Source organism: Pan paniscus, chromosome X (genome assembly GCF_029289425.2).
Source record: "Pan paniscus chromosome X, NHGRI_mPanPan1-v2.0_pri, whole genome shotgun sequence".
Classification (NCBI taxonomy): Eukaryota; Metazoa; Chordata; class Mammalia; order Primates; family Hominidae; genus Pan; species Pan paniscus.
The window spans coordinates 10710587-10782675 of NC_073272.2; the positions used below are offsets into that span (position 1 = coordinate 10710587).

A 72089-nucleotide genomic window follows, 5' to 3' on the forward strand; every position below is an offset into this window, starting at 1 on the left:
AGCTGAGATAGGAGGATCATTTGACCACAGGAGTTCAAAGTCAGCCTCGGCAATAAAATGAGACCCCCATTCCCTTCCAAAAAAGTAGCCAAACATAATTATTAATTTTTCCCTATCTAAACCTCAAATTTTTTTGTTTGTTTTTTTGTTTTGTTGGAGGCAGAATCTCACTCTGTCACCCGGGCTGGAGTGCAGTGGTGCGATCTCGGCTCACTGCAACCTCCACCTCCTGGGTTCAAGCTATTCTCCTGCCTCAGCCTCCCGAATAGTTGGGACTACAGGCGCGTGCTACCACGCCTGGGTAATTTTTTGTATTTTTAGTACAGACAGGGTTTCACCGTGTTAGCCAGGATGGTCTCGATCTCCTGACCATGTGATCCACTCGCCTCGGCCTCCTGAAGTGCTGGGATTACAGGTGTGAGCCACCATGCCCAGCCCTAAATCTCAATTTTTAAATCAGCAATGTGAGTGCAACAATATTTGATAATTTAGATTTGCTGCTTGTGTTTTCCTTGTATATTATGTCTGGGAAGTTGACATAATATATGGCCATACTTAAGGGGCCATGAAATGCTCAGTTAATATGGTATATATTAGGTGCTCAATAAGTAATTGTTAAACAAAATTTTAAAAATTGGAAACTGAAGAAGGAATTTCCTCAGAAATTTCATCAGACAACTATCAAGCAGTTACTCTGTATCTCATGGTATGAGGCCTTGGGGACGCAAGGCTGAATCTTGCATGCTCACGTTTTTCAAAACTAGAGAGATAGAGTTTGGAACATGTGGAGTTGTTAATATATTTATTAACTTTCCACAGTAGAAATACATTATAGTTGTTCCAAAGAGTAAGGGATTGTATTAATCATGTTTTAATTTTTTTTCTGTATTTTATGATGCTTTGACATCTTGGGGCCTTTTTGGACTAGGGAAAGAAATGCCTCCTCAAGAGTTACCTAATTCCCAAAGACAGCAAACAATTTGCTTGCAAGAATTTTTTTATAAGTGAACTAATCAGTCACAAGACCATATCCTATCCACTTCTTTTTATCAGTTTCCTGCAGTCTGTGACACTATTCCCCTGCCCAGGTCTAGGTTCTGGACAACTAGGGATCAACGCTGTAGCCCAGACTTTGCCAAAATTATTCAAACTATCCAATTCTAAGCCTGCTTAGCTTTCTTATACTGCCTCTCCTGCTCTTTGCCACAGAAACAACAATAAAGACTATAAATCCGTGCTTTCTCTCTCTTTTCTCCATACCCTGACTTACTCTGGTGTTTCCTTCATGTGGCCCTACATGAAGTTGCATGTCCCTCCTGTTGGCAATTGTGAGTACCTATCCTCCGAATGGCAACTGTCTCCTAATCTATTGACCACACCAAACCTGAATAATAAAACCTACATTTCAAAATAGGAATGGTATATTCTCCTAGCATACGATTGGGTGGACATGCTGGCATTTAGCAGCTCTTAATGAACCCCTATCCATTTCAGGAACTAGAACCTAAAAATATAAACTGATTCACTTGTTCAGCAGCATTTTCTAAAATCTAGACTATGCTATCAGTAACTCGGGGACAAATATTTTAGTAACTGATCTGTTAATCTGTCAAGTTTCATTGATTACCGTTTATTCAACTCCTATCAAACTCTGGGCTATTATCTAAACACCTAAATGACACATGAAATATGCTTCATTTTAGTATGTAGTTTTTAGAGTTAAGCCTTAGTAAACCAAATGTCTTTCTATGTTATTATTTTTCTTTTATCCACAGTCTGAAGTGGGCCTTCTCAAAGTATGGAGTGCTTGAGAATCATCTGGAGAGCTGGTAAAACACAGACTGCTGGACCCCACTCCCACAGTTCCGATTCAGTAGGTCTGGGATGGGACCGAAGAATCTGGATCTCTAATATGCTTCCACATGATGATGATGATGCTGGTCTACAGGCCGTGCTTTTAACATAGCACTGGCCTAAATCACAGACACCCCATGTTGGCTTCACAGTTTATATCTGAAATTCAGCTTGACCATTATTGAGAATTCCCAGCATGAAGGACCTATGACAGAAAAAGATAATCATTTACTGCTTCTCTTTGACTATTATTTTTTTCCAGCCTAGACTGACTCCATTTTATTTCCAATGTTTCCTTTAATCCCTAAGTACCTGGAGATGCAGAACCATTCTGTAGAATTTTATTGTCCTAGTTTTTACCCTGATGAATCATCTTTCGACAGACATGTGAGCCCTCAGCAAATGCATTATGTCATCTTTCTGAGCGCCACAGAGAGAACTGATATGCCTTTGGGTCTGATGTGAAATGATGGCTTCAGTGTGCCCACCATGCTGCGACTCTGACTTGGGGGGGTTCCCAGAATTGTGATAGAAAACCCTGTGGCTTGGGCCCAAATGGGGAAGGGGCGGGCTTGTGATCCTGTTGCTCAAGCCTGTTGCTCCAAGCATGTGTGAGCAGATCTGTCTCCTCCCAGGCTGCCACATTCAAAAGTGGGATTTATTTTTAGAGACAAAATCATTAGTTCTTAGTCCCTCCCAAGATTATTTTTTTCCCCATTAAGTAAATTTTAAGAACCTTGTTTTTATAAGAAAATTTTCAGGATTTTAGAAAAAAATGGTAATGATTATAGCCTTGGTACAATGAACCCATTTGCCTCCCTTCTAAACAAAGGCAGACTTCCCACAGCAGTCACTGCCTGAAGCTCCTGGGCCCTACATCCAATATCCAAATCAACTTGATCTTTCACATCTTATTACAGAAGCTCCTGCCTCTTTTGATTTTCTGGGTCTTGTAAACCTAGGATTTCAAAAATCAACTTTATTGTACATTGAACAATTGCTTTTTAAGCTTATTGTAATATCTCATAATGAACTTTTAGTAAATAAACTTCTGTCTTACATATGTAAAATTTTTTTCTTAAGAACAAAAAATGTTAATAGACATTCTCTATATTAAAGCAGAAACTACTGAACATTTTTCTAATCTCCTGAAATTCATGGTTATAATACAAGAATTTTAACGTGCTTTCTTTGCCTCCAGTCAATAGATGAGATTTTAATAGTTTTTATACTTGAAAATCCACTAAAATTGTCCATTTTTGCTTTTGATTAAATTGTATTTGTAAATTGAATGGTGATTAATTAGAAAATATTGTTAAAATGTTCATAATGCTCAAAGCAATCTACAAATTCAATGCAATTTCTTTCAAAGTTGCAATGGCATTTTTCATAGAAATAGGGAAAAAATCTTAAAATTCATAAAGAACCACAAAAGATCCCAATAGCCCATTTATTCTTGGACAAAAAAAAAAGCTGGAGGCATCATACTGCTTGAATTTTAAATTATACTGCAAAGTAATACTAATAAAAACAGTATTCTCCAATGATAAAAACAGATACATAGACCAATGGAAGAGAGTAGAGGGCCAGACATAAGCCACACGTATAAGTGTATTGATAAATATACGATGGAAAAAGGACAGTCCCCTTAACAAATTGTGTTGGGAAAACTGGATAACCACATACAGAATGATAAAATTGGACATATGTTACACCATAGACGAACATTTACTTGAAATGGATTAAAGACTTAAATGTAAAACCTGAAGTCATAAAATTCCTAGAAGAAAACACAGGGAAAAAGTTCCATGACATTTTTCTGGGCAATGATTTTTGGATATAAGCTCAAAAGCACAGGCAGCAAAAGCAAAAAATACAGAAATGGGATTACAACAAGCTAAAAAGCTTCTGAACAGCGTAAAACAATTAATAGAGTGAAGAGACAATCTATGCCATGGTAGAAAATATTTGCAAATCATATATCTGATAATTGGTTAATATCCAAAATACGTAAAGAACACATGCGACTCAATAGCAAGAAAACAAATAACCCAATTTTTTAAAATGGGCCAAGGATCTGAATAACCATTTTTGCATAGAAGACATACATGTATGTGAAAAATTGCTAAACCTTATTAATCATCAGAAAATGCAAATCAAAACCCCAGTGAGATATCACCTAACTCCAGTTAGAACGGCCACTATCAGTAAGACAAAAGATAAATGTTGGCAAGGATGTGAGGGAAATGAAACTCTGTATACTAGGAAAGTACATTAGTGGAAAACTCTAAGAAGGTTCCTCGAAAAATTAAAAATAGAATCACCATTTAATCCAGTATTCCCAAGAGAATCTTCACTGCCATGTTTATTGAAGCATTATTATTCATAATAACTAAGATATGGAAATAAATGAAATGTCCACAAATGAATAAAGAATACACACACACACACACAAATATTATTTAACCATTAAAAATAAAATCCTGCCATTTGTAATAATGTAGATAATCCTGAAAAAAATTATGTTAAGTAAGACAAATAAGACACAGAAAGACAACTAGTCTATGATATTAATCATATGTAGAATCTTTAACAGATGAGCTCACAGAAGCAGAATGCAAAATAGTGGTTGCCCGGAGGTGGGGATTAGAGGAAATGGGAAGATGTTAGTGAAAGGGTTCAAACTTTTAGTTTTAAGATGAGTAAGTGTAGGGATCTAATATGCACAATGGCAACTACAGTTAGTAACACTAAGAGTAGTCCTTAAGTATTCCTTAACCACCCTCCCATACACTATAGTAATTATGTGTAGCAATGAAAATGTTAATTAAATTAATTATGGTAATCAGTGTATAATATATGTGTGAATCAAATAATTATGCTCTACATCTTGGATAGACAAAATATGCAATCTGTGATTTATACCTCAATAAAACTGGAAAAATAAAACATAAAAGAACATGTACCTGTAAATGTGTAATGGGGAATGTCCTCATTTAGAAGCCTATTTAAATTTCATAATCAGCTTGTGGCTGATAAGGCCCAGCAACTCCCTAGGAGAAACACGGCGTATTGCATTTCATACCACCCTCTCTCCCTACAGCTATAACATCTTAATTTTACAATTTAATCTTATTGAGACTGAGACCGTCAATTTTAGGTGAGCAGGAGATGGATTTTGTAAAGAAATACAAGGAACTCAAAGGGAAGGAATTTTAAAATGTGACAACATAAAGTCCAAAGGGTTTCTGTGGTCCAAGGCTGGAGGAAGGGCCCATCATTGTAAAGCAGCCAACTGTAGCCCCTCTGTTTTGCTGAGATGATGGAGGAGGAGAGTGAGGGTATATCAATCCAGGTCAGTCTTCCCTTCTACTTAAAAGTTTAGTGTGGCAAATGAAGATGGCCCAAACAATAGAATTCGATGGGATGCTGCTGCATCAGTTTCTGGACCCAGACCTTAAGAGATGGGAAGCTTCCACTATTTGTCTTTTGGAACACCTATTCTTGGAACCAAGCCTCCACAGAAGCACAGCTATATTATATGTGCCTTTGCAAGATGTTTGGATGCATTCTCAGCAGAAGGTAGAATATAAATAAACAAATACACAAAAGAATGTTACAAATGCAAATGTAAAAGGCAACAGAGTAATTCAGTATAATAGGAATGAACAGTTTGAGGTTCAGCACTTGCTAAGTCAGTCTACAAGTGCTGAAATTATGCAAAAGGAAAGGTGTTTTTTAGGAAGACCTAAAACAACTTTTTAATTTTATACTCTCCCAACTCAACTCAGGCCTATTCCCAATAGAAGCACTGAGCCTCAAATGGCAGTCAGAAATTTTGTCCTGAATAAACAGTTTCAAGTGATAAATCAGGAATCTAGGTCACATAGGTATTAGACATGTGTTCTTGTGTATATGGACATTCTAATAACCCATATCAATGTGGCTTTTAACAATTCTTTCCTTTTTAAAAAATTGGATGAATATTTACTCTAGAAACATTTATTGAGAGCCCAATGAGAGTTGACGTTGTACTTTATAGTATATATTTTCTAATAAGATATACTTTTGCTAAAAGAGACAGCTGCCTATGGTGATACTTTCCTTTTGCATAATTTAAGCTATCTGTAACACTGCAAACAAGATTAAAAAATGAGTCTATCATCTGGGCGTGGTGGCTCTTGCCTGTAATCCCAGCACTTTGGGAGGCCAAGGCAGGCGGATTGCTTGACCTCAGGAGTTGGAGACCAGCCCGGCCAACATGGTTGAAACACCATCTCTACCAAAAAATACAAAAATAAGCCAGGTATGGTGGGACATGCTTGTAGTCCCAGCTACTTGGGAGGCTTAGGTGGGAGAATCGCTTGAACCCAGGAGGCAGAGGTTGCAGTGAGCCGAGATGGCGCCACTGCGCTCCAGCCTGGGCGACAGAATGAGACCTTGTCTCAAAAAATAAATAAATAAATAAATAAATAAATAAATAAATAAATAATGATCCTATCCCTTTTCACTATGCAGAAATAGGTAGATTCTCGGTAATTGCGATGAGTCTGACTCATTTCTGAGGAAGAGGAATTTTTTTAATCCTGTTTTTGTATAAAAATAATTGTTATTTAATGTAATTAAAAACATTAAAATGGTAAATAATTTGTGAGTTTGGTGTTTTATATATTCAAATAAAGCTAGAAGGTATTTTTAAGGAAGACCTAAAACAACTTTTTAATTTTATATTCTCTCAACTCAACTCTGCTTTTTTTCATTGTTTCATATCAGCTGTGCAAACATTCAATACTAAATAATAAAGAGATAGAGCTAAACAGGTAATAAACTTGAATTAGGTAAACTTAATCCAGGTACATAGAACACACCATTAGGGCATATTAATCTTACTAATAGCTTAATCTGATAGATACCAACTTCAAATTAATAACTTGAAGGTAATTAATAAAAAAGAGGGAACCACTGCCTTTGTAAGAAGAACAAATAAAGTAGAGAGAATCATTGTGAGTAACATAGAAACCTACATTTTCCATATATTTTGAAGTTCAGAAAAAAATAATTTTGCCCATTTTGGGTTAAAAAGTTTTTCTTTAATAAATCATGTAAAACCTTGTTTAAAATTAACATTATTTTTAAAAGACATAAAATATTTTATGTGAGTGGTTCTCATAAAACAGATTCATTTCTATTAAAAGTAAACATGGCGGTGATATAATTGAAGATGATATTGTAGAGGCATCCAAGATCCTGTCTCCACTTACACACTGACACACAAATTAAAAATAAGTAAATAAATAAAATTGTTAAAATCAACTTTCCCAAGCAAATGCTGAGTCAAGAAAAACGGAGACTTAAATATCAGAGTTTTGTGATGCTTTATTTCAACCTTGCTATTCTTTCAAAGAGAAGAGCAATTCTGAGAATGACAACCTGTGCTTCCATGTTAATACAGGTTTCTGAGGGAGCAAGGTAAACCTTCCCCTAAAAATGGAGTTTGTCTGTTCTAACTAATTTATGGGTTCCCTGAAGGAATGATCCAAATTACTTGCTTTTGTTTGCTTTTTTCACAACTTTCTCAGAAAAGCAAAGCAGCTAAGAAGAGGTATTTCTTAAAAAGACAATGTAGACCTTGCAGAATAAGGCAAAAATTAGAGTTGTTGAAAGCAATAAACATGCTGAAAGCTTGGGAGGAAAACCTGGGGGTGAAAGGGTTACGAAGAGCTCTGTACATAAAAAATCCAGGCATGCATCCAGGGCAGTATGCATGGTCAGAAAATACCTAAGTAAACAGCTATCAATAAGACAATGTACTAAGAAGCTCTAGATGCTCTTTCCCCATAGAAACACTAAGTAAACTACAGAATGGTGAAAATGGTCTTGTGGGAGCTCTAGGAACAAGTAAAGAATCTGCAGCAACCAAACAGCAAACACCCAACCAAGGTGGGGTGGGGTGGGGGGACCACTCAAAATGGTAGGAAATTTCATATTGTTTTTCTTCCCTTGTCCTATTTCCTTTCCAGTTTGTTACAGCATAATTTGGAGGAAGCTGCCCAATACCCAGTTCATCTCTCAGAATAAAAGTAAAAGTAGAACTTGTTTAAAACATTCTGACCTCAGATGGGAATGAAGACATATTTGAATATCAGGTTGGAGATTACAGAATGCAGTATAGAGCATGAGAAACAGGGAAATGCAGATAGGAGGGCACATAGGAACAAAAGGATTATAGGCTGAAGAATACAATAAAACAATTGAAGCCTCTAAAAAGAAGCAGGGGTGAGACTGTTTGGAAAATTAAGACATTTCAAACAGACATATATATGAAAAATTGAGGAAACATACAGGTCCAGAGAAAACACATGCACAGAAAAAGCCTTAAGAAAACATAAGCATTCACACTGAGTAATTATGGAAGGTATTTTTCTGCAGTCAGTTTGCAAACCCTAGGAGAGGGAGCTGCTTTTAAAATGCCCAATTTTCAACAAAAGATTACAAGAAATACAAAGAAACAGATAAACATGGCTTATTCAAAAAAAATTAATAAATTCCCAGGAACTTACTGTCCTCTTAAAAAAAGCTTAGACTTACTAAACAAGATCTCTAAAATGCAATATTAAATATGCTCACATAGCTAAGGAAGCATACAGACAGAAAACTAAGGAAATTTTTACAAGAATAACATATGAACAAAAGGAGAATATCAACAAAGACATGGAAATAATAATAATGCACAAATAAAAATTCCAGAGAAGGAAAATATAACTCTCTATACATTCACTGGAGAAGATTAACAGCAGACTTGACCAGGCAGCAGAAAGAATCAGCAAACCTGAAGACATTATTTGCGATTATCTGTTCAGAGGAACAAAGACAAAAAAAGAAGAAGAGAAGAGTAGACAAAGCCCAGTGTACTTATAGAACCCCATTAAGTTGTGCAAAATACAAATTACAAGAGTCCTTTATAGAAACAATTTAATTTTTTACAGATTTTCTATTAAAAATGAGAGAAAAGAGAGTAGACGGAAGAAAGAAGACAGAAAGCAGCAAACACTTTATTTGAAAAAATTATGGGTGAAAATGTCTCAAATTTAAGAAAAGAACTGGAGATACAAATCTAATAAGTTCAGCAAATAAAGTAGGATAAACTCGAAAAAGAGCCACACTGAGATATATTAAAATCAAACAGTTGAAAGTCAAAGACAAAGAGAGCATTTATATTTGTCGATGTATTAAGTTTTAGCAGGAAACTATATTTTACATAAGTTTAATTTTCTGACTAGCATCTCAGTCTCAACTTGAAAAAATTCTTCAGCATTTCTTGTATGGTGGGTCTGGTGTATGAATTCTGTTAACTTTTAGTTATAGGAAATGTATTAATTTCTCACTCATTTTAACAATAGTTTTGATAGACACAGAATTCTCAGTTGACAGGTATTTTTGCTTTGTTTTGTTTTCAGCACAATAAATTTATCATCCTCAGGCTTCTGGCCTGCAAGGTTTTTGCCACTAATCTGCTGATAATTGTATTGAGGATCATTGTATATGATGACTTGCTTTTCTCTTCTTATTTCAAGATGCTCTCTTTGTCTTTGACTTTCAACTATTTGATTTTAATATATCTCAGTGTGGCTCTTTTTCAAGTTTATCCTACCTTATTTGCTGAACTTATTAGATTTGTATCTTCAGTTCTTTTCCTAAATTTGGGAGGTTTTCACCCATGAATTTTTCAAATAAACTGCTTGCTGTTTTCTCTCTTCTTTCTTCCGTCTACTCTCTTTTCTCTCATTTTTAATAGAAAATCTATAAAAAAAATTAGATTGTTTCTATAAAGGACTCTTGTAATTTGTATTTTGCTCAACTTGGTGGGGTTCTGTAAGTACACTGGGCTCTGTTTACTCTTCTCTTCTTTTTTTTTTTTTTTTTGTCTTTGTTCTTCTGAACAGATAATTGCAAATAATGTCTTCAGGTTTGCTGATTCTTTCTGCTGCCTGGTCAAGTCTGCTGTTAATCTCCTCTAGTGAATGTACAGAGAGTTATATTTTTCTTCTCTGGAATTTTTACTTGTGCATTATTATTATTTCCATGTCTTTGTTGATATTCTCATTTTGTTCATATGTTATTCTTGTAAAATTTTCCTTAGTTTTCTGTCTGTATGCTTCTTTAGCTATGTGAGCATATTTAAGATTGCGTTTTACAGGTCTTGTCTAGTAAGGCTAAGCTTTTTTTAGGAGGACAGTCAGTTCCTGGGAATTTATTAATTTTTTTGAACATACCACATTTATCTGTTTCTTTGTATTTCTTGTAATCTTTTGTTGAAAATTGGGCATTTTAAAAGCAGCTCCCTCTCCTAGGGTTTGCAAACTGATTGTTTGCAGAAAAATCAGCATTATTGTAATTGTGGTAACTCCACTTTTACTCTATTAGAAAATTTGAAAGACAAAAGCATAAAAATACCTAGAAGTTATGTTAATGGGTACACAATAAGTAAAGATATAATTCATGACATTAATAATACAAAGGAGAAAGAGTAAAAGTAGTAATGAAGTAGTTTTTCTATGCAAGTGAAGCTAATTTGGTTTCATTTTCAAATAAATTGGATTATTTTTGTATGTAATTTGTAATACTAATGCTAACAAAAAAAGAAAAGATATATAGAATATACATAAAAGGAAATGAGAAAGGAATCAAAGTATGTTTCTACAAATAATCAGCTTAACACAATAAGAGGCAGCGGGGAGAAAATGAGAAACAAAAAGTTACATAAGACATAAGAAAAAAATGTCAACAGAAAGCCTTTCTTTTGAAGTAATTATTTTAAATATAAATGGACTAAACTCCTCAATGAAAAAGCATAAATTAGCAAAATAGATTAAAAACAGGATCAGCTATACGCTGTTTACAAAAGACACACTTTTGAGCTAAGGACATGCATGTACTGACAGTGAAAGGATAACAGAGTTGGAGGTCTCAAGCTGCCTGATTCAAAACATACTATACAGCTACAGTAATCAAAAAATGTAGTACTGGCAAAAAGGCAGATGTGTAGACCAATTAAAGACTAGAGAGCTGAGAAATAAGCCTTCTTGCAGCTGGTCAAACAATCTTTAAGAAGGATACCAAGACAACACAATGGAAATAAACATTCTCTTCAACAAATGGTGGTGTAAAAATTGGATATTCACATGCAAAAGAATAAAGTTAGACCCTTATTCTACTCCATATGCAAAATTAACTCACTCAAAACAAACAAATTAAAGGCATAAATGTAATATCTAAAACCATAAATCTGCTAGAAGGAAAAATAGGACTTATGCTAAGTCAAATAAATTCATCACAAAATGATAAATACTGTATGATTTCACTTTTATGAGACATAAATAGAAATAGAAAGTATAATTGTAGTTGCCAGGGGCTAGGAGGGAGGAGGAAATGGTGAATTGTCCAGTGGATGTGAAGTTACATATATGAAGAAAAAGTTCTAGAGATCTATAGCACAACAATTAAATACAATTAACAATAGTGAACTCTTCATATAAAATGGCAAAGATAATAAATTAAGATGTATTTTTATCAAAAACATATAAAACAGGATAAATTTAGATGCCTTAGTCAATCCATGTAAAAAAAATTCATCCCAAATGGATTGTAGTCCTAAATATAAGAGCACATGGTCATCTGAAGATGCAGAGCTTATTACATTTAGGTTTAATGGCACACTTCTTCATAGTCTGGGCATTTTTTTGCCTGTATTATTCTTTCTGCCCAGAATTATAAATCCTTATCCCACAATACCCCTTTACCTAATTAATTCTTATTTGTTTTTCTGGTCTCACGTTTATTAAGCTTTTTTCCTCAGTCCTCAGACTACATCACATGGCCTCCTGATATGCTCTCATATCAACCTGAACTACTTAATTTTACCACTTATTAAGGCTTCTCATTGATTGTACACTTTTAATGCTTTATTTTATGTCTATGGCCAGATAGCCATTTCCCTACCAATATTTATTGCCACTTTTACTCTATCAAAAATGATTCCGTTTTATAATGAGTGAAAAATTTCTGGCTAAAACCTAAATATAATAAGCTCCTTTGCACCTTCAGATGACCATGTGGCATAATTCTGACCATTAAGATATACATAAAAAGTATACAGTGAAGCTTCTGGGAATAATCTTTAAAATGGCAGCAGACTAAGCTGATTGGGTAGCTCTAGCTTATCATCAACTTTTCTCCATTCTTGCCTGGGGTAGTCATAATACTAGAAAAGCAGCAGCCACTTTGCAATCATGAGATGACATCCACACACTCTGCTGAGGCTGAGTAGAAAAATAGATGCAAAATGAACTCCCCAGTGGCATCGCAGAGCCACCATACTCCTTGGGACTTCATTTTAACACAAGAAAAATGGCCACTTTCTTATTGTCATTACTATTTTTTTTTAGAGTTTCTCTTACAGCTTCACAAAAAGATAAGCAAAGAAGGAATGATATTAAAACTCTTTTACCTGGAGAAGAGGGTTGCATTCCATTAGACTGTATAATGTGGCTTCAGACAGTGATGCAGGGGGAAGTTATATGCCTTCCTGGGAACTCATGATTAGAGAAGTCAGTAGAAGAAAACAAAGTTGAGAGTGAGGCCAAGACACCACCAGAGAAACATGAGAGAGTTGTTCATTGAATGAGTTAAGTCAAAGAAAATGGAAGGAAAATTATGAGGTCTGTGGGCTATCTAATGCTCCTATTATGAAGTGTGGTTGAGTTGGAGGAGAGAGGCTCAGTGCGGTTAGCATACTCATTATGTGCATTAAGCAGACTTGAATGCATTAAATGTGGAGTGAATTGATTTTATACAACTATCCTCAGCTGTCTTTTTAGAAAAATAATGACTAATGCATCTCTACAAATGTGTTTCTCTAAGATCTACGGGTTGAAGTACAGCGCAGGTTAGGGAGTATCTCTCTCTCTCTTCTCTCCCACCCCATTCCTTCCTCTGGAGAGATTTTCCCAAATGACTCCAGCTATGAGCCTCAGCATGTCCACACAGGGGAAAAGCCCACCTTTCCCATGAAGCAAGCCAAAGCCTCTATTGGAAGCAAACCCTGGCCTTCATTCTCCAGAGCTTGCATCTGACCTGAGCTTTACACTGTTCCTCTCTTTCCCCATTGACTAGGCTGTTGTGTGCCTTAGAATAGACTCGCCCCATATACCGCTACTATTTATATCCTCCTGCTTCGTGCTGATTGACCTAGCTTTGGGCTCTTTGCTTGCCCTGATCTTGGATAGTTTGTGTACACTTCCTTACTGGCTTGTCTTGTGGATTCTGACCCACTTCCTGCTCTCACTTCTAGTACCTACTCAAGCAATAATTACTAACACTCTGCCTCTGCTTCCTTGGTATTTTGGCTGGGCCCTCGCAACTCATTGAATTATTTTGCAGGGCTGAATGCAGAGAAGCAGAAGGAGACAGGAATGTGAAGCAGGAAATTTATGTGAGCACATAACATGTCCATATCCCAGCCACAAAAAAGAAGCTAAACTTTCTGCCCATGGCTGTGTTTATAGCATCCTCTCTCAGCAAGTCAGGAACTGGTTATTCCCTGGAATCTGATTTTGTGAGCAAGCTCACTTTCAGTTGTCCACATTTCAAATCCTTAACTATCAATTCCTTTTTCTTACCTTTTTTTCTCTTCTTTTTTCAAAATTTAACATTTTAATCACTTGGGCACATCAAGTTCAGATTTTCATAGAAGAGTTTGTTCAACCCAAATAAATGGTAAAATAAAAAATAAGGGAGAGGTTTATGGTGTGAAACTGACACTTTTTTGTATGTATTTGTTTGCAATTTGCTCGTAGTGAAAGACAACTAAGCATTGTGTGATTATCTGTTGCTAGTTCAAATTCAAATCTTAGGGTCTTAGTTCATTCAGGCTGCTATAACAAAAATGCCATAAACTGGGTAGCTTATAAACAACAGATATTTCTTACAGTTCTGGAGGTCCAAGATCCAGGAGTCAGCAGATTTTATGTCTGTTGAAGGATCACTTACTGCTTCACAGATGGTGGCTTTTTGCTATAGCCTCTTGTGATGGAAGGGAAGAACTCCAGTCTTTTTAGTTCCTTATACAGGCACTAATCTCATTCAAAAGGGCACTGCTTTTATGATCTAATGATCGTAGAAAGTTTTTTCTTGTAATACTACCATATTGAGGATTAGGTTAAAGCATATGCATTTTGGGGGGATAAAAATATTCAAAGTGTGGCAGGGTCCCAATTGTCTCTCTAAATGTTGGCCAACTGAGACTTCACATGTAGAAGTGTTTGCAGGGGGTGATGGGAGACAGCAACAGATCATCAGGCATTAGATTGTCAAATTGAGTGTGCAATCTAGATCCCACGCATGCTTAGTTCACAATAAGACACATGCTCCTATAAGAATCTAATGTTACCTCTGATCTGAGGAGGCAGAGCTCAGGCAGTAATGCAAGCTATGGGGAGAGGCTGTAAATACAGATGAAGCTTTGCTTGCTCACCCACGGATCACCTCCTGTTGCACAGCCCAATTTCTAGCAGGCTATGGACCAGTAATGGGGATTGGGGACCCCAGCTCTACACCATTTATTAAATAACTTTTCCAGGAGGGTGAGAAGCAGCACCACGTATTCAAGCACCAATGTTTTTTGTGACAAATTATGTTCACATTCACACCAAGTGAGACAAAGAACAATAATATGATTTCATTGGCACTGGTTGTGTTTATTGCCAAATGAGATATTACTTAATTTTCAGCTTACAGATTTTTTTGAATGCAGTAATTGCAGATAATGAGTATGGATCTGCATCATACTGACTTAGGTACCAATATAGTTTGAATTTTATCCCCTTCCCCTCTCCTCCAAAGGAAAAAAAAAGAAAAAAATATATATACATAAATCCTAACCTCCAGTATCTCATAATGTGGCCTTATTTTATTTTTTAAATTATTTTTATTTATTTTTGTACTTTTAGTAGAAATGGGGTTTCACTATGTTGGCCAGGCTGGTCTCAAACTCCTCACCTCAGGTGATTCGCCTGCCTTGGCCTCCCAAAGTGCCGGGATCATAGGCATGAGCCACCGAGAGATGTGGGAGGTGGATCACCTGAAGTCAGGAGTTCAAGACCAGCCTGGCCAAGACGGTGAAACCCTGTCTGTACTAAAAATACAAAAATCAGGCAGGCATGGTGGTGCATGCCTGTAATCCCAGCTACTCGGGAGGCTGAGGCAGGAGAATTGCTTGAACCCAGGAGGCGGAGTTTGCAGTGAGCCGAGATCCCACCACTGCATTCCAGCCTAGGTGACAGAGGGAGAATCCATCTCAAAAAAAAAAAAAAAGGTCTTTACAGAAGTAATCAAATTAAATGACACATTAGGGTGAGCCCTAATCCAAAATGACTGGTGTCATCTGACATAAAGATAGATCTGCATAGAGGGAGAAGATCTGAAGACTTTACCAAATGAAGAGAGAGTTTTGGAATGATTCAGCTACAATTCAAAGGATGTCAAAGTTTGTCAGCAAACCACCAGAAGCTAAGAAACAGAGAGAAGCAAGGAAGATTCTCCTCTACAGGTTTCAGAGGGAGGATGACCCCGCCAAAACTTCATTTTGGATTTCTAGCTTCCGAAACTAGAAAACTAATAAAAGATAATCTTTCTTTCAAATCTTCATCTCATTTTTTTCTTTCTTCCTCATTCACATTGTTATTACCTTAGTTCTGGCCCTCATTAATTCATGACTGGACTACCATACTAGCTTTGCAATAGTCTCCTGATTTTATATATTCATAACATCCTGTGCAGTCTCTTTGATGTCCCTCTCTTTCTCTCTCTCTCTCTCTCTCTCCTCTTCAATCCAGCTTGCACTCTGCAACAGGATTAATCTTCCTGTTACAAAGCACTGACTAAGCTATTCTCCTGATCAAATACCTTCTATCACTCACCATTGTCTAATGAACACATTCCAAACTCCATAAAGCATTTACTGCCTCTGTAATTTAATCTCCCTTCTTTACTGCGGGATCCTTGGGTGAGAGCCCAACTGGATGGCTTACTTTTTCTATCACTTTCCCCAAATGTATGTGTGCTTTTTCTTTGTTTAAAAGACAAAGGCCCTAGGTCATGACTCTAAATATTCAAAGTATACCCATCCTTCAGGACCAAGTTCCAGCAGTATTTCTAGAATTTTTGTTTGTTTGTTTTTTCAGTAGAATGAAACCTCATTTCTTCCCTTGTCTCATAAATAAAAGATTTTTAGCACTGATTATGAGCCAGACACTATTCAGAATTCTTTGCATTTATCAGGTAAATTAACTTCACAATAATCTGTGAGATAAATTCTGTTTGCACCCCAGTTTTACATATTTAGTAACTATGGCTCAGAAAAACTGAGTATCAAAGCCACATGGTTTCTTTAAATTTTATTTTATATTTACTCATTTTAACGTTTGTGGGTACATAGTAGGTGTATATATTTATGAAGTACATGAGATAGTTTGATAGAGGCATGCAAAGGGTAATAATAGTCACATCAGAGTAAATGGGGCATCCATCATCTCACATGCTTATTCTTTGTGTCACAACCAATTCAATTACACTTTTAAATACTTTAAAATGCACAATTATTTTTCACTATAGCATCCATGTTGTGCTATCAAACACTAGGTCTTACACATTCTTTCTAGCTGTTGTTTTGTGCCCATTAACCATCCCCACTTCCCTCCATCCCACCTTTACCCTTCCAAGCCTCTGGTAACCATCCTTCTACTCTTTGTCTCTGTGAGTTTAATTATTTTAATTTTTAGCTCCCCAAAATAAGTGAGAACATGTGAAGCTTGTCTTTCTGTGTCTGGCTTATTTCGCTTAACATAATGACCTCCAGTTCCATCCATGTTATTGCAAATGACAGGATCTCATTCATTTTTATAGCTGAATAGTACTCCATTGTGGATGGGTACCACATTTTCCTTATTCATTCATCTGCTGATGGACACTTAGGTTGCTTCTAAATCTTCGCTATTGTGAATGCTGCTGCAACAAACATAGGAGTGCAGATATCTCTTCAATACATTGATCTCCGTTCTTTGGAGTATATGCTCAGCAGTGGGATTGCTGGATCATATGGTAGCTCAATTTTAATTTTTTGAGGAACCTCCAAACTGTTCTCCACAGTGGTTATACTACTTTACTTTCCCACTAGCAGTGTCTGAGGGTTCCCTTTTCTCCACATCCTCACCAGCATTTGTTATTGCCTGTCTTTTGGATATAAGGTATATTAACTGGGGTGAGATGATGTCTCATTGTAGTTTTAGTTGGCATTTCTCTGATGATCATTGATGCTGAGCACATTTTCATATGTGTGTTTGCCACTTGTGTGTGTTCTTTTGAGAAATGTCTAGTCAAATCTTTTGCCCATTTTTCATAACATTATTAGATTTTGTCCTATACAGTTGTTTGAGCTCCTTACATATTCTGGTTATTAATCCTTTGTCTAATGGATAGTTTTCAAATATTTTCTCCCATTGTGTAGGTTAGCTCTTCACTTTGTTGATTGTATCCTTTGCCATGCAGAAGCTTTTTAACTTGATGTGATCTCATTTGCCCATTTTTGTTCTGGTTGCCTGTGCTTGTGGGATACTGCCTAAGAAAATTTTGCCCAGACCAATGTCCTGGAGATTTGCCTCAGTGTTTTATTGTAGTAGTTTCATAGTTTGAGATCTTAGATTTAAGTCTTTAATCCATTTTGATTTGATTTTTGTATATAGCAAGAGATGGGAGTCTAGTTTCATTATTCTGCATAGGGATATCCAGTTTTTAAGATTATGCAATCTTGCTAGCACATACACCAAGTACCAAGAACTGGATTCTACCTACTTAGGTTTCATTGTTAAAATATCTTTTCATTTATAGAAACCAATGAAAGAATCGTTTCCATGGTCTTGCCTTTCATCGTCCCCTCCCTACAACCTAATATAATTAAGAAGAAAAATTCAAAGTAGAGCAAAATCTATCTACTTGAAAAAAGCCTTTTTATTTTTGCAACTGAGGAGACAAAAAGTACATTTCATATTTCCATACATTAGAAATACACAGGTCTTTTCTATATATACTAGAACCTACTATATATTTATATATTAACAAGTCTATTTTTATATTTTTATATAGTAATATTTATATTCTATATAAATATATATTATATATAATACATATATAAACATATATTTATCTTTATATATTACATATAATCATTTATTTTAGACGGTAAGGTTTTATGCTTGTTGAAGCATGGTTCCCAGACAAAAAGAAAGGAAATTATCACTTTCAGAATAATAAAGTACAAAATCATCACAATTCAATACCCAGCTGTCAATTATTGCAATGAGAGAATAATATAGCAGAACTTGCTATGTATAGAAAATACCTGTGTATTTCTATTGTGTATATATGTAATCTACATTTATATATAATTATATAAATGCACAGGTCTTTTCTATATATAGTAGAATTTACTACTGTATTCCTAATGTGTGTATATATATAAAATCTATATTTATAAATATTTATGTAAATACACAGATTTTTATATGAACACACAGGTCTTTATACAGAAAAGATCGGTGTATTTCTAATGTGTATATACATATAATTTATATTTATCCCTATTTATATACATATAATCTCTATATATTTGTATATTTATGTATTTATATATCTATTTAATATATTTATATAAATAGATCTCAGATATAGATTTTTGTATATATTTATATTCTATATAAATATTTAAAGACATCTATAAAATATATAAACATATTTATATTTATATATAAAATGCATAAATATATAATGTATAAATATAAATATATATTATATATAAAGTATCTATTCTATATGTGATCATTTATTTTAGAAGGTAAGCTGTTAGTATTGTTGAAGCATGCTTCTCAGGCAAAAGGAGAAAGGAAATTATCATTTTAAGAAGAATAAAGTACAAAATTATCACGATTTAATTTCCAGGTGTTAATAATTACGCAGACAGAATAACTCATGCCATTTAATCTTACAATGAATAGCACGTTAAACTTTTATGTGATTCTGAAAATACGAATTTCCATATAATAAGGGTTTGAGATGTAAAGCACTAATTTTATAGGCAGTTTTCACTTGTTACATAGATTGTTCTTAGAGCTTTAAAGATGGTAAAATTAATGGTGGCTTTGAAGAGATGGTAGCATCATTTGAGAAACAATAAATGAGTTCTGTTTCATCCTTTCCTTGGTGTGGTCAGGGCTTCACTTCATTAGCTTAGGAAGGGATTTCAGAGCTTTTCATGTTGAACTTGTAGCTGCCTCCTATGGAATCCTACGAAATCTAGGCCACTATACCACAGAAACAGGGCATTGCCCCATGTCCTGAACACCATCATTTTGTAGTATATTTCTTTTGTATTTCTTATATGGAAATACCATATAAGAATGAGCATGCTTGGTATAACTCAAAGCCTGTTTATTTGCAAGGCTGTATTGACCCTGGACAATAAATATTTGTATGTTACGGATGGGAAACAAGTCCGCATGAAAAGCTCCTGCTGTCTTTTAGGAAAGCGTATTGGCTGTGGTTGTATATCTCTTTCCAAAGGGAAATTGGTGAACTCTCTGCTATAGTTTTTTCCATAATGACAGCATAAAAACTGAAATAAACTTATCTTGTCAGTGGCCACTTTTGGGGTTGGTGTATATTAGGGAGCAATTCTGCAGTGTGTTTCAAAATTACATTCAAAAATTAATTTCGTGCACCTTATTTTAATGCCTTATTTCCCTCAAGCTCTGCGTGTCACAACAGTCTGTGATGATTCTTTTGGCATTGAAAAAATTATCCATGGCTCTTACACCGTGTTTCTTTCATGATTTCATGGCAGTTGGAGCTTCAATTGTTATTTGTTGGGAACCCATCCTGACTAGCTATTTCACTGGGGCTTCATGTTTTATTGTGATGATTGGCAGACTTGTGTTTCAGGAATTTTTGGCTTTGGAAAGTTACTATGATTTTGAAATTATAGATGTAAAAATGTCACTGAATTTATTTTCACAAACTTTTAATTCATTATAGACAATAAGTGGTTTAATCAGAAATCAATAATTTAAATAATCTTTTAATTTGTTGGAGCATTCACAAATACTACATCTTCCTTTAAGTCTTTCTTTATTCTACATGTTATATACACAGTTAAATTAATAAATAAGAGTTTTAAATATTTTCCCTCCTTTTCCAACTACCCACAATCTCAGGCTTAAAATAAACAGTGGAATGAGTAAAGACCCGAAGTAATATAGCGGCAAAGCTTTAGTTGGCTTTCATAATAAAATAATAGATATCAAAGCCTCCTGACGTTTTTAGGCAAATATTCCGGTGTCCCTAAAAGGAGGATTCCCTTGACAACAGTCATGAACAACAGGTGATCTTGAGATTTTCAGCTGTCAAAGACGGTGGGAGAATTTGAAAACACCTTGTACATATTAAAGAGCTAAGCATGAGATAATGTACACATACATATGTCTCTGTCTCATTAGACGGCAGGAAACAGGACACATGGCAGGAAGGCTCACTTCGATTCCCCTTGACTATGCAGCTTCCTCTGCTCCTGACTCCTAAGAACTTTCTGACCTATTGGTCATTCCTAGCTTCAGATCCTCACGCATACAGATTGTTTTTGGCCCCACATCAGTGATACACACGACACAGAATTGCTCTCAAAAAACACTCTGGAATTGAAAAATGACAGGAGAAGCTCAACGCGATGGCTGGGTACCAGAGGGAAGGCCTTCCACTGTTTTGAACACTGATGCTAAGCTCTAGAATAACTGCAGCTGCAGCCTATTGGACCTGGCATGTGTCAGGCAGGGGGTGAAATGCTCCCCAAGCACGACCTCATTTCTCCCTCACGTTACCCCTGTGGATTAATCGGGGCTCTAGAGAGACGCTACCAACAGGTTATCAGCAAAGACAGATGAGAGGGGATTTATTAGGGGAATTAGAGGGTGAAAAGTCTCAGGACAAGCTGTCTGCAAGCTGGAGCCCCTGGGATGCCAGGAGTGTGACTCAGTCCACACCCAAAAACCTCAGAACCAGGGAAGTGGATAGTATAACTCTCAGTATAAAAAGAGCCTGAAGTTCTGATGTCCAAGGGCAGGAAAAGAAGAGTCTCAGCTCCAGGAGAGAAAGGGAGGAAAGTGCCTTTCCTCTGCCCTGTTTCTTCTATCTGGGCCCTCAGAGAATTGAATGGGGCCTGTCTCTATTGAAGACATCTTCCCCACTCTGTCCACCAGCTCACGCCAATCTTCCCAAGAATACCTGTGCAGGCTCACCTAGAAACAATGCTTTACCAATTCCTGACGTATTCCTTAAGGCAGTCACGTTGACACCTGAAATTAACCACCACACCCTGTAAAATGAGTAGTGTCCCCACTGGACAAATGAGACAGACAGTTTGAGTAACTTTCTTATACTGCTTATAGGTTATAGAGCCAGGATTAAAACTCAGGTCTGCAAAGATCAAATTCTAAACTCCACCCTCTTAAGGACTGCTGCTCAACACTGTGGAAGCAGTACTGTATTAGACACTGTACAAGGATTGAAGAGGCATTCGAGACACATCCCCTGCTTTAGGGACCACATCCTAGCTTGCATTCATGACAGGAGTCATGTTTCTGTGACTACTATAGACCCCGGAACCAAGTGTGAATTGGTACGCTTTAGGTGTGCATACGCTCTGCAGAAATCCTAAGAAAGAGCCAGATAATTATAGGCTCAATTCATATAGGGAAGTTTTTACGAAAATAGCTTTTAGCCAATTCCTGAAAGAAAATATTTTTACTGGCAGAAAAATGTTCTGCTGGAGAATAACTAGTTGAAGGGCTTTGGGGGAAGGGGCCCTGGACATATGTACACAGAAGTGGGGGAAAAAGACACACAGAATAGAAACAGAATTGAGGACCCTTCAGGGAGAGAAGTAAGGAAAAGTGCTAGCCCAGCAAGCTGATAAAAATATATCTGCCCTGTATTTAAAGTTAATTCCATCTCTTGATGTTTTTTTCATATTATTCATTTTATTATATTTGTTAGTATAGTATTATCCATCTTATTGTCCCATATATTATGGCATTTCCCCCTATATGTGAATATATTACCACATAGAAGGAAATGACCTCATTTTCCTAATACATAATTAGACACATGGATTTATTCCTTTACAAGCAAAAATGTGTCTCCTCCATTACGTATTAAAATGAATAAAACCATATAATATTCCTGAGTTGAATCTTGTAGCTCAATACTTGGACAGAAATGTTGCTAATTTGCACATTTTATGTGGTACTGATGACTCCCACATTAAGGAGTGTTTTTATTGTCTGCTTGGTCACAGACCTCAGTGTTTTGATGAAAGTTCATTCTTAGGAGGCCACTGTCATCAAATCAACTTTGCATATAGAAAACTTATGAAAACACAAACCATTCTGTCCTCACAACTTCTGTTCACAACATTGGCGAATGGAGTCACACCTGCATGCTCATAGTTTATCACCACAAACTATGAAACTACTAAAAGAAAACTGTGGGGAAATGCTTGAGGACACTAGTCTGGGCAAAGATTTTTTGAGTAAGACTTCCAAAGCACAGGCAGTAAAAGCAAAGTCAACAAATGGAAAAACATGAAGCTCAACAGCTTCTGCATGGTAAAAAAAAAAAAATCAATGAAGAGACAACCTAAAGAATGGAAGAAAATATTTGCAAACTATACATCTGACAAGAGATTAAGAACCAGAATATATATATATAATATCATATATATATATATAATGAGCTCAAACAACTCAGTAGCAGCAGCAGCAGCATCATCATCATCATCATCATCATCATCATCACCTGCGTGTAGACAACTGAATCAGGCTCCGTGGCTCCTGGAAACTGGAAATGTTCACATAAAGGCAGAGAAAACCCTTCCAGAATATTTCTACACTATTTCCTACACGAATCACTCGAGAACCATTTCCAAAAGCAATAAAGTATATCTGGCCAACCCATGCTCAGCACCATGCTCTTGCAGAATTTTGACTTTGCCTTTTTGATACTGACCTTTGATTTTTTAAAATAATTGTTTTGTCCTTTTGCTTCAGAAATTTACAAAGCAAACAGAAAACATTATTTAGGAATGACTGACTCTGTATTACTGAATCAATTATTAAATTTTGCTGAATGATTGATCTTGGAAAATAGAGATGTAACTACTTCTTGATGTCAACTGTAATTCAAATCTCATCTCGGTAAAGAATTAATGAAATGCTTAGCCAGGCATGGCCAATGGAATCAGAACTAGCCCAGTCTTGCCATAACTTTCTGCTTCCTTACCATCCTGAGTTTCAGTGGGCAACAGATTCATTTTTGGAGATTACTATGGAAATCTCTGCAACAGTTTTTCCACTCATAACTTAAGGCGTTCATAATTATTGCAGAAGTTTCTCAGTCTCTCCATGTGAAATTTCTCTTAGCTATTGGATTTTAGATATTTCACAGTTCCTTTTGTGCTTTTAAACACACAAGCCCAATTCTGCTTCTTTAAGTGGTTTTGTGTTCCAGTCGCCTGCTCAGAATATGCCTGTTTAATCCTCCTCCTATAGTGATTGATCTGTTTACACTATACTATACTAGACTGGGGAAGTTTTAAAGTTGAATCCAGCTTTTTAGAATGCAGACAGCTGCTAAATTGGTGACAAAAATGAGATGCTACCTTAAAAAGTCTATCCAAAGGTACCAAAGGTACTTGCTGTATGAGGCATCATAACTTCCTGTGAAAATGAAAGCTATGCACTTTTTGAATTAAAAACAACGGTGCACATAGATATACATACACTCCTGAGCATGCATCAGGTGTGCCGCACACATTCACACACACGCCTCCTCCCCCACACACACACATTATCTTAGAGTGTGCCTTGGCATCCTTCTTCACATAGACATACGACATTGTTGAAGAGACCCAGCTCTGTGTGGTCAGTCTGTGTGCCCAGCATCACCTTTGTCCCTCCACAGCTATGTGCCCACTTTGTGTGGTCTTTATATTCTTCTGAAGAAGAGTCAGGTTACTCATTCACTTTATTTGTGTACACACTTCAAAAAATATATATTATAACATTTCTATAATATCCAATAAAAGGATGAAATTAGAGGATGTAACTTCTGACCCAAAAAAGGACAAAATAAAATGGTAATAATCAAGCTAAAATAAAACAAACGCAAACAAGATAGAATAAAAGTGATATGAAAAGCAAGTATACTAACAGAAAGTACAATATAAGATGATAGAAATGAGTCCATAAACACAATGGATACAAACAGATTAAACTCTATAATGAAAAGATGAAGACACAAAAGGTTTGAAAAGAAAAAGATGGAAAACAAAATACCAAACATGTATCAATCCAAGGAAAAAGGCTTAATTGTATCAACATCAGATAAATTAAATATTAATGCAAAAGTCATTCTTATTGGTAAAACAGTTATCCCTATGGGAAAATCTGTTAAGTTCTCAGATAGCTATAACAATTTAAATCTATATGCATCTAATTAAATGGCATTTATATATAATATACATAAAAGAAAAATTAACAGAATGAAAATAGAAATGAACAAATCCACCATTATACTGGGATAATTCAGCATATTCTCACCAGCTGTGAGAATGGTCTATGACTGGCATAGAGATCAAACTAATATAAATATAAAAGATTTAATAGTTTAATAAGCTCCTTGTAATGGACATATATAGAAAACTACATGAAATAATTGGAGAACACGTTCTTTTCAAGCGTTCCAGAAAATTTTCTAAAACTTGGTTACCCACTTGACATAAAGTATGTCTTCTCAAATTTCAAAGAATCTGAAATTTTCTAACTATAATACAAAAATTAAAAAGTTAATGCCTAAAGAAAACCTTCAATGGCCCTGTATATTTAAAAATGTAAAAAGACACACAAAGATCACTATGAGTTAAAAGAAAAATCATAATAAAAATAAAACTGTGTCTAGGAGAGTTTGATAATAATAACAAACTCCCTTTACTCCATTCATAATTTAAGGCTTTTATAATTATTGCAGAAGTTGACAAAGTACATATTTAAAAGAAAAATTTTACCTTTAATTTTTATGCATGGATCTTATTTGGGCCATAAGCCAAGCACATGAATATGTGTGTGTGTGTGTGTGTGTGTGTGTGTGTGTGTGTGTGTGTGTGTGTGTGCATCTGTATATATACAAGATATTCTACTCTGGGGCAGGCAGAAATGTCTAGGAGTTGGGATGAAATGGAATTGGCCATGAGTTGATGACTGCGGAAGCTTGGAGAAGGTCTGTAGCTGTTTCTTGGACCATTCTCTCCCTCTCATCCTTCACCCCAACGAGTCCTGTATCTAGTCCCATATAACAACACCACACACTGAGACAAATATTTTTGTCAGCTTCTTACATACACGTTGAGATGACTTTATACATTTACAAGAAACAAGTAAAGGCATATATGTATTTTCCCTTGTTCACATAATATATAGTATATCGTACACGTCCATTTACAACCCACTTTTTTCACCTAACATCATATCTCAGAAAGTCTTCCTTATCATTTGATTGTAGTGGCATTCCCACCATTTGGACACACAGTATTTTATTGAATCCTTCCTCTCCTGAGGAACATCTAGGGTGTCTGTAACTCTGTGCGAAGGCTAGGGCTGCCGTGAACAAAACTGTGCATCTGCCACGTCATCCATGGGCAAGTGTCTCTGCAGGAAACATTCTCAAAAATGGAACAGCTGGGAGAGCTGGGTCCCATATCTAATCATTAATACATTTTATTACTGGTGGATATTACCAAATATTTCTCCTCGGGGATTGTACCAATTTATACTTGTACCAGAAGTGTGCAGGAGTTATTTGCAATACTTTAATAACCCAGTGCCTTTGCCTCCTTTGCCTGGAATATGCATCCTACCCTCATCAGATGCCATCCTCTGGGAGATGATTTAAGAGGGATGCCTTCCATGACAATACCTCCTGGGCTGCACTAGGAGACAGACACGTGCCCCTAGGGGTCCCGCAAATGCATGTCTCACAACACTTCTCACACTGCATTGTGATTGCCAGGGTTCTTCATTTTCTCAAGCTCCAGAATACCAGTTCTGTCTTATTTGTCTTCTTTCACCTGTACTTCCTACCATGCCAGACCCACAGGAAGCTATTGGAGTGTTTGTAACATGAATCTTTAAAAATGGGCTGAGGTCTCTATGGATTACATATACTTCCTAAATCAATTTCCAAATACAAAAAAAAAAAAAAAATTCAAGCAAGAAATAAAAAGCACATATTTTAAAAGAGCATTACAGTGTGGAGATTCCTTGAAGAACTAAAAGTAGAACTACCATTTGATCGAGCAATCCCACTACTGGGTATCTACCCAGAGAAAAAGAAATCATTATACGAAAAAGATACTTGCACACCCATGTTTATAGCAGCACAATTCGCAATTGCAAAAACATGGAACCAACCCTAATGCCCATCAATCAACGAGTAGATAAAGAAACTGTGGTATATATACACAATGGAAAACTACTCAGCTATAGAAAGGAATGAATTAATGGCGTTTGCAACAACCTGGATGAGACTGCAGACTATTATTCTAAGTGAAGTAACTCAGGAATGGAAAACCAAACATCACATGTTCTCACTTGTAAGTGGGAACTAAGCTATGAGGATACGAAGGCATAAGAGTGATACAATGGACTTTGGGGACTTAGGGGGAAAGGGTGAAAAGAGGGTGAGGGATAAAAGACTACAAATAGGGTTCAGTGTATACTGCTCGGGTGATGGGTGCACCAAAATCTCAAAATCTCAAAAAAGTAAAGAACTTTCTTGTGTTACCAAATACCATGTGACCAAACACTACCTGCTCCCCAATAACCTATAGAAATAAAAAAATTAAAATAAATGTAACAAAAAAGCATTACAAAATCAAATTCAGAAAAAGAGATATGAACATAAAAATGACCCCAAAATAGCAACTTTCAAATTTTGAACACAAATAAGGATGGAGCTATTTTGTTTGTTTAAGTGCCTATAGAAATTGTATTATAACCAAACAGGCTTTTGTAGTCATTTGTAGAAAAATAAGTACAACATAAAGTGAATACAGTAATAAAAAAGTTGTATATCTGTTATAAATAAACATATACATTTTTCATATATGTCTATAGGGCAATGTCCATCATTCTGGAGAAGTCGTATGGAGCTGTTTAGGACATTTTAACTAATGTTCCTTAAAAAAAAAAAAAAAAAAAAAAAAAAAAAAAAAGAGGCTGGGCGCGGTGGCTCACGCCTGTAATCCCAGCACTTTGGGAGGCCGAGGCGGGTGGATCACGAGGTCAGGAGATCGAGACCATCCTGGCTAACACGGTGAAACTCCGTCTCTACTAAAAATACAAAAAATTAGCTGGGCGTGGTGGCGGGCGCCTATAGTCCCAACTACTCGGGAGGCTGAGGCAGGAGAATGGCGTGAACCTGGGAGGCGGAGCTTGCAGTGAGTCGAGATTGCACCACTGCACTCCAGCCTGGGCGACAGAGCGAGACTCCATCTCAAAAAAAAAAAAAAATTTCTCCTAAGTTCAGACACTGCTTCATTGATTAATTCATTTGTTAATCCATCCACTCACTCAATATCTCCACAAATATTTATGGTGGCCTTTTTTTTTTTTTTTTTTTGGTAAAGGACTATGCTGGGCCAACATGGTGGCTCATTCCTTGTAGTCCCAGCAATTTGGGAGGCCAAGTGGGAGAATCACTGGAGCCAGGAGTTGGAAACTAGCCTGGGCAACATAGTGAGATCATGTCTCTACTAAAAATAATAGCTAAATTTCAAAAACATATTTTAAAAAAGGACTATGTTAGTGCTATAAGGTATCCAAAATTTATCTGATAAAAATTCCAGGCTCTGTAAATTTATAGAAGAGGGGAAGATAATTTTCTTTTATCAGTAAATTATATCATTGTACTTAAAATGTTTTTCATTGGCTTTGATTTTAAGAAATGTAAGGAAAACAAAATGGTTTACATTAATCATATATTGTATATATTCATATGCAAATATTTACAATATGTATTTAAATGTATATGTGATATATTATTCAATCTTGTTTGTGGATTTAGAAAAAAAAAAGAGATTGATACATTTTAAGAAAACTTCCCTGTATGAAAAAAATTTCTGGAAACCGTAAGTGTGAGCTATCTACATTAGTGTTTCTGTGTTTGGCAAAACAGTATTACAGCCCAAACGGGAATGGTTGAGGACAGATAACTTGGCCAAATCACCCTGGCTAGAAAAGTGAGGAGATTGCATCAAACTCACTCCGAAAGCCAATCAAAGAATAACTTGAAACCGCTTTCAGTCACTTGGACTTTGCTTCCTGGTCCTTAGTGGCAGCTAATGAGGTTTAGAAATAAGCACATGTATGTGTCTATACTGAAGGGAAGAAAATAAATCCACTATGGCACCAGTTCAAAACACTGCATGAGCAGTCGAGAGAAACAATTTACCAGAACATGCTTAATGGTAAATCAGAAATGACATGTATGAAAACATGGGGCTGCAACTTGAAAATATTGGAAAATGAGTCATCTAAATTTGCAGAACCAATCAGATCTTGGACTGATACACTTTGTAAGTTGCAACTGCTGGATACCATGTAGCTATGTGATCAAGAGCATCTGTAATGATGAATGCTTCATGTTCACACAGCTTTAAATGCCTGATTTCTGAAATGATCAATCATTTATTAGCTGTAAGGTAAGGGCAATGACGTATACAATCTTCTCCTGTGCTTAGAGATGTTAAAATTCATGTATGGTACTACAAAGATAAGAACATGCAATAAAAGTTCTAAACTATGTAATAAAATCCAAGGTAGGATTTTTGTGGATTATGTGTTAGTAATGATATTTTAAGAGAATATTAACATTTTGTTAAGCAAATATATTAATATATTAATTATTCAATAATTTTAATTATGATTAATTTTATCATAAGCATTTTCTTTTCCATTTACACATAAGACCCTTACAAATTCAAATAATAAAAAAAGATGTTTTTAAACTGTACTCAGGAATAGACAGACATATGTTTTAAATAAAGAGAGTCTATTTCAACACGGCAAAACCCCATCTCTACTAAAAATACAGACATTAGCTGGTCATGGTGACACATGCCTGTGGTCCCAGCTACTCATGAGGCAGAGATGGGAGGATCACTTGAGGCCGGGGGCAGAGTTTGCAGTGAGCTATGATTGCGCCACTGCCCTCCAGCCTGGGTGACAGAGCAAGACCCTGTCTCAAAAAATAAAATAAAAATAAAATGAAATAATAAAATAAAAAACAAAGCACATAGGTCAGCTGGATGCAGTGGCTCATGCCTGTAATCCCAGCACTTTGGGAGGCTGAGGCAGGAGGATCACTTGAGGCCAGGAGTTCAAGACCAGCCTGGGCAACGTAGTGAGACCATGTCTTTACAAAACACACAAAAAAATTAGCCAGCATGGTGGCACATGCCTATATTCCCAGGTATTCGGGAGGCCTGAAGTGAGAGGATCCCTTGAACTACTGTATACAATTTGCAGCCAGGTGGAAGACAGTACAGACTTCAAAGCCTCCATTAACTCAGCGAACCCGTTCCTCAGCCCATGGACACATAGACAAAGACTTACACTCACATCATTTGCTTATGGGAGCCAGCGTTTCTCCTTAGGAGTAGCAAGGGATGAGCTTTTTATTGTCACCGTGGCTTTTCAGTTTATGCAAGTCAACACCTTTGAACAAGGGCTGAGACCAGGATGGAATCCACGCTATCTCCCTCTTTATAATGGTGCCATTTAAAAAATTATTTTGTAAAGATGAGAGCTTGCTATGCTGGCCAGGGTGGTCTCAAACTCCTGGCCTCAAGTGATTCTCCCATCCCTGCCTCCCAAAGCGCTGGGATTATAGGCATGAGCTACTGTGCACACCTAAAACAATGCCATTTTTAAGATGAGGTGCATTTAAAGAAAGGGTGTATTTGGTAGGCAAAATAAGTACCCTCCAAAGATGTCCAGGAACTCATCCCTGGAACCTGTGAACATGTGAGACGACAAGGCAAGGGAGGAAATGAGTTGGAAGGTGCTATTGACAGGTACCAATCAGCTGACCTGAAGCATGGATATTATCTTGGGTTATCTCTGGGGGAGTCCAGTGGAATCCCAAGGGTCTTTCTAAGTGTAAAAGAGGCAGGAGAAAGGAACCAGAAAGACAGCCACATGACAAGGATCCGACCCCAAAAATGCTGGCTTTTAAGATGGAGAAAGAGGCCATGAGACAAGGAATGGTGGGAGCTTTCAGAGTCTGAAAAACACAAGAAAACAGCTCCTCCCCTACAACCCCCAGAAGGGACACTGCCCCACTGTCATCTTGAATGTTAACCCAAAGGCACTCAGTCCAGACTTTACATGAAACTATAGAACTGCAGGGCAATAAGTGTATGTTTTTACTTTTAATTCCAAACATTTCACTAACTTATTTTAATTGACGAACTTAAATGGTATATACCATCTACACCAGGTTGCTTTGAAATATGTATACATCGTGAAATACCTACACCGAGCTAGTTGACGATTGCATTACTTCACCTAAGTATAATTTTCTTTGTGGTGAGAACTCTTAAAATCTACCCTCTTAGCAATCTTTAAAAATACAATATTATCATTAGCTGTTGTCACAGTGTTTTACAATAGAGCTCTTGAACTTACTCCTCCTGTCTAACTGAAATCTTGTATCCTTTGGCCAAAATCTCCCCAACCTTCCACCTCCCCCGGCTCCTGGAAACCACATTCTATTCTCTGATTCTGTGAGTTCAACTGTTTTAGATTCCACATAGGAGTGAGATAATGCAGCCAGGATCACTGGCTCATGCCTACAATCCCAGCAATTTGGGAGGCCAAGGCAGGAGGATCACTGGAGGCCAGGAATTTGAGACTGGCCTGGACAATGCAGGGAGGCTTCATCTCTAGAAAGAAAAAACGTGTGTGTGTGTGTGTGTGTGTATATATAATTATATAATATATATATTATATATAATATATATTATATGTAATATATAATATATTATATATTATTTAATATATAATATATTATATATATAATATATAATAAGACAAATTATATATATAAAATATATATATTTTTATATATATATAAAATTTGTATTATTACATATTATATAATTATGCTATACATATTATATATCTAATATACTAGATATATATAATATATATAGCATAATTATATAATTATGCTATAGATATTATATAATTATGCTATAGATATTATATATAATATATAATATATATTATATTATGTATAATATAATACATATTATATTATGTATAATATAATATATATTGTATTATGTATAAAGAATATATATTATAATATATATTATCTTATGTATAATACAATATATATTATATTATGTATAATATACTACATATTATATTATGTATAATATAATATATATTATATTATGTATAATACATAATATATATTATATCATGTATAATACATAATATATATTATATCATGTATAATACATAATATATATTATATCATGTATAATATATAATATATAATATCATGTATAATACATAATATATAATATCATGTATAATATATAATATATATTATATCATGTATAATATATAATATATATTATATCATGTATAATATATAATATATATTATATCATGTATAATATATAATATATATTATATCATGTATAATATATAATATATATTATATCATGTATAATATATAATATATATTATATCATGTATAATATAGTACATGTTATATTGTGTATAATATATAACATATATTATATTGTGTATAATATATGACATATATTATATTATGTATAATATATGACATATATTATATTATGTATAATATATAACATATATTATATTATGTGTAATATATAACATATATTATATTATGTGTAATATATAACATATATTATATTATGTGTAATATGTAACATATATTATATTATGTGTAATATGTAACATATATTATATTATGTATAATATGTAACATATATTATATTATGTATAATAAATAATACATATTATATTATGTATAATGTATAATACATATTATATTATGTGTAACATATAATACATAATATTATGTGTAATATATAATATATATTATATTATGTGTAATATAATATATATTATATTATGTGTAATATAATATATATTATATTATGTGTAATATATAATATATATTATATTATGTATAATATATAATATATATTATATTATGTATAATATATAATATATATTATATTATGTATAATATATAATATATATTATATTATGTATAATATATAATATATATTATATTATGTATAATATATAATATATATTATATTATGTATAATATATATTATATTATGTATAATATATAATATAATATATATTATATATAAGTTGGATGTGGTGCACACACCTGTGGTACCAGCCACTCTGAAGGCTCAGGTGAGAGGATCGCTTGAGCCTAGGAGGTCAAGGTTGCAATGAGCTATGATCGTACCACTGCATTCTGGCTGGGCCAGAGCGACACCTGGTCTCTAAAAATAATATGACTTCAAGTACACAGTTACTCTTTTGAGGTAGTAAGGGGTGGCATGAACATCAACTGTTCCATCATTAAGTACATTGTGGCCTCTTTCTTGTCCTTCCACTATCGAGTAAATAGTAGTCAGATAACCCAGGATGTACAACAGAACTCAGACATGGACCTCTGCAGTGCTTATTTTGGCTCTGTAACTACTGAAAGAGATCTCAAATAAGGATCTTTTTAGAAACTTAAAGTAGTACTTCATAGTACTTAGTAGTACCAACACACGCTTTGGGTAAAAGGAAAATCCTTTATGAAAATGCAAACTTTAGGAATTAAATGCTCCCCATAGGGACTCACTTATTGCTGTATACATGACTGCAGGCAGAAAAACACAATCTGAATGAACTTGTTTTTTTTCTTAAACTTGGAAAACCTAGAAAAGATGAGTGGTATACAGGGGCCAATTAACATAAATAGCACGAGGAAAAATGAGAGGAAGTCACTCCTCTCCTCCCAATGGGAGTACTGTGTTTTGAAGGATTCATGAATGGAATTTCAGAAACTTGGCAAAAGAATACATTTACTTCACTTACTCCATATATATTCTGAATTTCATATTTACTAAATAAAGTGTTTCCAAATGAACATTTCTTTTTTTACATGTTACATGTAAAATTGTTTTACATGTTACATGTAAAATTGTTTTACATGTTACATGTAAAATTGTTTTACATGTTACATGTAAAATTGTTTTACATGTTACATGTAAAATTGTTTTACATGTTACATGTAAAATTGTTTTACATGTAAAAACATGTACATCTTTTTAACATGTTACATGCAAAAAATCTTTTTACATGTTGTTATATGTTGTTACATGTGAAAACTGCACATTAAAAAAAGGAAAGGCAGGCGAATTCATCATTCAAGTTTTTAGATGTCCATATAAACTTCCACATAATCCACGAATATTAAACTGGATAAACAAAGCACTCTACATAATTTACCTTGCCACAGATGTGAAATAATTGTAAGCGTACATAAATGTTAACAAAATGCTTTCATTCAATTCTAAGGGGAGGTAGCATTGAATGATGGACCAAAACAAACTAAATAGCATTTTGATGTCTGTGGAAATGACATACCCACAAACCAGTGGCTCAGCACTGATATTAATATATCTTGCTCAGTTGCCTTAATCATTTACAGCAGTATAAATTTTTTTAAGAACACAGACAGTAAGGTGCTTTTAATAATTTTGATGTGGCCATAGAGTATATCTATTTTTTGAAGTCCTACTTTCATTGGAATTGCCTCTTTATCCTAATGAGTAAATACAAAAGAACGCACAGATAAGATAGCTTTTGTCTTCTTCTTCTTGTTTTCTGAGACAGAGTCTTGCTCTGTCGCCCAGGCTGGAGTGCAGTGGCACAATCTTGTTTTACTGCAACCTCCAACTCCCGGGTTCAAGAGATCCTCCTGCCTCAGCTTCCTGAGTAGCTGGAACTACACGTGCGTGCCACCACGCCCGGGTAATTTTGGTATTTTTAGCAGAGATGGGGTTTCATCATGTTGTTCAGGCTGGTCTCAAACTCCTGACCTCAAGTGATCCACCCACCTTGGTCTCCCAAAGTGCTGGGATTACAAGCGTGAGCCACTGTGCCTGGTCAAGTGACGTCTTCATATAGCCCTCCGTCTATCCCAGTTAGCATGGAGGGATTTTAGGTAGGTCATACAGAAACTGGGTAATGATGGCAGGTGTGGAGGAACAGAATGTACCACTGAATGGGAGGTCCGGGGGAAACATATGGCGGAAATATCCTCCCGTGCCACGTGATCTGCCAAAATTGAACATGGGGAGTTTAGGAGGGGCGACATGTCAGTTTGGGAACTATCTTTAGGGGTGCTAACCCAAATCTCCCTTTCTCCAACTAGAGCACCCTGCCTTCCTCATTAGATGTCACCCCCACCCCCCGCCCCCGACTTCATCCGCCATGTCCTGATGGTGCTTTGTGACGTATAAGGCCTGCCTTCCCACCCAGGGCTACCATTGGCTGGGTAGTGGAGTGTTGACCAATCACAGCTCAGGGGCGTGATTGTCTCGTCCTGGGATCGCGAGAGGGGTATATACAGGGAGGCCAGACAGCCTGGAGTTAGTCGACCGTTGCGAGACGTTGAGCTGCGGAAGATGAGTCCAAAGCCGAGAGCCTCGGGACCTCCGGCCAAGGCCGAGGAGGCAGCAAAGAGGAAGGCCTCCTCTCAGCTGAGCCCCAGTGGCCCGAAGAAGAAGGTGAGTGACCCTCCCAAGCTCCTCCTCGTCTTCCCCTCGCCTCCTTCCTCACAAGAAGCCTCTCCTGTCCTCACTTGGCACAACCCCCCAACCCGGTCCCCACCGCTTCTGAGGACACGTCCCTGTTCCCAGCCTCCTCCATCCTCGTCCCTAAACCAGAGCCCTTCTGTGATCGTCCCTGTTGTCCTTCCAGACTGCCAAGGTGGCCAAGAAGGGAAAAGCGGTTCGTAGAGGGAGACGCGGGAAGAAAGGGGCTGCGACAAAGATGGCGGCCGTGACGGCACCTGAGGCGGAGAGCGGGCCAGCGGCACCCGGCCCCAGCGAGCAGCCCAGCCGGGAGCTCCCTCAGCACGAGCTGCCGCCGGAGGAGCCAGTGAGCGAGGGGAGCCAGCACGACCCCCTGAGTCAGGAGAGCGAGGTGGGGGAACCACTGAGTCAGGAGACCGAGGTGGGGGAACCACTGAGTCAGGAGAGCGAGGTGGAAGAACCACTGAGTCAGGAGACCGAGATGGAAGAACCACTGAGTCAGGAGAGCGAGGTGGAAGAACTACCGAGTGTGTAGACGGCCAGCTACTCCCCTATCTCCGAGAGCAGCGACTAAGTTCAGGCCCAGCCGCCAGACCTCAGAGATCTCACCAGCGGGGTGCTTGCCATACTGTTGATAATAAAATGAATGTGTTGCAAATTGATCTGAGTGACTCCGTGTTCTCTGATGGTGGGGAGGGAGGGAGGGAGGGAGGGGGGAAGAGGTGGTGTGTGGGGAGGGAGGGAGGGAGGAACAGGTGGTGTGTGGGGAGGGAGGGAGGAAGAGGTGGTGTGTGGGGAGGGAGGGAGGAAGAGGAGGTGTGTGGGGAGGGAGGGAGGAAGAGGTGGTGTGTGGGGAGGGAGGGAGGAAGAGGTGGTGTGTGGGGAGGGAGGGAGGAAGAGGACGTGTGTGGGGAGGGAGGGAGGGGGGAAGAGGTGGTGTGTGGGGTGGGAGGGAGGGAGGAAGAGGAGGTGTGTGGGGAGGGAGGGAGGGAGGAAGAGGTGGTGTGTGGGGAGGGAGGGAGGAAAAGGAGGTGTGTGGGGTGGGAGGGAGGAAGAGGTGGTGTGTGGGGAGGGAGGGAGGAAAAGGAGGTGTGTGGGGAGGGAGGGAGGGAGGAAGAGGTGGTGTGTGGGGTGGGAGGGAGGGAGGAAGAGGAGGTGTGTGGGGAGGGAGGGAGGAAGAGGTGGTGTGTGTGGAGGGAGGGAGGGAGGAAGAGGTGGTGTGTGGGGAGGGAGGGAGGAAGAGGTGGTGTGTGGGGAGGGAGGGAGGAAGAGGACGTGTGTGGGGAGGGAGGGAAGAAGAGGTGGTGTGTGGGGAGGGAGGGAGGAAGAGGTGGTGTGTGGGGTGGGAGGGAGAGAGGAAGAGGTGGTGTGTGGGGAGGGAGGGAGGGGGGAAGAGGTGGTGTGTGGGGAGGGAGGGAGGGAGGAAGAGGTGGTGTGTGGGGAGGGAGGGAGGGAGGAAGAGGTGGTGTGTGGGGAGGGAGGGAGGGAGGAAGAGGTGGTGTGTGGGGAGGGAGGGAGGAAGAGGAGGTGTGTGGGGAGGGAGGGAGGAAGAGGTGGTGTGTGGGGAGGGAGGGAGGAAGAGGTGGTGTGTGGGGAGGGAGGGAGGAACAGGTGGTGTGTGTGGAGGGAGGGAGGGAGGAAGAGGTGGTGTGTGGGGAGGGAGGGAGGAAGAGGTGGTGTGTGTGGAGGGAGGGAGGGAGGAAGAGGTGGTGTGTGGGGAGGGAGGGAGGGAGGAAGAGGTGGTGTGTGGGGAGGGAGGGAGGAACAGGTGGTGTGTGGGGTGGGAGGGAGGAAGAGGAGGTGTGTGGGGAGGGAGGGGGGAAGAGGTGGTGTGTGGGGAGGGAGGGAGGAAGAGGTGGTGTATGGGGAGGGAGGAAGAGGTGGTGTGTGTGGAGGGAGGGAGGGAGGAAGAGGTGGTGTGTGGGGAGGGAGGGAGGGAGGAAGAGGTGGTGTGTGGGGAGGGAGGGAGGAACAGGTGGTGTGTGGGGAGGGAGGGAGGAAGAGGAGGTGTGTGGGGTGGGAGGGAGGAAGAGGTGGTGTGTGGGGAGGGAGGGAGGGAGGAAGAGGTGGTGTTTGGGGAGGGAGGGAGGGAGGAAGAGGAGGTGTGTGGGGAGGGAGGGAGGAAGAGGTGGTGTGTGGGGAGGGAGGGAGGAAGAGGTGTGTGGGGAGGGAGGGAGGAAGAGGTGGTGTGTGTGGAGGGAGGGAGGGAGGAAGAGGTGTGTGGGGAGGGAGGGAGGAAGAGGTGGTGTGTGGGGAGGGAGGGAGGAAGAGGAGGTGTGTGGGGAGGGAGGGAGGAAGAGGTGGTGTGTGTGGAGGGAGGGAGGGAGGAAGAGGAGGTGTGTGGGGTGGGAGGGAGGGAGGAAGAGGTGGTGTGTGGGGAGGGAGGGAGGAAGAGGTTGTGTGTGGGGAGGGAGGGAGGAAGAGGAGGTGTGTGGGGAGGGAGGGAGGAAGAGGAGGTGTGTGGGGAGGGAGGGAGGAAGAGGAGGTGTGTGGGGAGGGAGGGAGGAAGAGATGGTGTGTGTGGAGGGAGGGAGGGAGGAAGAGGTGGTGTGTGGGGAGGGAGGAAGGAAGAGGTGGTGTGTGGGGAGGGAGAAAGGAAAGAAGGAAGGAACAAGTGGTATGTGGGGAGGGAGGGAAGTGGGGTCCCGCGGGGTTGAGGTCACAGGGACAGGTCACAGTTAGCCAGACAGGAGGATAAGGATTGCGTCATGGCTGAGCACTGGAGACAAATTTCCCCTTCACAGGATGACTCCGCTTCTTATACGGTTTGTTTCTTCATGCACTCTTGCTAGCACATACACCAGGTACCAAGAACTGGATTCTACCTACTTAGGTTTCACTGTCAAAATACCTTTTCGGTTATAGAAACCGATGGAAGAATCGTTTCCATCTCTTTCCTTTCAGCGTCCCCTCCCTACAATCTAATATAATTAAGAAGAAAAATTCAAAGTAGAGAAAAATCTATCTACTTGAAAAAAGCCTTTTTATTTTTGCAACTGAGGAGACAGAAAGTACATTTCATATTTCCATACATTAGAAATACACAGGTCTTTTCTATATCTAGTAGAATTTACTATATACAAATATATGTAAATTTTTATAGAAATAAAATATACAACTATATTTACTATAGACAAACATTATATGTTTACATATGAAATATATACATATAGACAAAATATGGAATATATATTTATATATAAAACATATAAATATAAATAAATGTAAATATAGATTACACACATTAGAAATACACGGCTCTTTTTTGTACATAGTAGAACCTATTATGTATATTTATATATTAATATATCTTATCTTTTTATATTTATAGATGACATATATTTATATTCTATATATTATATATAAAACATATTAAACATATATTTATATTTATAAATAATATATCAATATAGACATCAAATCTATATATGAAACCTATCTATAAATATAAATACATGAAAATAGATATATAAATATAAATATATATAAAAGATATATTCTATATGTGATCATTTATTTTAGAAGGTAAGGTGTTGTGATTGTTGAAGCATCCTTCACAGATAAAAAAAGAAAGGAAATTATCATTTTAAGAAAAATAAAATAAAAATAAAAAATAAATAAAGTACAAAATTCCCAGTTGTCAATAATTACAATGAGAGAATAATATAGAACTTGCTATATATAGAAAGGATGGGTATTTCTAATGTGTATATATGTAATGTACATTTATATATATAATTATATAAATGCACAGATCTTTTCTACATATAATATAATGCACTGCTGTATTTCTAATGTGTTATATATATTAAACCTATATTTATATATATTTATATGAATACACAGGTTTTATACATATTTATATCAATGCACATGTATTTATATAAACATATAAACACACAGGTCTTTTCTATATATAGTAGAATTTTATATAGTAGAATTTATGATACATTTAGAAAAGACCTGTGTATTTCTATATTTATATTTAGAAAAGACCTGTATATTTCTAATGGATGTATATATAGTTTGTATTTATATGTATATTTATAGATAAATATATAATCTCTGTATGTTTATAGATAAATATATAATCTCTATATATTTATATATCTATTTCTATGTATTTACATTTAGATAGAGATCTATTTCACATATAGATTATATAAATATTTATATTCTATGTAAATATATAAATACATATATAAATATGTAAATATATTTATATTTATATAATATATAAATAATATATAAATATGTAATGCATAAAGATAAATATACAATATATAAAATATATATTCTATATGTGATCATTTATTTTAGAAGGTAAGCTGTTGGTATTGTTGAAGCATGCTTCTCAGGCAAAAGGAGAAAGGAAATTATCATTTTAAGAAGAATAAAGTACAAAATTATCACGATTTAATTTCCAGTTGTTAATAATTACGCAGACAGAATAACTCATGTCCTTTAATCTTACAATGAATAGCACGTTAAACTTTTATGTGATTCTGAAAATATGAATTTCCATATAATAAGGGTTTGAGATGTAAAGCACTAACTTTATAGGCAGTTTTCACTTGTTACATACATTGTTCTTATACCTTTAAAGATGTTAAAATTAATGGTGGCTTTGAAGAGATGGTAGCATCATTTGAGAAACAACAAATGAGTTCTGTTTCATCCTTTCCTTGGTGTGGTCAGGGCTTCACTTCATTAGCTTAGGAAGGGATTTCAGAGCTTTTCATGTTGAACTTGTAGCTGCCTCCTATGGAATCCTACGAAATCTAGGCCACTATACCACAGAAACAGGGCGTTGCCCCATGTCCTGAACACCATCATTTTGTGGTATATTTCTTTTGTATTTCTTATATGGAAATACCATATAAGAATGAGCATGCTTGGTATAACTCAAAGCCTGTTTATTTGCAAGGCTGTATTGACCCTGGACAATAAATATTTGTATGTTACGGATGGGAAACAAGTCCGCATGAAAAGCTCCTGCTGTCTTTTAGGAAAGCGTATTGGCTGTGGTTGTATATCTCTTTCCAAAGGGAAATTGGTGAACTCTCTGCTATAGTTTTTTCCATAATGACAGCATAAAAACTGAAATAAATTTATCTTGTCAGTGGCCACTTTTGGGGTTGGTGTATATTAGGGAGCACTTTTGCAGTGTATTTCAAAATTACATTCAAGGATTAATTTCATGCACCTTATTTTAATGCCATATTTCCATTCAAGCTCTGCATGTCACAACAGTCTGTGATGATTCTTTTGGCATTGAAATAATTATCCGTGGCACTTAAACCGTGTTTCTTTCATCATTTCATGGCAGTAGGAGCTTCAACTGCTATTTGTTGGGAACCCATCCTGACTAGCTCTTTCACTAGGGCTTCATGTTTTATTGTGATGATTGGCAGACTTGTGTTTCAGACATTTTCAGATTTGGAAAGTTACTATGATTTTGAAATTATAGATGCAAAAATGTCATTGAATTTACTTTCACAAACTTTTAATTCATTATAGACAATAAGAGGTTTAATCAGAAATCAGGCCAGGTGCGGTGGGTCACGCCTGTAATCCCAGCACTTTGGGAGGCCAACGCAGGCAGATCACTTGAGGTCAGGAGCTTGAAACCAGCCTGCCTAACATGGTGAAACACTGTCTTTACTAAAAATACAAAAATTAGCCAGGCGTGGTGGTGTGCACCTGTAATCCCAGTTACTTGGGAGGCTGAGGCAAGAGAATTGCTTGAGCCCTGGAGGTGGAGGTTGCAGTGAGCAGAGATTGCAAGACTGCACCCACTGCACTCCAGCCTGGGTGACACAGCAAGACTCCATCTCAAAAAAAAAAAAAAATCAATAATTTAAGTAATCTTTTAATTTGTTGGAGCATTCACAAATACTACATCTTCATTTAAGTCTCTCTTTATTCTACATGTTATACACACAGTTAAACTAGTTAATAAGAGTGTTACATACTTTCCCTCCTTCTCCAACTACCCACAATCTCAGGCTTAAAATAAACAGTGGAATGAGTAAAGACCCAAAATAATATAACAGCAAAGGTGCTGTTGACTTTTGTAATCAAATGATAAATATCAAAGCTTCCTGACATTTTAGGCAAATCTTCCTGTGTCCCTAAAAGGCAGATCCCTTTGACTGCAGTCATGAACAACAGGTGATCTTGAGATTCTCAGCTGTCAAAGACAGTTGGTGGGAGAATTTGAAAACACCTTGTACATATTAAAGACCTAAGCATGAGATGATGCATACATACATATATCTCTGTCTCATTAGACCGCAGGAAATAGGACACATGGCAGGAAGGCTCATGTTGATTCCCCTTGACCATGCAGCTTCCTCTGCTCCTGACTCCTAAGAACTTTCTGACCTATTGGTCATTCCCAGCTTCAGATCCCCACGCATACAGATTGTTTTTGGCCCCACGTCAGTGATACACAGGACATAGAATTGCTCTCAAAAAACACTCCGGAATTGAAAAATGACAGGAGAAGCTCAACGCGATGGCTGGGTACCAGAGGGAAGGCCTTCCACTGTTTTGAACACTGATGCTAAGCTCTAGAATAACTGCAGCTGCAGCCTGTTGGACCTGGGCATGTGTCAGGCAGGGTGTGAAATGCTCTCCATGCACGACCTCATTTCTCCCTCACATTACCCCTATGGATTAATCAGGGCTCTGTAGAGACACCACCAACAGGTTATCAGCAAAGACAGATGAGAGGGGATTTATTAGGGGAATTAGAGGGTGAAAAGTCTCAGGACAAGCTGTCTGCAAGCTGGAGCCCCTGGGATGCCAGGAGTGTGACTCAGTCCACACCCAAAAACCTCAGAACCAGGGAAGTGGATGGTGTAATTCTCAGTATAAAAAGAGCCTGAAGTTCTGATGTCCAAGGGCAGGAAAAGAAGAGTCTCAGCTCCAGGAGAGAAAGGGAGGAAAGTGCCTTTCCTCTGCCCTGTTTCTTCTATCTGGGCCCTCAGAGAATTGAATGGGGCCTGTCTCTATTGAAGACATCTTCCCCACTCTGTCCACCAGCTCACGCCAATCTTCCCAAGAATACCTGTGCAGGCTCACCTAGAAACAATGCTTTACCAATTCCTGACGTATTCCTTAAGGCAGTCACGTTGACACCTGAAATTAACCACCACACCCTGTAAAATGAGTAGTGTCCCCACTGGACAAATGAGACAGACAGTTTGAGTAACTTTCTTATACTGCTTATAGGTTATAGAGCCAGGATTAAAACTCAGGTCTGCAAAGATCAAATTCTAAACTCCACCCTCTTAAGGACTGCTGCTCAACACTGTGGAAGCAGTACTGTATTAGACACTGTACAAGGATTGAAGAGGCATTCGAGACACATCCCCTGCTTTAGGGACCACATCCTAGCTTGCATTCATGACAGGAGTCATGTTTCTGTGACTACTATAGACCCCGGAACCAAGTGTGAATTGGTACGCTTTAGGTGTGCATACGCTCTGCAGAAATCCTAAGAAAGAGCCAGATAATTATAGGCTCAATTCATATAGGGAAGTTTTTACGAAAATAGCTTTTAGCCAATTCCTGAAAGAAAATATTTTTACTGGCAGAAAAATGTTCTGCTGGAGAATAACTAGTTGAAGGGCTTTGGGGGAAGGGGCCCTGGACATATGTACACAGAAGTGGGGGAAAAAGACACACAGAATAGAAACAGAATTGAGGACCCTTCAGGGAGAGAAGTAAGGAAAAGTGCTAGCCCAGCAAGCTGATAAAAATATATCTGCCCTGTATTTAAAGTTAATTCCATCTCTTGATGTTTTTTTCATATTATTCATTTTATTATATTTGTTAGTATAGTATTATCCATCTTATTGTCCCATATATTATGGCATTTCCCCCTATATGTGAATATATTACCACATAGAAGGAAATGACCTCATTTTCCTAATACATAATTAGACACATGGATTTATTCCTTTACAAGCAAAAATGTGTCTCCTCCATTACGTATTAAAATGAATAAAACCATATAATATTCCTGAGTTGAATCTTGTAGCTCAATACTTGGACAGAAATGTTGCTAATTTGCACATTTTATGTGGTACTGATGACTCCCACATTAAGGAGTGTTTTTATTGTCTGCTTGGTCACAGACCTCAGTGTTTTGATGAAAGTTCATTCTCAGGAGGCCACTGTCATCAAATCAACTTTGCATATAGAAAACTTATGAAAACACAAACCATTCTGTCCTCACAACTTCTGTTCACAACATTGGCGAATGGAGTCACACCTGCATGCTCATAGTTTATCACCACAAACTATGAAACTACTAAAAGAAAACTGTGGGGAAATGCTTGAGGACACTAGTCTGGGCAAAGATTTTTTGAGTAAGACTTCCAAAGCACAGGCAGTAAAAGCAAAGTCAACAAATGGAAAAACATGAAGCTCAACAGCTTCTGCATGGTAAAAAAAAAAAAATCAATGAAGAGACAACCTAAAGAATGGAAGAAAATATTTGCAAACTATACATCTGACAAGAGATTAAGAACCAGAATATATATATATAATATCATATATATATATATAATGAGCTCAAACAACTCAGTAGCAGCAGCAGCAGCATCATCATCATCATCATCATCATCATCACCTGCGTGTAGACAACTGAATCAGGCTCCGTGGCTCCTGGAAACTGGAAATGTTCACATAAAGGCAGAGAAAACCCTTCCAGAATATTTCTACACTATTTCCTACACGAATCACTCGAGAACCATTTCCAAAAGCAATAAAGTATATCTGGCCAACCCATGCTCAGCACCATGCTCTTGCAGAATTTTGACTTTGCCTTTTTGATACTGACCTTTGATTTTTTAAAATAATTGTTTTGTCCTTTTGCTTCAGAAATTTACAAAGCAAACAGAAAACATTATTTAGGAATGACTGACTCTGTATTACTGAATCAATTATTAAATTTTGCTGAATGATTGATCTTGGAAAATAGAGATGTAACTACTTCTTGATGTCAACTGTAATTCAAATCTCATCTCGGTAAAGAATTAATGAAATGCTTAGCCAGGCATGGCCAATGGAATCAGAACTAGCCCAGTCTTGCCATAACTTTCTGCTTCCTTACCATCCTGAGTTTCAGTGGGCAACAGATTCATTTTTGGAGATTACTATGGAAATCTCTGCAACAGTTTTTCCACTCATAACTTAAGGCGTTCATAATTATTGCAGAAGTTTCTCAGTCTCTCCATGTGAAATTTCTCTTAGCTATTGGATTTTAGATATTTCACAGTTCCTTTTGTGCTTTTAAACACACAAGCCCAATTCTGCTTCTTTAAGTGGTTTTGTGTTCCAGTCGCCTGCTCAGAATATGCCTGTTTAATCCTCCTCCTATAGTGATTGATCTGTTTACACTATACTATACTAGACTGGGGAAGTTTTAAAGTTGAATCCAGCTTTTTAGAATGCAGACAGCTGCTAAATTGGTGACAAAAATGAGATGCTACCTTAAAAAGTCTATCCAAAGGTACCAAAGGTACTTGCTGTATGAGGCATCATAACTTCCTGTGAAAATGAAAGCTATGCACTTTTTGAATTAAAAACAACGGTGCACATAGATATACATACACTCCTGAGCATGCATCAGGTGTGCCGCACACATTCACACACACGCCTCCTCCCCCACACACACACATTATCTTAGAGTGTGCCTTGGCATCCTTCTTCACATAGACATACGACATTGTTGAAGAGACCCAGCTCTGTGTGGTCAGTCTGTGTGCCCAGCATCACCTTTGTCCCTCCACAGCTATGTGCCCACTTTGTGTGGTCTTTATATTCTTCTGAAGAAGAGTCAGGTTACTCATTCACTTTATTTGTGTACACACTTCAAAAAATATATATTATAACATTTCTATAATATCCAATAAAAGGATGAAATTAGAGGATGTAACTTCTGACCCAAAAAAGGACAAAATAAAATGGTAATAATCAAGCTAAAATAAAACAAACGCAAACAAGATAGAATAAAAGTGATATGAAAAGCAAGTATACTAACAGAAAGTACAATATAAGATGATAGAAATGAGTCCATAAACACAATGGATACAAACAGATTAAACTCTATAATGAAAAGATGAAGACACAAAAGGTTTGAAAAGAAAAAGATGGAAAACAAAATACCAAACATGTATCAATCCAAGGAAAAAGGCTTAATTGTATCAACATCAGATAAATTAAATATTAATGCAAAAGTCATTCTTATTGGTAAAACAGTTATCCCTATGGGAAAATCTGTTAAGTTCTCAGATAGCTATAACAATTTAAATCTATATGCATCTAATTAAATGGCATTTATATATAATATACATAAAAGAAAAATTAACAGAATGAAAATAGAAATGAACAAATCCACCATTATACTGGGATAATTCAGCATATTCTCACCAGCTGTGAGAATGGTCTATGACTGGCATAGAGATCAAACTAATATAAATATAAAAGATTTAATAGTTTAATAAGCTCCTTGTAATGGACATATATAGAAAACTACATGAAATAATTGGAGAACACGTTCTTTTCAAGCGTTCCAGAAAATTTTCTAAAACTTGGTTACCCACTTGACATAAAGTATGTCTTCTCAAATTTCAAAGAATCTGAAATTTTCTAACTATAATACAAAAATTAAAAAGTTAATGCCTAAAGAAAACCTTCAATGGCCCTGTATATTTAAAAATGTAAAAAGACACACAAAGATCACTATGAGTTAAAAGAAAAATCATAATAAAAATAAAACTGTGTCTAGGAGAGTTTGATAATAATAACAAACTCCCTTTACTCCATTCATAATTTAAGGCTTTTATAATTATTGCAGAAGTTGACAAAGTACATATTTAAAAGAAAAATTTTACCTTTAATTTTTATGCATGGATCTTATTTGGGCCATAAGCCAAGCACATGAATATGTGTGTGTGTGTGTGTGTGTGTGTGTGTGTGTGTGTGTGTGTGTGTGTGCATCTGTATATATACAAGATATTCTACTCTGGGGCAGGCAGAAATGTCTAGGAGTTGGGATGAAATGGAATTGGCCATGAGTTGATGACTGCGGAAGCTTGGAGAAGGTCTGTAGCTGTTTCTTGGACCATTCTCTCCCTCTCATCCTTCACCCCAACGAGTCCTGTATCTAGTCCCATATAACAACACCACACACTGAGACAAATATTTTTGTCAGCTTCTTACATACACGTTGAGATGACTTTATACATTTACAAGAAACAAGTAAAGGCATATATGTATTTTCCCTTGTTCACATAATATATAGTATATCGTACACGTCCATTTACAACCCACTTTTTTCACCTAACATCATATCTCAGAAAGTCTTCCTTATCATTTGATTGTAGTGGCATTCCCACCATTTGGACACACAGTATTTTATTGAATCCTTCCTCTCCTGAGGAACATCTAGGGTGTCTGTAACTCTGTGCGAAGGCTAGGGCTGCCGTGAACAAAACTGTGCATCTGCCACGTCATCCATGGGCAAGTGTCTCTGCAGGAAACATTCTCAAAAATGGAACAGCTGGGAGAGCTGGGTCCCATATCTAATCATTAATACATTTTATTACTGGTGGATATTACCAAATATTTCTCCTCGGGGATTGTACCAATTTATACTTGTACCAGAAGTGTGCAGGAGTTATTTGCAATACTTTAATAACCCAGTGCCTTTGCCTCCTTTGCCTGGAATATGCATCCTACCCTCATCAGATGCCATCCTCTGGGAGATGATTTAAGAGGGATGCCTTCCATGACAATACCTCCTGGGCTGCACTAGGAGACAGACACGTGCCCCTAGGGGTCCCGCAAATGCATGTCTCACAACACTTCTCACACTGCATTGTGATTGCCAGGGTTCTTCATTTTCTCAAGCTCCAGAATACCAGTTCTGTCTTATTTGTCTTCTTTCACCTGTACTTCCTACCATGCCAGACCCACAGGAAGCTATTGGAGTGTTTGTAACATGAATCTTTAAAAATGGGCTGAGGTCTCTATGGATTACATATACTTCCTAAATCAATTTCCAAATACAAAAAAAAAAAAAAAATTCAAGCAAGAAATAAAAAGCACATATTTTAAAAGAGCATTACAGTGTGGAGATTCCTTGAAGAACTAAAAGTAGAACTACCATTTGATCGAGCAATCCCACTACTGGGTATCTACCCAGAGAAAAAGAAATCATTATACGAAAAAGATACTTGCACACCCATGTTTATAGCAGCACAATTCGCAATTGCAAAAACATGGAACCAACCCTAATGCCCATCAATCAACGAGTAGATAAAGAAACTGTGGTATATATACACAATGGAAAACTACTCAGCTATAGAAAGGAATGAATTAATGGCGTTTGCAACAACCTGGATGAGACTGCAGACTATTATTCTAAGTGAAGTAACTCAGGAATGGAAAACCAAACATCACATGTTCTCACTTGTAAGTGGGAACTAAGCTATGAGGATACGAAGGCATAAGAGTGATACAATGGACTTTGGGGACTTAGGGGGAAAGGGTGAAAAGAGGGTGAGGGATAAAAGACTACAAATAGGGTTCAGTGTATACTGCTCGGGTGATGGGTGCACCAAAATCTCAAAATCTCAAAAAAGTAAAGAACTTTCTTGTGTTACCAAATACCATGTGACCAAACACTACCTGCTCCCCAATAACCTATAGAAATAAAAAAATTAAAATAAATGTAACAAAAAAGCATTACAAAATCAAATTCAGAAAAAGAGATATGAACATAAAAATGACCCCAAAATAGCAACTTTCAAATTTTGAACACAAATAAGGATGGAGCTATTTTGTTTGTTTAAGTGCCTATAGAAATTGTATTATAACCAAACAGGCTTTTGTAGTCATTTGTAGAAAAATAAGTACAACATAAAGTGAATACAGTAATAAAAAAGTTGTATATCTGTTATAAATAAACATATACATTTTTCATATATGTCTATAGGGCAATGTCCATCATTCTGGAGAAGTCGTATGGAGCTGTTTAGGACATTTTAACTAATGTTCCTTAAAAAAAAAAAAAAAAAGAGGCTGGGCGCGGTGGCTCACGCCTGTAATCCCAGCACTTTGGGAGGCCGAGGCGGGTGGATCACGAGGTCAGGAGATCGAGACCATCCTGGCTAACACGGTGAAACTCCGTCTCTACTAAAAATACAAAAAATTAGCTGGGCGTGGTGGCGGGCGCCTATAGTCCCAACTACTCGGGAGGCTGAGGCAGGAGAATGGCGTGAACCTGGGAGGCGGAGCTTGCAGTGAGTCGAGATTGCACCACTGCACTCCAGCCTGGGCGACAGAGCGAGACTCCATCTCAAAAAAAAAAAAAAATTTCTCCTAAGTTCAGACACTGCTTCATTGATTAATTCATTTGTTAATCCATCCACTCACTCAATATCTCCGCAAATATTTATGGTGGCCTTTTTTTTTTTTTTTTTTTTTTGGTAAAGGACTATGCTAGGCCAACATGGTGGCTCATTCCTTGTAGTCCCAGCAATTTGGGAGGCCAAGTGGGAGAATCACTGGAGCCAGGAGTTGGAAACTAGCCTGGGCAACATAGTGAGATCATGTCTCTACTAAAAATAATAGCTAAATTTCAAAAACATATTTTAAAAAAGGACTATGTTAGTGCTATAAGGTATCCAAAATTTATCTGATAAAAATTCCAGGCTCTGTAAATTTATAGAAGAGGGGAAGATAATTTTCTTTTATCAGTAAATTATATCATTGTACTTAAAATGTTTTTCATTGGCTTTGATTTTAAGAAATGTAAGGAAAACAAAATGGTTTACATTAATCATATATTGTATATATTCATATGCAAATATTTACAATATGTATTTAAATGTATATGTGATATATTATTCAATCTTGTTTGTGGATTTAGAAAAAAAAAAGAGATTGATACATTTTAAGAAAACTTCCCTGTATGAAAAAAATTTCTGGAAACCGTAAGTGTGAGCTATCTACATTAGTGTTTCTGTGTTTGGCAAAACAGTATTACAGCCCAAACGGGAATGGTTGAGGACAGATAACTTGGCCAAATCACCCTGGCTAGAAAAGTGAGGAGATTGCATCAAACTCACTCCGAAAGCCAATCAAAGAATAACTTGAAACCGCTTTCAGTCACTTGGACTTTGCTTCCTGGTCCTTAGTGGCAGCTAATGAGGTTTAGAAATAAGCACATGTATGTGTCTATACTGAAGGGAAGAAAATAAATCCACTATGGCACCAGTTCAAAACACTGCATGAGCAGTCGAGAGAAACAATTTACCAGAACATGCTTAATGGTAAATCAGAAATGACATGTATGAAAACATGGGGCTGCAACTTGAAAATATTGGAAAATGAGTCATCTAAATTTGCAGAACCAATCAGATCTTGGACTGATACACTTTGTAAGTTGCAACTGCTGGATACCATGTAGCTATGTGATCAAGAGCATCTGTAATGATGAATGCTTCATGTTCACACAGCTTTAAATGCCTGATTTCTGAAATGATCAATCATTTATTAGCTGTAAGGTAAGGGCAATGACGTATACAATCTTCTCCTGTGCTTAGAGATGTTAAAATTCATGTATGGTACTACAAAGATAAGAACATGCAATAAAAGTTCTAAACTATGTAATAAAATCCAAGGTAGGATTTTTGTGGATTATGTGTTAGTAATGATATTTTAAGAGAATATTAACATTTTGTTAAGCAAATATATTAATATATTAATTATTCAATAATTTTAATTATGATTAATTTTATCATAAGCATTTTCTTTTCCATTTACACATAAGACCCTTACAAATTCAAATAATAAAAAAAGATGTTTTTAAACTGTACTCAGGAATAGACAGACATATGTTTTAAATAAAGAGAGTCTATTTCAACACGGCAAAACCCCATCTCTACTAAAAATACAGACATTAGCTGGTCATGGTGACACATGCCTGTGGTCCCAGCTACTCATGAGGCAGAGATGGGAGGATCACTTGAGGCCGGGGGCAGAGTTTGCAGTGAGCTATGATTGCGCCACTGCCCTCCAGCCTGGGTGACAGAGCAAGACCCTGTCTCAAAAAATAAAATAAAAATAAAATGAAATAATAAAATAAAAAACAAAGCACATAGGTCAGCTGGATGCAGTGGCTCATGCCTGTAATCCCAGCACTTTGGGAGGCTGAGGCAGGAGGATCACTTGAGGCCAGGAGTTCAAGACCAGCCTGGGCAACGTAGTGAGACCATGTCTTTACAAAACACACAAAAAAATTAGCCAGCATGGTGGCACATGCCTATATTCCCAGGTATTCGGGAGGCCTGAAGTGAGAGGATCCCTTGAACTACTGTATACAATTTGCAGCCAGGTGGAAGACAGTACAGACTTCAAAGCCTCCATTAACTCAGCGAACCCGTTCCTCAGCCCATGGACACATAGACAAAGACTTACACTCACATCATTTGCTTATGGGAGCCAGCGTTTCTCCTTAGGAGTAGCAAGGGATGAGCTTTTTATTGTCACCGTGGCTTTTCAGTTTATGCAAGTCAACACCTTTGAACAAGGGCTGAGACCAGGATGGAATCCACGCTATCTCCCTCTTTATAATGGTGCCATTTAAAAAATTATTTTGTAAAGATGAGAGCTTGCTATGCTGGCCAGGGTGGTCTCAAACTCCTGGCCTCAAGTGATTCTCCCATCCCTGCCTCCCAAAGCGCTGGGATTATAGGCATGAGCTACTGTGCACACCTAAAACAATGCCATTTTTAAGATGAGGTGCATTTAAAGAAAGGGTGTATTTGGTAGGCAAAATAAGTACCCTCCAAAGATGTCCAGGAACTCATCCCTGGAACCTGTGAACATGTGAGACGACAAGGCAAGGGAGGAAATGAGTTGGAAGGTGCTATTGACAGGTACCAATCAGCTGACCTGAAGCATGGATATTATCTTGGGTTATCTCTGGGGGAGTCCAGTGGAATCCCAAGGGTCTTTCTAAGTGTAAAAGAGGCAGGAGAAAGGAACCAGAAAGACAGCCACATGACAAGGATCCGACCCCAAAAATGCTGGCTTTTAAGATGGAGAAAGAGGCCATGAGACAAGGAATGGTGGGAGCTTTCAGAGTCTGAAAAACACAAGAAAACAGCTCCTCCCCTACAACCCCCAGAAGGGACACTGCCCCACTGTCATCTTGAATGTTAACCCAAAGGCACTCAGTCCAGACTTTACATGAAACTATAGAACTGCAGGGCAATAAGTGTATGTTTTTACTTTTAATTCCAAACATTTCACTAACTTATTTTAATTGACGAACTTAAATGGTATATACCATCTACACCAGGTTGCTTTGAAATATGTATACATCGTGAAATACCTACACCGAGCTAGTTGACGATTGCATTACTTCACCTAAGTATAATTTTCTTTGTGGTGAGAACTCTTAAAATCTACCCTCTTAGCAATCTTTAAAAATACAATATTATCATTAGCTGTTGTCACAGTGTTTTACAATAGAGCTCTTGAACTTACTCCTCCTGTCTAACTGAAATCTTGTATCCTTTGGCCAAAATCTCCCCAACCTTCCACCTCCCCCGGCTCCTGGAAACCACATTCTATTCTCTGATTCTGTGAGTTCAACTGTTTTAGATTCCACATAGGAGTGAGATAATGCAGCCAGGATCACTGGCTCATGCCTACAATCCCAGCAATTTGGGAGGCCAAGGCAGGAGGATCACTGGAGGCCAGGAATTTGAGACTGGCCTGGACAATGCAGGGAGGCTTCATCTCTAGAAAGAAAAAACGTGTGTGTGTGTGTGTGTGTGTATATATAATTATATAATATATATATTATATATAATATATATTATATGTAATATATAATATATTATATATTATTTAATATATATAATATATTATATATATAATATATAATAAGACAAATTATATATATAAAATATATATATTTTTATATATATATAAAATTTGTATTATTACATATTATATAATTATGCTATACATATTATATATCTAATATATTAGATATATATAATATATATAGCATAATTATATAATTATGCTATAGATATTATATAATTATGCTATAGATATTATATATAATATATAATATATATTATATTATGTATAATATAATACATACTATATTATGTATAATATAATATATATTGTATTATGTATAAAGAATATATATTATAATATATATTATCTTATGTATAATACAATATATATTATATTATGTATAATATACTACATATTATATTATGTATAATATAATATATATTATATTATGTATAATACATAATATATATTATATCATGTATAATACATAATATATATTATATCATGTATAATACATAATATATATTATATCATGTATAATATATAATATATAATATCATGTATAATACATAATATATAATATCATGTATAATATATAATATATATTATATCATGTATAATATATAATATGTATTATATCATGTATAATACATAATATATATTATATCATGTATAATATATAATATATATTATATCATGTATAATATATAATATATATTATATCATGTATAATATATAATATATATTATATCATGTATAATATATAATATATATTATATCATGTATAATATATAATATATATTATATCATGTATAATATATAATATATATTATATCATGTATAATATATAATATATATTATATCATGTATAATATATAATATATATTATATCATGTATAATATAGTACATATTATATTGTGTATAATATATAACATATATTATATTGTGTATAATATATGACATATATTATATTATGTATAATATATAACATATATTATATTATGTATAATATATAACATATATTATATTATGTGTAATATATAACATATATTATATTATGTGTAATATATAACATATATTATATTATGTGTAATATGTAACATATATTATATTATGTATAATATATAACATATATTATATTATGTATAATAAATAATACATATTATATTATGTATAATGTATAATACATATTATATTATGTGTAATATATAATACATAATATTATGTGTAATATATAATATATATTATATTATGTGTAATATAATATATATTATATTATGTGTAATATATTATATATTATATTATGTGTAATATATTATATATTATATTATGTATAATATATAATATATATTATATTATGTATAATATATAATATAATATATATTATATTATGTAGAATATATAATATAATATATATTATATTATGTAGAATATATAATATAATATATATTATATATAAGTTGGATGTGGTGCACACACCTGTGGTACCAGCCACTCTGAAGGCTCAGGTGAGAGGATCGCTTGAGCCTAGGAGGTCAAGGTTGCAATGAGCTATGATCGTACCACTGCATTCTGGCTGGGCCAGAGCGACACCTGGTCTCTAAAAATAATATGACTTCAAGTACACAGTTACTCTTTTGAGGTAGTAAGGGGTGGCATGAACATCAACTGTTCCATCATTAAGTACATTGTGGCCTCTTTCTTGTCCTTCCACTATCGAGTAAATAGTAGTCAGATAACCCAGGATGTACAACAGAACTCAGACATGGACCTCTGCAGTGCTTATTTTGGCTCTGTAACTACTGAAAGAGATCTCAAATAAGGATCTTTTTAGAAACTTAAAGTAGTACTTCATAGTACTTAGTAGTACCAACACACGCTTTGGGTAAAAGGAAAATCCTTTATGAAAATGCAAACTTTAGGAATTAAATGCTCCCCATAGGGACTCACTTATTGCTGTATACATGACTGCAGGCAGAAAAACACAATCTGAATGAACTTGTTTTTTTTCTTAAACTTGGAAAACCTAGAAAAGATGAGTGGTATACAGGGGCCAATTAACATAAATAGCACGAGGAAAAATGAGAGGAAGTCACTCCTCTCCTCCCAATGGGAGTACTGTGTTTTGAAGGATTCATGAATGGAATTTCAGAAACTTGGCAAAAGAATACATTTACTTCACTTACTCCATATATATTCTGAATTTCATATTTACTAAATAAAGTGTTTCCAAATGAACATTTCTTTTTTTACATGTTACATGTAAAATTGTTTTACATGTTACATGTAAAATTGTTTTACATGTTACATGTAAAATTGTTTTACATGTTACATGTAAAATTGTTTTACATGTTACATGTAAAATTGTTTTACATGTTACATGTAAAATTGTTTTACATGTTACATGTAAAATTGTTTTACATGTAAAAACATGTACATCTTTTTAACATGTTACATGCAAAAAATCTTTTTACATGTTGTTATATGTTGTTACATGTGAAAACTGCACATTAAAAAAAGGAAAGGCAGGCGAATTCATCATTCAAGTTTTTAGATGTCCATATAAACTTCCACATAATCCACGAATATTAAACTGGATAAACAAAGCACTCTACATAATTTACCTTGCCACAGATGTGAAATAATTGTAAGCGTACATAAATGTTAACAAAATGCTTTCATTCAATTCTAAGGGGAGGTAGCATTGAATGATGGACCAAAACAAACTAAATAGCATTTTGATGTCTGTGGAAATGACATACCCACAAACCAGTGGCTCAGCACTGATATTAATATATCTTGCTCAGTTGCCTTAATCATTTACAGCAGTATAAATTTTTTTAAGAACACAGACAGTAAGGTGCTTTTAATAATTTTGATGTGGCCATAGAGTATATCTATTTTTTGAAGTCCTACTTTCATTGGAATTGCCTCTTTATCCTAATGAGTAAATACAAAAGAACGCACAGATAAGATAGCTTTTGTCTTCTTCTTCTTGTTTTCTGAGACAGAGTCTTGCTCTGTCGCCCAGGCTGGAGTGCAGTGGCACAATCTTGTTTTACTGCAACCTCCAACTCCCGGGTTCAAGAGATCCTCCTGCCTCAGCTTCCTGAGTAGCTGGAACTACACGTGCGTGCCACCACGCCCGGGTAATTTTGGTATTTTTAGCAGAGATGGGGTTTCATCATGTTGTTCAGGCTGGTCTCAAACTCCTGACCTCAAGTGATCCACCCACCTTGGTCTCCCAAAGTGCTGGGATTACAAGCGTGAGCCACTGTGCCTGGTCAAGTGACGTCTTCATATAGCCCTCCGTCTATCCCAGTTAGCATGGAGGGATTTTAGGTAGGTCATACAGAAACTGGGTAATGATGGCAGGTGTGGAGGAACAGAATGTACCACTGAATGGGAGGTCCGGGGGAAACATATGGCGGAAATATCCTCCCGTGCCACGTGATCTGCCAAAATTGAACATGGGGAGTTTAGGAGGGGCGACATGTCAGTTTGGGAACTATCTTTAGGGGTGCTAACCCAAATCTCCCTTTCTCCAACTAGAGCACCCTGCCTTCCTCATTAGATGTCACCCCCACCCCCCGCCCCCGACTTCATCCGCCATGTCCTGATGGTGCTTTGTGACGTATAAGGCCTGCCTTCCCACCCAGGGCTACCATTGGCTGGGTAGTGGAGTGTTGACCAATCACAGCTCAGGGGCGTGATTGTCTCGTCCTGGGATCGCGAGAGGGGTATATACAGGGAGGCCAGACAGCCTGGAGTTAGTCGACCGTTGCGAGACGTTGAGCTGCGGAAGATGAGTCCAAAGCCGAGAGCCTCGGGACCTCCGGCCAAGGCCGAGGAGGCAGCAAAGAGGAAGGCCTCCTCTCAGCTGAGCCCCAGTGGCCCGAAGAAGAAGGTGAGTGACCCTCCCAAGCTCCTCCTCGTCTTCCCCTCGCCTCCTTCCTCACAAGAAGCCTCTCCTGTCCTCACTTGGCACAACCCCCCAACCCGGTCCCCACCGCTTCTGAGGACACGTCCCTGTTCCCAGCCTCCTCCATCCTCGTCCCTAAACCAGAGCCCTTCTGTGATCGTCCCTGTTGTCCTTCCAGACTGCCAAGGTGGCCAAGAAGGGAAAAGCGGTTCGTAGAGGGAGACGCGGGAAGAAAGGGGCTGCGACAAAGATGGCGGCCGTGACGGCACCTGAGGCGGAGAGCGGGCCAGCGGCACCCGGCCCCAGCGAGCAGCCCAGCCGGGAGCTCCCTCAGCACGAGCTGCCGCCGGAGGAGCCAGTGAGCGAGGGGAGCCAGCACGACCCCCTGAGTCAGGAGAGCGAGGTGGGGGAACCACTGAGTCAGGAGACCGAGGTGGGGGAACCACTGAGTCAGGAGAGCGAGGTGGAAGAACCACTGAGTCAGGAGACCGAGATGGAAGAACCACTGAGTCAGGAGAGCGAGGTGGAAGAACTACCGAGTGTGTAGACGGCCAGCTACTCCCCTATCTCCGAGAGCAGCGACTAAGTTCAGGCCCAGCCGCCAGACCTCAGAGATCTCACCAGCGGGGTGCTTGCCATACTGTTGATAATAAAATGAATGTGTTGCAAATTGATCTGAGTGACTCCGTGTTCTCTGATGGTGGGGAGGGAGGGAGGGAGGGAGGGGGGAAGAGGTGGTGTGTGGGGAGGGAGGGAGGGAGGAACAGGTGGTGTGTGGGGAGGGAGGGAGGAAGAGGTGGTGTGTGGGGAGGGAGGGAGGAAGAGGAGGTGTGTGGGGAGGGAGGGAGGAAGAGGTGGTGTGTGGGGAGGGAGGGAGGAAGAGGTGGTGTGTGGGGAGGGAGGGAGGAAGAGGACGTGTGTGGGGAGGGAGGGAGGGGGGAAGAGGTGGTGTGTGGGGTGGGAGGGAGGGAGGAAGAGGAGGTGTGTGGGGAGGGAGGGAGGGAGGAAGAGGTGGTGTGTGGGGAGGGAGGGAGGAAAAGGAGGTGTGTGGGGTGGGAGGGAGGAAGAGGTGGTGTGTGGGGAGGGAGGGAGGAAAAGGAGGTGTGTGGGGAGGGAGGGAGGGAGGAAGAGGTGGTGTGTGGGGTGGGAGGGAGGGAGGAAGAGGAGGTGTGTGGGGAGGGAGGGAGGAAGAGGTGGTGTGTGTGGAGGGAGGGAGGGAGGAAGAGGTGGTGTGTGGGGAGGGAGGGAGGAAGAGGTGGTGTGTGGGGAGGGAGGGAGGAAGAGGACGTGTGTGGGGAGGGAGGGAAGAAGAGGTGGTGTGTGGGGAGGGAGGGAGGAAGAGGTGGTGTGTGGGGTGGGAGGGAGAGAGGAAGAGGTGGTGTGTGGGGAGGGAGGGAGGGGGGAAGAGGTGGTGTGTGGGGAGGGAGGGAGGGAGGAAGAGGTGGTGTGTGGGGAGGGAGGGAGGGAGGAAGAGGTGGTGTGTGGGGAGGGAGGGAGGGAGGAAGAGGTGGTGTGTGGGGAGGGAGGGAGGAAGAGGAGGTGTGTGGGGAGGGAGGGAGGAAGAGGTGGTGTGTGGGGAGGGAGGGAGGAAGAGGTGGTGTGTGGGGAGGGAGGGAGGAACAGGTGGTGTGTGTGGAGGGAGGGAGGGAGGAAGAGGTGGTGTGTGGGGAGGGAGGGAGGAAGAGGTGGTGTGTGTGGAGGGAGGGAGGGAGGAAGAGGTGGTGTGTGGGGAGGGAGGGAGGGAGGAAGAGGTGGTGTGTGGGGAGGGAGGGAGGAACAGGTGGTGTGTGGGGTGGGAGGGAGGAAGAGGAGGTGTGTGGGGAGGGAGGGGGGAAGAGGTGGTGTGTGGGGAGGGAGGGAGGAAGAGGTGGTGTATGGGGAGGGAGGAAGAGGTGGTGTGTGTGGAGGGAGGGAGGGAGGAAGAGGTGGTGTGTGGGGAGGGAGGGAGGGAGGAAGAGGTGGTGTGTGGGGAGGGAGGGAGGAACAGGTGGTGTGTGGGGAGGGAGGGAGGAAGAGGAGGTGTGTGGGGTGGGAGGGAGGAAGAGGTGGTGTGTGGGGAGGGAGGGAGGGAGGAAGAGGTGGTGTTTGGGGAGGGAGGGAGGGAGGAAGAGGAGGTGTGTGGGGAGGGAGGGAGGAAGAGGTGGTGTGTGGGGAGGGAGGGAGGAAGAGGTGTGTGGGGAGGGAGGGAGGAAGAGGTGGTGTGTGTGGAGGGAGGGAGGGAGGAAGAGGTGTGTGGGGAGGGAGGGAGGAAGAGGTGGTGTGTGGGGAGGGAGGGAGGAAGAGGAGGTGTGTGGGGAGGGAGGGAGGAAGAGGTGGTGTGTGTGGAGGGAGGGAGGGAGGAAGAGGAGGTGTGTGGGGTGGGAGGGAGGGAGGAAGAGGTGGTGTGTGGGGAGGGAGGGAGGAAGAGGTTGTGTGTGGGGAGGGAGGGAGGAAGAGGAGGTGTGTGGGGAGGGAGGGAGGAAGAGGAGGTGTGTGGGGAGGGAGGGAGGAAGAGGAGGTGTGTGGGGAGGGAGGGAGGAAGAGATGGTGTGTGTGGAGGGAGGGAGGGAGGAAGAGGTGGTGTGTGGGGAGGGAGGAAGGAAGAGGTGGTGTGTGGGGAGGGAGAAAGGAAAGAAGGAAGGAACAAGTGGTATGTGGGGAGGGAGGGAAGTGGGGTCCCGCGGGGTTGAGGTCACAGGGACAGGTCACAGTTAGCCAGACAGGAGGATAAGGATTGCGTCATGGCTGAGCACTGGAGACAAATTTCCCCTTCACAGGATGACTCCGCTTCTTATACGGTTTGTTTCTTCATGCACTCTTGCTAGCACATACACCAGGTACCAAGAACTGGATTCTACCTACTTAGGTTTCACTGTCAAAATACCTTTTCGGTTATAGAAACCGATGGAAGAATCGTTTCCATCTCTTTCCTTTCAGCGTCCCCTCCCTACAATCTAATATAATTAAGAAGAAAAATTCAAAGTAGAGAAAAATCTATCTACTTGAAAAAAGCCTTTTTATTTTTGCAACTGAGGAGACAGAAAGTACATTTCATATTTCCATACATTAGAAATACACAGGTCTTTTCTATATCTAGTAGAATTTACTATATACAAATATATGTAAATTTTTATAGAAATAAAATATACAACTATATTTACTATAGACAAACATTATATGTTTACATATGAAATATATACATATAGACAAAATATGGAATATATATTTATATATAAAACATATAAATATAAATAAATGTAAATATAGATTACACACATTAGAAATACACGGCTCTTTTTTGTACATAGTAGAACCTATTATGTATATTTATATATTAATATATCTTATCTTTTTATATTTATAGATGACATATATTTATATTCTATATATTATATATAAAACATATTAAACATATATTTATATTTATAAATAATATATCAATATAGACATCAAATCTATATATGAAACCTATCTATAAATATAAATACATGAAAATAGATATATAAATATAAATATATATAAAAGATATATTCTATATGTGATCATTTATTTTAGAAGGTAAGGTGTTGTGATTGTTGAAGCATCCTTCACAGATAAAAAAAGAAAGGAAATTATCATTTTAAGAAAAATAAAATAAAAATAAAAAATAAATAAAGTACAAAATTCCCAGTTGTCAATAATTACAATGAGAGAATAATATAGAACTTGCTATATATAGAAAGGATGGGTATTTCTAATGTGTATATATGTAATGTACATTTATATATATAATTATATAAATGCACAGATCTTTTCTACATATAATATAATGCACTGCTGTATTTCTAATGTGTTATATATATTAAACCTATATTTATATATATTTATATGAATACACAGGTTTTATACATATTTATATCAATGCACATGTATTTATATAAACATATAAACACACAGGTCTTTTCTATATATAGTAGAATTTTATATAGTAGAATTTATGATACATTTAGAAAAGACTTGTGTATTTCTATATTTATATTTAGAAAAGACCTGTATATTTCTAATGGATGTATATATAGTTTGTATTTATATGTATATTTATAGATAAATATATAATCTCTGTATGTTTATAGATAAATATATAATCTCTATATATTTATATATCTATTTCTATGTATTTACATTTAGATAGAGATCTATTTCACATATAGATTATATAAATATTTATATTCTATGTAAATATATAAATACATATATAAATATGTAAATATATTTATATTTATATAATATATAAATAATATATAAATATGTAATGCATAAAGATAAATATACAATATATAAAATATATATTCTATATGTGATCATTTATTTTAGAAGGTAAGCTGTTGGTATTGTTGAAGCATGCTTCTCAGGCAAAAGGAGAAAGGAAATTATCATTTTAAGAAGAATAAAGTACAAAATTATCACGATTTAATTTCCAGTTGTTAATAATTACGCAGACAGAATAACTCATGTCCTTTAATCTTACAATGAATAGCACGTTAAACTTTTATGTGATTCTGAAAATATGAATTTCCATATAATAAGGGTTTGAGATGTAAAGCACTAACTTTATAGGCAGTTTTCACTTGTTACATACATTGTTCTTATACCTTTAAAGATGTTAAAATTAATGGTGGCTTTGAAGAGATGGTAGCATCATTTGAGAAACAACAAATGAGTTCTGTTTCATCCTTTCCTTGGTGTGGTCAGGGCTTCACTTCATTAGCTTAGGAAGGGATTTCAGAGCTTTTCATGTTGAACTTGTAGCTGCCTCCTATGGAATCCTACGAAATCTAGGCCACTATACCACAGAAACAGGGCGTTGCCCCATGTCCTGAACACCATCATTTTGTGGTATATTTCTTTTGTATTTCTTATATGGAAATACCATATAAGAATGAGCATGCTTGGTATAACTCAAAGCCTGTTTATTTGCAAGGCTGTATTGACCCTGGACAATAAATATTTGTATGTTACGGATGGGAAACAAGTCCGCATGAAAAGCTCCTGCTGTCTTTTAGGAAAGCGTATTGGCTGTGGTTGTATATCTCTTTCCAAAGGGAAATTGGTGAACTCTCTGCTATAGTTTTTTCCATAATGACAGCATAAAAACTGAAATAAATTTATCTTGTCAGTGGCCACTTTTGGGGTTGGTGTATATTAGGGAGCACTTTTGCAGTGTATTTCAAAATTACATTCAAGGATTAATTTAATGCACCTTATTTTAATGCCATATTTCCATTCAAGCTCTGCATGTCACAACAGTCTGTGATGATTCTTTTGGCATTGAAATAATTATCCGTGGCACTTAAACCGTGTTTCTTTCATCATTTCATGGCAGTAGGAGCTTCAACTGCTATTTGTTGGGAACCCATCCTGACTAGCTCTTTCACTAGGGCTTCATGTTTTATTGTGATGATTGGCAGACTTGTGTTTCAGACATTTTCAGATTTGGAAAGTTACTATGATTTTGAAATTATAGATGCAAAAATGTCATTGAATTTACTTTCACAAACTTTTAATTCATTATAGACAATAAGAGGTTTAATCAGAAATCAGGCCAGGTGCGGTGGGTCACGCCTGTAATCCCAGCACTTTGGGAGGCCAACGCAGGCAGATCACTTGAGGTCAGGAGCTTGAAACCAGCCTGCCTAACATGGTGAAACACTGTCTTTACTAAAAATACAAAAATTAGCCAGGCGTGGTGGTGTACACCTGTAATCCCAGTTACTTGGGAGGCTGAGGCAAGAGAATTGCTTGAGCCCTGGAGGTGGAGGTTGCAGTGAGCAGAGATTGCAAGACTGCACCCACTGCACTCCAGCCTGGGTGACACAGCAAGACTCCATCTCAAAAAAAAAAAAAATCAATAATTTAAGTAATCTTTTAATTTGTTGGAGCATTCACAAATACTACATCTTCATTTAAGTCTCTCTTTATTCTACATGTTATACACACAGTTAAACTAGTTAATAAGAGTGTTACATACTTTCCCTCCTTCTCCAACTACCCACAGTCTCAGGCTTAAAATAAACAGTGGAATGAGTAAAGACCCAAAATAATATAACAGCAAAGGTGCTGTTGACTTTTGTAATCAAATGATAAATATCAAAGCTTCCTGACATTTTAGGCAAATCTTCCTGTGTCCCTAAAAGGCAGATCCCTTTGACTGCAGTCATGAACAACAGGTGATCTTGAGATTCTCAGCTGTCAAAGACAGTTGGTGGGAGAATTTGAAAACACCTTGTACATATTAAAGACCTAAGCATGAGATGATGCATACATACATATATCTCTGTCTCATTAGACCGCAGGAAATAGGACACATGGCAGGAAGGCTCATGTTGATTCCCCTTGACCATGCAGCTTCCTCTGCTCCTGACTCCTAAGAACTTTCTGACCTATTGGTCATTCCCAGCTTCAGATCCCCACGCATACAGATTGTTTTTGGCCCCACGTCAGTGATACACAGGACATAGAATTGCTCTCAAAAAACACTCCGGAATTGAAAAATGACAGGAGAAGCTCAACGCGATGGCTGGGTACCAGAGGGAAGGCCTTCCACTGTTTTGAACACTGATGCTAAGCTCTAGAATAACTGCAGCTGCAGCCTGTTGGACCTGGGCATGTGTCAGGCAGGGTGTGAAATGCTCTCCATGCACGACCTCATTTCTCCCTCACATTACCCCTATGGATTAATCAGGGCTCTGTAGAGACACCACCAACAGGTTATCAGCAAAGACAGATGAGAGGGGATTTATTAGGGGAATTAGAGGGTGAAAAGTCTCAGGACAAGCTGTCTGCAAGCTGGAGCCCCTGGGATGCCAGGAGTGTGACTCAGTCCACACCCAAAAACCTCAGAACCAGGGAAGTGGATGGTGTAATTCTCAGTATAAAAAGAGCCTGAAGTTCTGATGTCCAAGGGCAGGAAAAGAAGAGTCTCAGCTCCAGGAGAGAAAGGGAGGAAAGTGCCTTTCCTCTGCCCTGTTTCTTCTATCTGGGCCCTCAGAGAATTGAATGGGGCCTGTCTCTATTGAAGACATCTTCCCCACTCTGTCCACCAGCTCACGCCAATCTTCCCAAGAATACCTGTGCAGGCTCACCTAGAAACAATGCTTTACCAATTCCTGACGTATTCCTTAAGGCAGTCACGTTGACACCTGAAATTAACCATCACACCCTGTAAAATGAGTAGTGTCCCCACTGGACAAATGAGACAGACAGTTTGAGTAACTTTCTTATACTGCTTATAGGTTATAGAGCCAGGATTAAAACTCAGGTCTGCAAAGATCAAATTCTAAACTCCACCCTCTTAAGGACTGCTGCTCAACACTGTGGAAGCAGTACTGTATTAGACACTGTACAAGGATTGAAGAGGCATTCGAGACACATCCCCTGCTTTAGGGACCACATCCTAGCTTGCATTCATGACAGGAGTCATGTTTCTGTGACTACTATAGACCCCGGAACCAAGTGTGAATTGGTACGCTTTAGGTGTGCATACGCTCTGCAGAAATCCTAAGAAAGAGCCAGATAATTATAGGCTCAATTCATATAGGGAAGTTTTTACGAAAATAGCTTTTAGCCAATTCCTGAAAGAAAATATTTTTACTGGCAGAAAAATGTTCTGCTGGAGAATAACTAGTTGAAGGGCTTTGGGGGAAGGGGCCCTGGACATATGTACACAGAAGTGGGGGAAAAAGACACACAGAATAGAAACAGAATTGAGGACCCTTCAGGGAGAGAAGTAAGGAAAAGTGCTAGCCCAGCAAGCTGATAAAAATATATCTGCCCTGTATTTAAAGTTAATTCCATCTCTTGATGTTTTTTTCATATTATTCATTTTATTATATTTGTTAGTATAGTATTATCCATCTTATTGTCCCATATATTATGGCATTTCCCCCTATATGTGAATATATTACCACATAGAAGGAAATGACCTCATTTTCCTAATACATAATTAGACACATGGATTTATTCCTTTACAAGCAAAAATGTGTCTCCTCCATTACGTATTAAAATGAATAAAACCATATAATATTCCTGAGTTGAATCTTGTAGCTCAATACTTGGACAGAAATGTTGCTAATTTGCACATTTTATGTGGTACTGATGACTCCCACATTAAGGAGTGTTTTTATTGTCTGCTTGGTCACAGACCTCAGTGTTTTGATGAAAGTTCATTCTCAGGAGGCCACTGTCATCAAATCAACTTTGCATATAGAAAACTTATGAAAACACAAACCATTCTGTCCTCACAACTTCTGTTCACAACATTGGCGAATGGAGTCACACCTGCATGCTCATAGTTTATCACCACAAACTATGAAACTACTAAAAGAAAACTGTGGGGAAATGCTTGAGGACACTAGTCTGGGCAAAGATTTTTTGAGTAAGACTTCCAAAGCACAGGCAGTAAAAGCAAAGTCAACAAATGGAAAAACATGAAGCTCAACAGCTTCTGCATGGTAAAAAAAAAAAAATCAATGAAGAGACAACCTAAAGAATGGAAGAAAATATTTGCAAACTATACATCTGACAAGAGATTAAGAACCAGAATATATATATATAATATCATATATATATATATAATGAGCTCAAACAACTCAGTAGCAGCAGCAGCATCATCATCATCATCATCATCATCATCATCATCACCTGTGTGTAGACAACTGACTCAGGCTCCGTGGCTCCTGGAAACTGGAAATGTTCACATAAAGGCAGAGAAAACCCTTCCAGAATATTTCTACACTATTTCCTACACGAATCACTCGAGAACCATTTCCAAAAGCAATAAAGTATATCTGGCCAACCCATGCTCAGCACCATGCTCTTGCAGAATTTTGACTTTGCCTTTTTGATACTGACCTTTGATTTTTTAAAATAATTGTTTTGTCCTTTTGCTTCAGAAATTTACAAAGCAAACAGAAAACATTATTTAGGAATGACTGACTCTGTATTACTGAATCAATTATTAAATTTTGCTGAATGATTGATCTTGGAAAATAGAGATGTAACTACTTCTTGATGTCAACTGTAATTCAAATCTCATCTCGGTAAAGAATTAATGAAATGCTTAGCCAGGCATGGCCAATGGAATCAGAACTAGCCCAGTCTTGCCATAACTTTCTGCTTCCTTACCATCCTGAGTTTCAGTGGGCAACAGATTCATTTTTGGAGATTACTATGGAAATCTCTGCAACAGTTTTTCCACTCATAACTTAAGGCGTTCATAATTATTGCAGAAGTTTCTCAGTCTCTCCATGTGAAATTTCTCTTAGCTATTGGATTTTAGATATTTCACAGTTCCTTTTGTGCTTTTAAACACACAAGCCCAATTCTGCTTCTTTAAGTGGTTTTGTGTTCCAGTCGCCTGCTCAGAATATGCCTGTTTAATCCTCCTCCTATAGTGATTGATCTGTTTACACTATACTATACTAGACTGGGGAAGTTTTAAAGTTGAATCCAGCTTTTTAGAATGCAGACAGCTGCTAAATTGGTGACAAAAATGAGATGCTACCTTAAAAAGTCTATCCAAAGGTACCAAAGGTACTTGCTGTATGAGGCATCATAACTTCCTGTGAAAATGAAAGCTATGCACTTTTTGAATTAAAAACAACGGTGCACATAGATATACATACACTCCTGAGCATGCATCAGGTGTGCCGCACACATTCACACACACGCCTCCTCCCCCACACACACACATTATCTTAGAGTGTGCCTTGGCATCCTTCTTCACATAGACATACGACATTGTTGAAGAGACCCAGCTCTGTGTGGTCAGTCTGTGTGCCCAGCATCACCTTTGTCCCTCCACAGCTATGTGCCCACTTTGTGTGGTCTTTATATTCTTCTGAAGAAGAGTCAGGTTACTCATTCACTTTATTTGTGTACACACTTCAAAAAATATATATTATAACATTTCTATAATATCCAATAAAAGGATGAAATTAGAGGATGTAACTTCTGACCCAAAAAAGGACAAAATAAAATGGTAATAATCAAGCTAAAATAAAACAAACGCAAACAAGATAGAATAAAAGTGATATGAAAAGCAAGTATACTAACAGAAAGTACAATATAAGATGATAGAAATGAGTCCATAAACACAATGGATACAAACAGATTAAACTCTATAATGAAAAGATGAAGACACAAAAGGTTTGAAAAGAAAAAGATGGAAAACAAAATACCAAACATGTATCAATCCAAGGAAAAAGGCTTAATTGTATCAACATCAGATAAATTAAATATTAATGCAAAAGTCATTCTTATTGGTAAAACAGTTATCCCTATGGGAAAATCTGTTAAGTTCTCAGATAGCTATAACAATTTAAATCTATATGCATCTAATTAAATGGCATTTATATATAATATACATAAAAGAAAAATTAACAGAATGAAAATAGAAATGAACAAATCCACCATTATACTGGGATAATTCAGCATATTCTCACCAGCTGTGAGAATGGTCTATGACTGGCATAGAGATCAAACTAATATAAATATAAAAGATTTAATAGTTTAATAAGCTCCTTGTAATGGACATATATAGAAAACTACATGAAATAATTGGAGAACACGTTCTTTTCAAGCGTTCCAGAAAATTTTCTAAAACTTGGTTACCCACTTGACATAAAGTATGTCTTCTCAAATTTCAAAGAATCTGAAATTTTCTAACTATAATACAAAAATTAAAAAGTTAATGCCTAAAGAAAACCTTCAATGGCCCTGTATATTTAAAAATGTAAAAAGACACACAAAGATCACTATGAGTTAAAAGAAAAATCATAATAAAAATAAAACTGTGTCTAGGAGAGTTTGATAATAATAACAAACTCCCTTTACTCCATTCATAATTTAAGGCTTTTATAATTATTGCAGAAGTTGACAAAGTACATATTTAAAAGAAAAATTTTACCTTTAATTTTTATGCATGGATCTTATTTGGGCCATAAGCCAAGCACATGAATATGTGTGTGTGTGTGTGTGTGTGTGTGTGTGTGTGTGTGTGTGTGTGTGTGTGCATCTGTATATATACAAGATATTCTACTCTGGGGCAGGCAGAAATGTCTAGGAGTTGGGATGAAATGGAATTGGCCATGAGTTGATGACTGCGGAAGCTTGGAGAAGGTCTGTAGCTGTTTCTTGGACCATTCTCTCCCTCTCATCCTTCACCCCAACGAGTCCTGTATCTAGTCCCATATAACAACACCACACACTGAGACAAATATTTTTGTCAGCTTCTTACATACACGTTGAGATGACTTTATACATTTACAAGAAACAAGTAAAGGCATATATGTATTTTCCCTTGTTCACATAATATATAGTATATCGTACACGTCCATTTACAACCCACTTTTTTCACCTAACATCATATCTCAGAAAGTCTTCCTTATCATTTGATTGTAGTGGCATTCCCACCATTTGGACACACAGTATTTTATTGAATCCTTCCTCTCCTGAGGAACATCTAGGGTGTCTGTAACTCTGTGCGAAGGCTAGGGCTGCCGTGAACAAAACTGTGCATCTGCCACGTCATCCATGGGCAAGTGTCTCTGCAGGAAACATTCTCAAAAATGGAACAGCTGGGAGAGCTGGGTCCCATATCTAATCATTAATACATTTTATTACTGGTGGATATTACCAAATATTTCTCCTCGGGGATTGTACCAATTTATACTTGTACCAGAAGTGTGCAGGAGTTATTTGCAATACTTTAATAACCCAGTGCCTTTGCCTCCTTTGCCTGGAATATGCATCCTACCCTCATCAGATGCCATCCTCTGGGAGATGATTTAAGAGGGATGCCTTCCATGACAATACCTCCTGGGCTGCACTAGGAGACAGACACGTGCCCCTAGGGGTCCCGCAAATGCATGTCTCACAACACTTCTCACACTGCATTGTGATTGCCAGGGTTCTTCATTTTCTCAAGCTCCAGAATACCAGTTCTGTCTTATTTGTCTTCTTTCACCTGTACTTCCTACCATGCCAGACCCACAGGAAGCTATTGGAGTGTTTGTAACATGAATCTTTAAAAATGGGCTGAGGTCTCTATGGATTACATATACTTCCTAAATCAATTTCCAAATACAAAAAAAAAAAAAAATTCAAGCAAGAAATAAAAAGCACATATTTTAAAAGAGCATTACAGTGTGGAGATTCCTTGAAGAACTAAAAGTAGAACTACCATTTGATCGAGCAATCCCACTACTGGGTATCTACCCAGAGAAAAAGAAATCATTATACGAAAAAGATACTTGCACACCCATGTTTATAGCAGCACAATTCGCAATTGCAAAAACATGGAACCAACCCTAATGCCCATCAATCAACGAGTAGATAAAGAAACTGTGGTATATATACACAATGGAAAACTACTCAGCTATAGAAAGGAATGAATTAATGGCGTTTGCAACAACCTGGATGAGACTGCAGACTATTATTCTAAGTGAAGTAACTCAGGAATGGAAAACCAAACATCACATGTTCTCACTTGTAAGTGGGAACTAAGCTATGAGGATACGAAGGCATAAGAGTGATACAATGGACTTTGGGGACTTAGGGGGAAAGGGTGAAAAGAGGGTGAGGGATAAAAGACTACAAATAGGGTTCAGTGTATACTGCTCGGGTGATGGGTGCACCAAAATCTCAAAATCTCAAAAAAGTAAAGAACTTTCTTGTGTTACCAAATACCATGTGACCAAACACTACCTGCTCCCCAATAACCTATAGAAATAAAAAAATTAAAATAAATGTAACAAAAAAGCATTACAAAATCAAATTCAGAAAAAGAGATATGAACATAAAAATGACCCCAAAATAGCAACTTTCAAATTTTGAACACAAATAAGGATGGAGCTATTTTGTTTGTTTAAGTGCCTATAGAAATTGTATTATAACCAAACAGGCTTTTGTAGTCATTTGTAGAAAAATAAGTACAACATAAAGTGAATACAGTAATAAAGAAAGTTGTATATCTGTTATAAATAAACATATACATTTTTCATATATGTCTATAGGGCAATGTCCATCATTCTGGAGAAGTCGTATGGAGCTGTTTAGGACATTTTAACTAATGTTCCTTAAAAAAAAAAAAAAAGAGGCTGGGCGCGGTGGCTCACGCCTGTAATCCCAGCACTTTGGGAGGCCGAGGCGGGTGGATCACGAGGTCAGGAGATCGAGACCATCCTGGCTAACACGGTGAAACTCCGTCTCTACTAAAAATACAAAAAATTAGCTGGGCGTGGTGGCGGGCGCCTATAGTCCCAACTACTCGGGAGGCTGAGGCAGGAGAATGGCGTGAACCTGGGAGGCGGAGCTTGCAGTGAGTCGAGATTGCACCACTGCACTCCAGCCTGGGCGACAGAGCGAGACTCCATCTCAAAAAAAAAAAAAAATTTCTCCTAAGTTCAGACACTGCTTCATTGATTAATTCATTTGTTAATCCATCCACTCACTCAATATCTCCGCAAATATTTATGGTGGCCTTTTTTTTTTTTTTTTTTTTTTTTTGGTAAAGGACTATGCTAGGCCAACATGGTGGCTCATTCCTTGTAGTCCCAGCAATTTGGGAGGCCAAGTGGGAGAATCACTGGAGCCAGGAGTTGGAAACTAGCCTGGGCAACATAGTGAGATCATGTCTCTACTAAAAATAATAGCTAAATTTCAAAAACATATTTTAAAAAAGGACTATGTTAGTGCTATAAGGTATCCAAAATTTATCTGATAAAAATTCCAGGCTCTGTAAATTTATAGAAGAGGGGAAGATAATTTTCTTTTATCAGTAAATTATATCATTGTACTTAAAATGTTTTTCATTGGCTTTGATTTTAAGAAATGTAAGGAAAACAAAATGGTTTACATTAATCATATATTGTATATATTCATATGCAAATATTTACAATATGTATTTAAATGTATATGTGATATATTATTCAATCTTGTTTGTGGATTTAGAAAAAAAAAAGAGATTGATACATTTTAAGAAAACTTCCCTGTATGAAAAAAATTTCTGGAAACCGTAAGTGTGAGCTATCTACATTAGTGTTTCTGTGTTTGGCAAAACAGTATTACAGCCCAAACGGGAATGGTTGAGGACAGATAACTTGGCCAAATCACCCTGGCTAGAAAAGTGAGGAGATTGCATCAAACTCACTCCGAAAGCCAATCAAAGAATAACTTGAAACCGCTTTCAGTCACTTGGACTTTGCTTCCTGGTCCTTAGTGGCAGCTAATGAGGTTTAGAAATAAGCACATGTATGTGTCTATACTGAAGGGAAGAAAATAAATCCACTATGGCACCAGTTCAAAACACTGCATGAGCAGTCGAGAGAAACAATTTACCAGAACATGCTTAATGGTAAATCAGAAATGACATGTATGAAAACATGGGGCTGCAACTTGAAAATATTGGAAAATGAGTCATCTAAATTTGCAGAACCAATCAGATCTTGGACTGATACACTTTGTAAGTTGCAACTGCTGGATACCATGTAGCTATGTGATCAAGAGCATCTGTAATGATGAATGCTTCATGTTCACACAGCTTTAAATGCCTGATTTCTGAAATGATCAATCATTTATTAGCTGTAAGGTAAGGGCAATGACGTATACAATCTTCTCCTGTGCTTAGAGATGTTAAAATTCATGTATGGTACTACAAAGATAAGAACATGCAATAAAAGTTCTAAACTATGTAATAAAATCCAAGGTAGGATTTTTGTGGATTATGTGTTAGTAATGATATTTTAAGAGAATATTAACATTTTGTTAAGCAAATATATTAATATATTAATTATTCAATAATTTTAATTATGATTAATTTTATCATAAGCATTTTCTTTTCTATTTACACATAAGACCCTTACAAATTCAAATAATAAAAAAAGATGTTTTTAAACTGTACTCAGGAATAGACAGACATATGTTTTAAATAAAGAGAGTCTATTTCAACACGGCAAAACCCCATCTCTACTAAAAATACAGACATTAGCTGGTCATGGTGACACATGCCTGTGGTCCCAGCTACTCATGAGGCAGAGATGGGAGGATCACTTGAGGCCGGGGGCAGAGTTTGCAGTGAGCTATGATTGCGCCACTGCCCTCCAGCCTGGGTGACAGAGCAAGACCCTGTCTCAAAAATAAAATAAAAATAAAATGAAATAATAAAATAAAAAACAAAGCACATAGGTCAGCTGGATGCAGTGGCTCATGCCTGTAATCCCAGCACTTTGGGAGGCTGAGGCAGGAGGATCACTTGAGGCCAGGAGTTCAAGACCAGCCTGGGCAACGTAGTGAGACCATGTCTTTACAAAACACACAAAAAAATTAGCCAGCATGGTGGCACATGCCTGTATTCCCAGGTATTCGGGAGGCCTGAAGTGAGAGGATCCCTTGAACTACTGTATACAATTTGCAGCCAGGTGGAAGACAGTACAGACTTCAAAGCCTCCATTAACTCAGCAAACCCGTTCCTCAGCCCATGGACACATAGACAAAGACTTACACTCACATCATTTGCTTATGGGAGCCAGCGTTTCTCCTTAGGAGTAGCAAGGGATGAGCTTTTTATTGTCACCGTGGCTTTTCAGTTTATGCAAGTCAACACCTTTGAACAAGGGCTGAGACCAGGATGGAATCCACGCTATCTCCCTCTTTATAATGGTGCCATTTAAAAAATTATTTTGTAAAGATGAGAGCTTGCTATGCTGGCCAGGGTGGTCTCAAACTCCTGGCCTCAAGTGATTCTCCCATCCCTGCCTCCCAAAGCGCTGGGATTATAGGCATGAGCTACTGTGCACACCTAAAACAATGCCATTTTTAAGATGAGGTGCATTTAAAGAAAGGGTGTATTTGGTAGGCAAAATAAGTACCCTCCAAAGATGTCCAGGAACTCATCCCTGGAACCTGTGAACATGTGAGACGACAAGGCAAGGGAGGAAATGAGTTGGAAGGTGCTATTGACAGGTACCAATCAGCTGACCTGAAGCATGGATATTATCTTGGGTTATCTCTGGGGGAGTCCAGTGGAATCCCAAGGGTCTTTCTAAGTGTAAAAGAGGCAGGAGAAAGGAACCAGAAAGACAGCCACATGACAAGGATCCGACCCCAAAAATGCTGGCTTTTAAGATGGAGAAAGAGGCCATGAGACAAGGAATGGTGGGAGCTTTCAGAGTCTGAAAAACACAAGAAAACAGCTCCTCCCCTACAACCCCCAGAAGGGACACTGCCCCACTGTCATCTTGAATGTTAACCCAAAGGCACTCAGTCCAGACTTTACATGAAACTATAGAACTGCAGGGCAA

General features: G+C 37.7%; 2 protein-coding genes across 2 annotated transcripts; both read left to right on the top strand.

The window, feature by feature from the left end:
• Nucleotides 1–34671: 34671 nt before the first annotated feature.
• LOC117977702 (variable charge X-linked-like) lies at nucleotides 34672–35610 on the top strand. The gene is made up of 2 exons (NM_001427531.1): nucleotides 34672–34921; nucleotides 35115–35610. The coding sequence occupies exons 1-2, from the start codon at nucleotides 34820–34822 to the stop codon at nucleotides 35481–35483; spliced, it is 471 nt and encodes a 156-aa protein (NP_001414460.1). The 5' UTR covers nucleotides 34672–34819; the 3' UTR covers nucleotides 35484–35610.
• Nucleotides 35611–55508: 19898 nt separating this feature from the next.
• Nucleotides 55509–56447, top strand: LOC117978073 (variable charge X-linked-like). Its single transcript, NM_001427534.1, has 2 exons — nucleotides 55509–55758; nucleotides 55952–56447. Exons 1-2 carry the CDS (start codon nucleotides 55657–55659, stop codon nucleotides 56318–56320), a joined length of 471 nt encoding a protein of 156 aa, NP_001414463.1. The 5' UTR covers nucleotides 55509–55656; the 3' UTR covers nucleotides 56321–56447.
• The last annotated feature ends 15642 nt before the right edge of the window (nucleotides 56448–72089 follow it).

What these genes read in the sequence shown, in the direction of transcription:
- LOC117977702 (NM_001427531.1), top strand. Translation starts at nt 34,820, where the DNA reads ATGAGTCCAAAGCCGAGAGCCTCGGGACCTCCGGCCAAGGCCGAGGAG. An exon ending in CCAGTGGCCCGAAGAAGAAG is followed by an intron (nt 34,922 to 35,114) that starts GTGAGTGACCCT and finishes TTGTCCTTCCAG; the next exon opens with ACTGCCAAGGTGGCCAAGAA.
- LOC117978073 (NM_001427534.1), top strand. Translation starts at nt 55,657, where the DNA reads ATGAGTCCAAAGCCGAGAGCCTCGGGACCTCCGGCCAAGGCCGAGGAG. An exon ending in CCAGTGGCCCGAAGAAGAAG is followed by an intron (nt 55,759 to 55,951) that starts GTGAGTGACCCT and finishes TTGTCCTTCCAG; the next exon opens with ACTGCCAAGGTGGCCAAGAA.